General features: G+C 41.4%; 1 protein-coding gene across 1 annotated transcript; it reads right to left on the bottom strand.

Moving 5' to 3' along the window:
* Positions 1-2,154: 2,154 nt before the first annotated feature.
* IL22RA2 (interleukin 22 receptor subunit alpha 2) lies at positions 2,155-33,323 on the bottom strand. Its single transcript, XM_063441763.1, has 7 exons — positions 33,216-33,323; positions 31,738-31,864; positions 28,867-29,051; positions 28,257-28,411; positions 25,237-25,384; positions 4,076-4,212; positions 2,155-2,801 (listed from the first exon to the last, which is right to left on the bottom strand). Exons 1-7 carry the CDS (start codon positions 33,253-33,255, stop codon positions 2,280-2,282), a joined length of 1,314 nt encoding a protein of 437 aa, XP_063297833.1. The 5' UTR covers positions 33,256-33,323; the 3' UTR covers positions 2,155-2,279.
* Positions 33,324-51,066: the final 17,743 nt, after the last annotated feature.

Here is a 51,066-nt window from a genome sequence, read left to right on the forward strand (position 1 = left end):
GTGCTTGGAGTCCTCTGGAAGCACTAGGAGCATCTTTCAACGGAGGTACCCAGTCGGGGTGCCAGGCGATCCGTTACAGAGAGTTATAGGTTAGACTCCTGATTGCTGAAGGAGGTACCCAGGCTGGCAACTCCTACACATGTACTGTTTGCTGGGTCTTCAGGGATAAAGGCTTAGACTCAACTGGGCCTCATATATGCAGTGGACAACTGTCATCACTTCCAAGAGAGATAGGACAGACCCCTGGATGCTGAAGCATGTACCCAGGCTGACAACTCTTACCGGTATGCTGTTTGCTGGGCTTCATGTATACAGTAGATCACATACATCCCCTTAGGGGGTACCTAAGCTGGCCTGTTGCTGGGTCTTCAGGGATAAGAGGCTGAACCCTGGCATGCAGTGGACCATTTTCATGTTTGGGTCCGACCCCCGGTCACTAAAGGGGGTACCCAGGGTAGCAACTTTTCATCTTAGTGCGTATTGCTGGGTCTTCAGGGCTTAGAGGCTGAACCCTGGCATGGCTACAAAAATATAGCCTGGTGAGCATAAAAGAAAACCTTGGCCTGCATAAGCAGACTCCTTCCAAACTGCTTGTGAAGGACAGGAAAAAGACTGCCTGATGGGTAGGGGGAGGATCTATATATACCAGTTTCAGAGTTCTATTTCCTGTCCTTTCTGCTGTGAGGGGGGAGGAGCTACCCATAAGTAAATGCTGCCATGAATAATTGGTCAGGAAATATATATATATCCTATATATATACAGTGTAATCAATGGAATACTTGCTACACCAGACGGTAGTCACTGCTCTATAGACAAAATACAGCAAACGTGCTTCAATCCAACGATCTTCCTCAGTGCTGGTAAGTTTGTCTTTTGTGTTATTTATGATGAAGGTGATAGGGGAACACCATTCTTACCCTCACATATTTTGTATTTTATATTTCTATTATTACTACTAGTATTTTCTAATATTTTAATATGCCATTATATGCAACACGGTATAACACAAAGCATGTTTCGAATAAAAAAAATTATATTACAGTGAACATTAGATTCAGTTTAATTTGGGCGGCCAATAGACTGCTTGCCAAAAGTCCATATCTCCAAAGCGCCATGAGGAAGTAAAACTGCAATGTGCAAAAATGTTCAGATGCTTAAAAATGTCACATTCCAATAAGAAAGAATAGAGATTAATCTGCTTAATAGATACATTTTTTTAAGGGAGGGCAAATAAGCATCGATGGAGTTGGAGACAAGCAAAATCTTTCACTAGATCAGGATTCCCCTTTCCAGCAGAAAAAAAAAACCTATAGAGTTTCCAGAGTTCCAAAAGCATTCTTCTCCAATTCGGAGTAAAGCCATCCAAGGCTAGTGAGTCTGAATTTGATCAATTATAAGACTGTGGAAGTGGGAAGTTCCAATATTTTTAGAACAATACCTGAAATACCAGTCTGCAATGAATTATAAAGACTACAGGGTTTATTTTTCCTGTGAGAAACAGCTGATCTTTACAGGGCTTTCCATTCCTACCTATACTATACTAGAATCCTTATAACTTCAACTTGGATGTGGTTTACTTACCTTCCACTTTTTTAATAGTAATTAAGTTAATAGACCACTTTACATATGCTAATATTCAATAAAGTATATTATCCAGCAATCATAGAGGCTTAGTGTAAATGGTATTTTTAATCTCATACTTATAGTGCAATTTTTTTCTGTACTATTATCTAATACTTGTATATTTGGATCCTCCATCCAGCAATAAGTAAATCAATCTGTTAAGGGAATTTCCTAACTTTGGTTCCTCTCTTTATATAGTTAGGGAGTCGGGACTACAGTTTTATTTTCCTTTGGAAAGAATATATTTGCTCTGAAATCAGAACTCTGTATTATTTTAACAGATACTCTCATTGTGTTGTATAGACATTACTCAGAACCATATGGTACTCTTACTTATAATTATAGACTTTGAATACACACTTACAGACACAAAAAAAAAATCTGCTTTTGTTTTGGAATGTGTATGTATGTCATTTTATCTACAGCAGATCTGGAAATATCCAAAAATGTTTACACAGTAAACCAAGTTATGTTATTTGTTAATTCTCATGGAAATGATCGTGCCACGTCAATACATATTTGACAAAAAAAATTGCACGCTGTAATGGAGGACATGTGTTGCATCAAAGTTCTTGCAACATCTTCTAGCATTGTCAGATATTTTTGAGAATCTACAAAGCTGATTAATTAACAAGTTAAACTGTTCTCCTCATGTTTACTCATACTGATTAAAATATGTATTACTGGACTGATTTATCTGGACCTGATTCACATAAGATAACTTCAATGCTTCATGCCCTGTATTTGTGCAGTATTCTCCAAACACATTTTCAGTGTTAATATAACTGGGTTTTTTAAATATATTAGAAAAATCAAACATCTCTGCTGTCTCACTAAAACATATGTTTTTACATGGATGTTGTGATGATATACAAACATATGGGTACTGCTGAGTAAGACTGCATTTCATAGTTTTAGTAGCATAAGTTGGGTTTTTGAGTTCTATATTTTTGTCTTGATGGTCAAGAAGATGGTCATCCTTCTTCAGTTCACAGTTAACATATTCATTCCTCACTGGCTCATTTGAGACATATCGTTTGTACTGGAGACTTTGAGGACTGCCCTCTTTTGCTTCAAGTATGTGTCTACTGAGCACCATACTCTCAAATGTTGATGGTATAATTATGGTTTCATCTCCTCTATGCATACTTGTCTTTGAATGAAATGCTTGCAAAATCTGTTAAAAAAAAATATACAACATTTTGGATTGACAAAGGATCAAATGGGATCAACCTCTGATTTCAGGAAGAAGAAATATAAAGTGAATACACACATGTACAGATAATTTATACTGCATCTTGAAAAATAGATTTTCAAATAGATGTGGCATCTTAAAGGTCAAAACCTGCACAATACAATATATCGGAGATACTGTCTAAAAGGATTTGTACAAATCGTAAGTAAAGAATACATGGAAAGTACATAAAACAATTACAATATTACGCCACAGAACTTGTATTTATGTTTAATTTTAAATGATCAATATATTGTCACTACCTCAACCTTGACTTGGTGTTACATTTGACAACAAGTCTCGATTTTTCTCCCCACATCCAGCCTCTCTCCAAATCTTTTAATGTACCCCTTAAAACCATACATTTGCCCCCTAACTGGTGCAAGATGCAAATAAGGCACATGTTCTGCACTTATTGCCAACCTTGATTACTGTAACTCACTCATTCTTGGTCTTTTCACAACCTACAATATCTTATGTCAATAACAAATAACTGTTGCTACCAGGCTTATGGTCCTTATCTACTATTACTCTTATACCTTATCTACTATTACTCTCACAACCATCTGACAATCCATACATTGATGTCCTTTAGGATGCGATTGCAATTACTAGCACTAACTTACAAACCTTTCAACCACTCCACCCTTCTTACTTTTCATCTCTAATTCACATGTACAGCTCTTCTTCTTCCTTCCACTGTGTAAGCAACTTTATCTTATCCTGTTTCCACCTGCATTGCTAATTTTCAATAGAAGGACCTTTTAAAGTGCTGCACCGTTCCTATGGCATGCCCTTGTACTACCAGACTACCTTTATGTGACTGCTGGTGAGTAAGAGGCAATGTTTCTTCTCCATGCAAGTTGTATTACATTCATACAGTGTAGACTGTAAACTGACTTTACCTGGATTCATTCTAAACTGAACAAAATCTAACTTCTCTTACTTCGAAGCTTGTATCTGCCCTCCAACCTTTCTTAGTTGGCTTGTCATATTGAAGATGGATAGTATAGGAGCAATAGGGAAGTATTGGTTAATGGGTCATTATTACCATATAGTCAAATAGCCAACATTTAAGTGATACAGGCAAGATCAATGAAGGCAAGATATTTATGCTATTTGATAAACATATTCTGTGTAACTTTAATTCTTCATCATCAGAAATGGATGATAGTGTATATTTCTCAGACTTAGTTTTCATAACTTTGATGACTTACCAGATTTGATGGAAGGTGTGTTTTGGGATGTAACACATATTTATACAATGCCAAATAGACTCCCAGCATCGAGATAGCAAACACTGTCACAAGAACGAATGCTACTGATCCTACGAGGATTTCTTTGAATATTGTACCTAAAAAAAATATTCACAATATTTAACGAGAAACTGTCACTTCCCATGATTTTAATAATATATTTGTATTTGGAAGTGTAAACGTTGAATTAACTGTAGAAATCTACACCTCTTTATCCTGCATCTTGGTTCCTCCATGCTAGCTTTCTGTCAATCATTGTTCTTAGTTCTAGCAGAAGTTACTAAGAAGTGCGCTCAATGTGAACAGTAAGTAGCGCTTTAAAATTAACGTGTGAATAGCTGCTCTTAAACACCCGTGAGGGCATACCTTTCTTCCCTCACCATAAATAGATAGAAAAAAATGATTAACAGGAGAGTAGACAAGCAGATAATAGCTTACCCCCTTTGTATGGTTATATAAATCTCGATGTGGAGTGATATATAAAAGAGAAAAAAACATAGAACAAATCTAGTGCAGATGGTATTTGCAATATACTAGATGCAAAATAAATAAAGGTAGACACACTCATAATCTTCAGAGCCTGTGGATAAGGCTGCATAATAACGCAGCTGTGCTGTTATAGGTAGCACCCCACCTTCTTGGATAAACAGGGATCTCGAGGCATGCAAAACATAGGAGATTATAGTGCAGTATGTCTGTGTCTATAATAAACTAAAATCACTTTATAATTGAGGACTGTCAGGATATTTATATCGGCAGACATTTTGTGTTAAAATAGAAATGAAAAGTGTATATTGCCTGAGTCACTCAGAACAGAGCAGACTCCATTTTGCTATTTTCAGGATAACAAAGACACATAATTTCTGTAACACTAACCACTGAGCCTGAGCTAAGGAATGCATTATATAAACAAGCCAAGTGATAAGCAATGAAGCAGGGGGATGGAAGGCTCTGTCTAAATGTTAATGGAATATAAATAATTCTAAACACAGACATTAGTGACAGAGAAGATTAAGTAATTAATTTTACTTTCTAAATTTTACAAGGTCCCATTATAAGTAGGGGTGAAATTTAGTTTACAACTGTCAGTTTTAGAAATTACGATCAAAATCGTTGCCACAAAGACTGAGGCAAACGCTTTGAACTGACAAGTAAAATTTATTTATGGTAGTCCTTTTAGATAAGCCAAATGACGTCAAAATCGTCATCAGGAAAAGTTAACTCTTTCCTGGATAGGAAGGTTTAGTGAGGCGAGACTGCCCTCTATGGACCAAATGCCTAAATTGCAATCTGCAGGTTGACCACACCTTCAGTTTCCTATTGGCCTTATCAACTAATGACGTATAGAGAGTCTGGCCCTTTAAAAGTTAGGACAAAGGGAAGAGAGAGGTTAGTTGGAAAAAGTTTGGGCTTTCAGATTCGGACATGCAGAGAGATCCATGACAGATATTCACTCTGGGACTAACACTCAAACTCTCTTGGACCAACTCAAGAAACACTCCTAGACACTTAGAATTTTACTCTTACTTTCTAAGCAACACTTACTTTTTACTATTACTCATATACATCCATACAACCAATCATACACGCATTCAAGTTCCTGGGACTACCTACTCATCTGATGAGAACATCTACTTAACTGGTAATTATGCTGGTTTTATTTAATTAATCTAAATTAATAAAAAATCTAATAGCATGATATATGACTGGATAAATCACGGTTAGATTTCAATATTTAGAAATCTTAGTTAACTAAAGAATATATAGTTATAAACATTCCATTCTGCAGGTGGAATTAAGAATAATTATATATTGATGTGATATTATCGCGTGTTAGCATACCGATGTTTTTATCCAGGTGTATTGATTTGCTCTAAATAAGATAAGATATCTTTTTAGGCAAATTAAAATTCGGCTTATAGAATCCGGTAGATTATTCTTATTGGATGGTTCCAGGAAATGATTAATGAGCTGATTTGAATGTTATTTTAATTTAAAATTACATGAGAATAAGATATTTTATGCCTAGGAGGATCTAGCCAGCATTGAAAGGGTTACTCAGTTAACTGTTAGCCAAGGTTTTATGGCTTTTCGCTGGACTGTGTGAAGTTTAACTTTCTGTCTGTTATTGCACTCTATGCCTCATTAATTTATGATGTTCCCCATTTATGACTTTTTCCTATCTTATCTATGCCATTCCCTCATATATCCTTAAATTCAAATTCCCTTTCATCTGCTTTTTCCTTGATTTTGTTTTTAACACCCCAATGATTCTCCACCCACAATCTGCTTTATCTGACCCCAGATTATCTCCTTTATAGCCTGGGCCCCATACAATATTGAAACAGCTACACTCAGGACTCCCAGCCCACAACCTTGTAGGTCTTGCCATAAGCAGAGGTAGCATTTTGGATGATCGCTTCCCACCCACCCTCCCTATGGTAATCATTACATTTATAGATAGCTCAAATTACCTAGCTTTCCTGTTAAACCAATTATGTCCACCAAGCCCTCCACACCCTAAATAGCTATACTCTCACAATAACTCTTTAACCCTTAACCCTCCTAACCACAGCTCTTAAAAACACAGCACCTACTCTCCTACTAATGTTCTCACTTCTATTTTTCACTTTCTCTTTCACTTCCATCTTCATTAAAATCTCTCTATCATTTTACTTACCTGTTCCTGCTAACACCATCTTCATTGCTCCCTCTCTGCTCCCCTCATCTCTGTATTCATCACATGCACTTTACTCATATTTATCCAGTCTTTCTCCACACACCCCTCCTAAATACCTTAAATACAAGCTCTCATCCCCAGCATTTAAATCTTACTCGCACATTCTCTTCCTTTCCATCCTACTACTCCTAGCAGCAGGTGATGTCTCTCCAAACCCTGGTCCCTCCACTACTCAGCCACATGGTACAAACACCAGAAACCACAACAACCTAATACCCATTCCATGTAATTCTCACTATAATTCCTCTTTTAAAGCTGCCCTCTGGAATGCACGCTCTGTGTGTAGCACCTTTAAATCTACTTCCATCCATGACCTATTTATCTCACACTCCCTAAACCTGCTTGCACTAACAGAAACATGGCTCTCTCCTTCAGATACTGCTACCCCTGCCTCACTATCCTTTGGTGGTCTTCACTTTACCCACAATCCAAGACAAGCAGAGATTAAAGGTGGCAGTGTAGGTTTTCTTCTCTCACCCCAATGCTCCTTTAAAACCCTGCCCACCCCACCTTCCCTCTCTTTCCCATCATTTGAAATTCATTCAATTCGCCTTTTCAAACCCTTCTCTGCTAACATTGCCGTTATCTATCGTCCCCCTGGTTCCCCTCTCCTCTTCCTTGACCACTTTGCTACCTGGCTACCCTACTTCCTCTCTTCCAACATTCCATCCCTAATTCTTGGAGACTTCAATATTCCCATTAACCCACCTTTAACCCCAGCAGCCTCTAAACTACTTTCAATTACTTCCTCTCTTGGACTATTGCAGTGGGCTAATTCTCCCACTCATGTAGCTGGCAATACCCTTGACCTTATTTTCTCTTATTCATGTACATTATCTAATATCTGCAACACCCCATTTCCTCTCTCTGATCACCACCTCTTATCATTTGCTCTCAATTGCCCCCTCACCCAACAACCTCAGCCTAACCCCCCTTAACTCAGGAGGAACCTTAACTCTATTGACCTCCAGCATCTGTCAGCTGACATTGATTCACAACTGCTATCCATCCCTTCCCTCTCCTGTCCCTCACTGGCCATCTCCACATATAACACTACCCTCACATCTGCCTTGAACGCTGCAGCCCTGCTCCAAACATGCACCTCGAGGAGGACACAACCCCAACCTTGGCATAATAAATTAACACGCTATCTGCAGAGTTGCTCCCGTTGTGCTGAACGCTCCTGGAGGAAGTCCCGCAACCAGGCAGACTTTCTCCATTATAGATTCACGTTGCTTTCATACAGCGCAGCCCTTGCCCTCGCCAAACAGTCCTACTTTTCCTCTCTTATTAGTTCATGCTCCCGCAATCCCAGATGTCTCTTTGACATCTTTAATTCCCTTCTCCACCCTGTTGTGGCCACCCCCCAAACTAACTGTGGCAAACCCCGCCACTTCTGACTTATATGTATCGTATGTTGTCCATAGGCTGAATGTATACTGCAAGTTGTTACCTGTGATAATGCTATGTACAGCCGTTCGCCGTACGAATATGGGCTCCCCAAATAGACCACACCTTCACCAGTCGTGTGGCACTAAGTAACCGATTGCACTCCGGGTGCAATCGGTATTTAAAGGCTCTCCTTGGTGGCCGCCGATCGGCTACCGACCATGCGGCGGTCGGCCATCTTGGATCCTTTGTCTCTGCAGCGGTGTTCGGTCGTCGAGAGCCTGGAACCGAAAACGGCTACTCAATGATTCGAACACCGCTGGACTTCCAGAGCAGTGTGGAGTACCGCGTTTAGTACATTATGTGCCCCATATATATTCGGTACTTTTAGACCGAATTCCCTGTTTGGATGTATTTTGTGCGGCGTTCGGTTAGTTTAGCTGGGATCGGAGCGGTATTCTCACTAAATGTGCCCACCGACCCCAGCTATCTACCGAACGGTCATTCATCTAAAAGCGAGCTGTAATGGATAAACTACAGATTTCTGTATAAATTGTCGGTTTTGCTCCACGAGGGGATAATCCACTTAATCGTCCATTTTAGTGGGAGTATCCCCCTCGTGCAGCAATGCCTGTTGGGATAATTGCAATACCTGATGGGAGAAATCCCCTGTAATAACTGTAAGGAAACCCCTTGCACGGGGAACTGCATAAATACGGAAGTCTGTGAATAAAGCGAGTTAGTTGACTCCCAAACTGTGTTTCGTCCGGTTATTGGGAGGATGGGGAATATTGCCGTGCTTTCTGTCTTGACTGTGGATTTCCTGAGGATACCAACGGATATCGTGGACTAATATACTGCGTTCCGTTACAATTGGTGGCAAGCGACGGGATCCGAACCTTACAGCCGAAAAACAGAGTTCGTGTAACTGGAACTACCGAACGAGGAAAGCAAAGGCAATTCGTATGGAGATTGACTACACCATACTAAAGCGACAGACGTTAAAGGAACTACTGGAAGCCAGAGGGAAAGTAGCCAGCAGCAAAAACAAGGCGACGATCATTGCCGAGCTGATGGAGGGAGACCAAGCCCGCAGCGCTACCCCCCCGGTAGTTATGGAGGAAACACTCTATGAACGAGAGATGAGGACCAGGCTAGCGTTTTTGCCGCAACCGGTATCAGATGCCATGTTAAATATGGTAATGGCAAATGTGCAGGAATACGTTATGGCACACAGCCCGCAACACACCCTGGCTCGAACCGAGTCAAACCCAGGGTCACTCTACAACCCAGTAAAGCCCAAGATCCCGTACCAGGCCTTCAGGGCTTTTTGCGAGGAAAAGGACGAGATAGACGGGTACTTGCAGGACTTTGAAAGACTGTGTGATCTGCATGAGCTAGAACGGTCCGTATGGGTGCAACTGCTAGCAAGCAAACTAGCAGGTCGGGCAGCCGAAGCGTACCGTGCTGTACCCAGTGAGGACAGCAAAGATTATGCCAAAGTAAAGCGTGCAATCTTGGAGAGGTATGCCATTACCCCGGAGGCATACCGGCGCAAGTTCCGACACTTACGCAAACCAGAGCGAGATTCGCACGCCGAATGGGCACACAAATTAGATCAAGCCTCCCAAGGGTGGATCCAGGCCAGCAACGCCACCACCATGGAGGAATTGCGCCAGCTGATGTTGCTGGAACAATTTTTTAATGGACTATCCCCGGAGACGCAAGAATGGGTACGGGATAGGAAACCCCTTACCCTAACGGAAGCGGCTAGATTGGCCGATCAACATTTCGATGCCCGGAGGCCCCAGGGACCCGTAGCCAAAAGCTACTCCCGACCCCCAGGACTACCTAGCGCTACAACACCCCTAGCACCCACCGCTGCCCCGTTCCGTCCCTCCCAAGGACAGATACCGCCACCGTCCAGATACAACGGGCGGGCAAACATCCAATGCCATTCCTGCAAACAATGGGGGCATATGGCCCGAGAGTGCAACCAGAATCGCAGCCGGCCCGCCTGGAATCAGGGCCGTCCAAACCCCGCACCCAGGGCGGCTGCTCACCATTACCAGAGGGACCCCGCCACTCAGGATGTATGGAGTGTGCAGGCGGAGGAACCTCTGGGCATATTGCACGAGGTCATGTCGGTCCGAGCCACTGATAACCGGCAACATCACCGACAACTAGTAACTCTGGAGGGAACCGAAGTGCAGGGTCTGCGAGATTCGGGAGCTACCTTAACCCTGGTAGCCCCCCATTTGGTTCCGGAGGGCACGCATACCGGCGGATCAGTGGCCGTTCGGGTAGCCGGGGGAGCTGTATACCGGCTACCCACGGCGAAAGTACATTTGAACTGGGGTGCGGGAGAGGGGACAATAGAAGTGGGACTAATGCAGAACTTACCAGCAGATGTTGTGTTAGGGAATGATTTGGGTCAGATGACCTCTGCCTTTGTTCCTCAGGCACCCTACCAGGAAGCCCATCCGGTAACCACACGGCAACAGGCACGCACCACGGCTACACCGATACACTCTGAGGCTCAGGTAAGAGACCACGACCCTCACCCGACTTACATATCCTGGGATACCCCGACTACCTTTATCACCGAAGTACAGACCGATCCCACTCTACAAGTCTATAGGGACCGGGCACAAGCTGTCCAGGCCGGGCTAGAGGGGGAGCATTTCACGTGGGAAAAAGAGTTACTGTACCGTGTCACGGCCAAAGACGTGGGGGGGTCCGTCACCTTAACGAACAAACAACTAGTGGTACCTCGGAAGTATAGGCAGGAGCTGCTCAGAATTGCTCATGACATCCCCTTATCAGGGCACCTAGGGATGACCCGTACCCGGTACCGCCTAACGCACGCGTTTTTCTGGCCCGGAATCTCACAGGATGTGCGACAATATTGCACGTCCTGCGACGTCTGCCAGAGAGTAGGAAAACGAGGGGATCGCCACAAGGCCAAGTTATGTCCCCTTCCCATTATCGCCGAACCCTTCAGCAGGGTCGCAGTCGATATAATAGGGCCCCTGCCAAAACCCAGTCCTTCGGGGAAGAAATATATTTTAACTGTGGTGGACTACGCCACCCGATATCCCGAAGCGGTAGCCCTCTCTAACATTCACGCGGAAACCGTGGCGGAAGCTCTCATAAAAGTATTTTCCCGAGTAGGGTTCCCCCAGGAGATAATATCTGACCGGGGCACCCAATTTACTGCTGAGGTTACCCAACAGATGTGGAAAGTGTGTGGCATTAAGCCCATCGTCAATTCAGCCTACCACCCCCAGTCCAATGGGCTATGTGAACGCTTCAATGGGACGCTGAAGCAGATGCTTCGGACGTTCGGGGAGACCCACAAAGACTGGGAGAGGTTTCTACCTCACCTGCTCTTTGCGTATAGAGAGGTTCCCCAAGAATCGACCGGGTTCTCCCCATTCGAACTACTGTTCGGGAGGAGAGTACGGGGACCTTTAAACTTAATTAGGGAGCACTGGGAGGGGGAGAGTATCACTAGCGAAACCCCTATAGTATCGTACGTACTGGAGTTCCGAGACCGACTGGAGGCGCTAACCCAGGCCGTACACACCAACCTCCAGGCGGCCCAACAACGTCAGCGGCGATGGTACGATAGGGGAGCCAGAGACCGCAGCTTTCAAGTGGGGCAGAAGGTTTTAATTTTAAAACCTGTCCGCGCCGATAAGCTGCAGGCCATCTGGCAAGGCCCATACCAGGTAGTGGAGCAGCGATGCGACACTACCTATGTGATTGGCCCCTGCTCCGGGGTAGGGAAGAGACGCATGCTTCACGTCAACCTGCTCAAACCCTACCACGAGCGGATAGAGGATGTGACGGCAATCTGTGCCTCAGCCATGGAAGATCAGGAGAACTTACCATTACCTGATCTGCTAGAACCGGAAGAGCCGGTAGAGCCCTCCCGGGGGGTTCAACTGGGGGAGCGGCTAAGCCCTCGTGAGCGTGCCCAGATACAGGCGCTGATCGTAGCTAAAGGGGCTACGTTCTCTAATGTACCTGGGTACACTCCGCTGGCCACCCACCGGGTTGAAACCCCGGGACAGCTACCTATGCGGCAGGCCCCATATAGGGTCCCGGAATCGGTCCGGACTCATATGAAGGCCGAGCTGGATGAGATGCTGCAGTTAGGGGTTATCGAGCCCTCCGATAGCCCCTGGGCATCGCCGGTAGTCCTGGTACCTAAAAAGGACGGCACGACCCGATTCTGCGTGGACTACCGGAGGCTGAATGACAAGACCGTGTCTGACGCCTACCCGATGCCCCGTATAGACGAACTGCTAGATAAAATGGCACGGGGCCAGTATCTCACTACAATTGACTTATGTAAGGGATACTGGCAGATTCCTTTAGCCGATGATGCCATCCCCAAGTCGGCGTTTGTCACCCCGTTTGGCCTGTACCAGTTCAAGGTCATGCCCTTCGGGATGAAAAACGCTCCGGCTACTTTTCAGCGGATGGTAGATCGACTACTGGACGGCTTCCAGGACTATGCCTGTGCCTACCTGGACGACATAGCCATCTTCAGCCAGACTTGGGAAGATCACCTCCAACATATAGGGGCGATCCTAGATCGTATTGGGGGAGCGGGGTTAACGCTGAAACCGAGTAAGTGCCACATAGGGATGGCCGAGGTGCAGTACCTAGGACACCGAGTAGGGTGTGGGCAGCAGAGACCCGAGCCAGCCAAAATTGAGGCCGTGGCCAAGTGGCCTACCCCCAGGACCAAAACCCAGGTGCTAGCGTTTCTAGGGACTGCAGGGTATTATAGGAAATTTGTACCCGACTACAGTACCCTGGCCAAACCCCTGACGGACCTGACCAAAAAGAACCTTCCCCGACTGGTTGTCTGGGCCCCAGAGTGTGAGCAGGCATTCCAACAGCTCAAGACCGCACTAACTAATGCTCCTGTGTTAATGGCTCCTGATCCAACTAAAAGATTTCTTGTCCACACAGACGCTTCAATGTTTGGATTGGGGGCAGTGCTGAGCCAAGTGGGAACCGATGGCGGAGAACATCCCGTAGCCTACTTAAGCCGCAAGTTATTACCCCGCGAAGTAAGCTACGCCGCCATTGAGAAAGAATGCCTGGCCGTGGTGTGGGCCCTTAAAAAGTTACAGCCGTATTTGTATGGACAACCCTTTTCCTTACTCACAGATCATAACCCGTTGGTATGGCTAAACCGTGTATCTGGAGACAATGCCAGGCTGCTGCGCTGGAGTTTGGCGCTGCAGCCCTTTGACTTTACCATCCACTACCGACCAGGAAAACAAAACGGTAACGCCGACGGGTTATCCAGACAAACAGAATTAGAAAAATGATCTGTGAGTACTCCCCCGGACATCCCCAAGCCGATCCGTTGGGATCAGACTGTGTATGCCGGCTTGGTTCTGGGGGAGCATTGTGGCAAACCCCGCCACTTCTGACTTATATGTATCGTATGTTGTCCATAGGCTGAATGTATACTGCAAGTTGTTACCTGTGATAATGCTATGTACAGCCGTTCGCCGTACGAATATGGGCTCCCCAAATAGACCACACCTTCACCAGTCGTGTGGCACTAAGTAACCGATTGCACTCCGGGTGCAATCGGTATTTAAAGGCTCTCCTTGGTGGCCGCCGATCGGCTACCGACCATGCGGCGGTCGGCCATCTTGGATCCTTTGTCTCTGCAGCGGTGTTCGGTCGTCGAGAGCCTGGAACCGAAAACGGCTACTCAATGATTCGAACACCGCTGGACTTCCAGAGCAGTGTGGAGTACCGCGTTTAGTACATTATGTGCCCCATATATATTCGGTACTTTTAGACCGAATTCCCTGTTTGGATGTATTTTGTGCGGCGTTCGGTTAGTTTAGCTGGGATCGGAGCGGTATTCTCACTAAATGTGCCCACCGACCCCAGCTATCTACCGAACGGTCATTCATCTAAAAGCGAGCTGTAATGGATAAACTACAGATTTCTGTATAAATTGTCGGTTTTGCTCCACGAGGGGATAATCCACTTAATCGTCCATTTTAGTGGGAGTATCCCCCTCGTGCAGCAATGCCTGTTGGGATAATTGCAATACCTGATGGGAGAAATCCCCTGTAATAACTGTAAGGAAACCCCTTGCACGGGGAACTGCATAAATACGGAAGTCTGTGAATAAAGCGAGTTAGTTGACTCCCAAACTGTGTTTCGTCCGGTTATTGGGAGGATGGGGAATATTGCCGTGCTTTCTGTCTTGACTGTGGATTTCCTGAGGATACCAACGGATATCGTGGACTAATATACTGCGTTCCGTTACACTAACCTTACAGCTGATAGCTTTGCATGTTACTTTACTGACAAGATTGAACAGCTAAGGAAACAATTCTCCCCTCCTTGCCGTTCTCTTTCTCAACCACACGTAAATCATGCTTTCCCTACCCTCCAGACTTTCTCCCCGGCTACTGAACAAGAGGTGGCTGCGCTTCTCCATTCATCTTGCCCCACCACTTGCCCACTTGATCCTGTCCCATCTCACCTCATCAGGTCTCTCTCACCTTGTCTTGTGCCTACCCTAACACACATCTTTAACTGCTCTCTCTCTTCTGGCACTGTTCCTGCTGACCTTAAACATGCCACTGTATTACCTGTCCTGAAAAAAACATATCTTGACCCATCCTCCCCCTCTAACTATCGTCCCATATCCCTGCTCCCTTTCTCATCAAAGCTTTTGGAAAGACTTGTCTTTACCCGTGTTTCTCACTTCCTTAATTCCAACTCTCTCCTCTCTCCTTGACCCTCTTCAGTCTGGCTTCCGCCCTCTCCACTCTACTGAGACCGCTCTTATCAAAGTGACGAATTACCTAATCTCCGCTAAATCCAAAGGTCACTACTCCATATTAATTCTCCTTGACCTCTCTGCTGCCTTTGACACCGTTGATCATGCTCTCCTCCTTCAAACTCTTCAATCGCTCGGTCTCTGTGACTCTGTCCTCTCTTGGTTTTCCTCCTATCTCTCCCAACGCTCATTCAGTGTCTCCTTTTCCAAGGATACCTCCTCCCCTCGTCCTGTCTCGGTTGGAGTTCCCCAAGGCTCTGTCCTTGGTCCCCTTCTATTTTCTTTTTATACTGCCTCTCTTGGAAAACTTATTGCCTCTTTTGGATTCCACTACCACCTGTACGCTGATGACACTCAGATATACCTCTCCTCCCCGGACCTCTCCCCTGCCATCCTGCAACGTGTCACTGCTTGCCTGTCAGGGTACCTGAGGTCTCTACCTCCGAAAGAGGTAGAGACTTGGCCGTTCATCCATCCGGACGGTCTGATTTCCCCCTTCCTCGCGGTCATTCCGGTCATGCAAGGCCGGCCGCGAGGGAGTGACCCCCTTTTATAGCTTGACGTCCGGAAGTCGACGTCAGGACGCCAACCCGGAACGACCTGTCACTCAATTGCTTCAGGACCTATCAGGACGCCTCGGAGGCGTGTTTACTTTTCTGAACAGGGCATTTAACAGTGCTGCTTTCAGTAGCTCATTGCCCTGTCGTGGTTCTAGCTTGCTAGTCACTCAGTGCTCGTGTTTTCTAGTTATCCCTTTTGGTTTTGACCCGGCTTGTTTGCTCTACTCTGCTTATCTCTGTCTCCCTTGATTCAGCTTGTCTCTCGCTTACCTGTCTTCTGTTACCCTCGACCTCGGCTTGTCTTTGACCATTCTCTACGGTACTACTTACGTTAGTCCGGCCATTCTAAGGTCCGGTATACGTATATGGCTACTGTTTGTACTCTGCGTGTTGGATCCCTGTCCCGATCCTGACATTACGACAGGGCCAATGGATCCTGCAAGTACAAACAGTCAGCTTGCTTCTCATGATCCTAGGTTTGAATCCATGGATCACAGAATGGATCAGACGGCGCTAGCGCTACAGGCGTTATTATCTCGTGCCAATAACCCACCAGAGGAGATACGTACTACTCCCATCTCTCCTGCAAGTTCAGGCCTAGAGGTAGCCACAGTAGGTGCTTCTTCTCGCTTTACCCCACCAGTACGTTATGGTGGGGCTCCTGAGAAATGTCGTGGTTTTTTAAACCAAATAAGTATCCACTTTGAATTGCAACCTCGCTCCTATCCTACAGATAGGGCAAAGGTAGGATTTATTATCACCTTACTCATTGAGAAGGCTCTAAGATGGGCCAACCCACTATGGGAGAACGAGAACCCGTTAGTATATAACTATAACGCATTTGTAGCTGCTTTTAGAAGAACGTTTGACCCTCCAGGTAGAAAGGTTAATGCAGCCAGATCACTGTTGCGCCTGAGACAGGAGAACCGAACACTTGTGGATTATGCACTAGAGTTCAGGTCTCTGGCGTCAGAAGTCAAGTGGAATGAGCAGGCGTATATGGATGTATTTTTGAATGGGTTATCTGATGTAATCCTTGACGAGGTTGCTACTAGAGAACTTCCTGAAGAGTTAGAGGATTTAATTTCATTCATCTCTCGTATAGATGAACGTTTAAGAGAGAGACAGAACACTCGAGAGAGGAACCGGAAATCTTCCTTTAGGTTAGCCCCCGCATTTCCCAGCCCTGACTCCACGGTCTCTCTGCTTCCTGAACCTATGCAGATAGGCTATACCTGCCTCTCTGAGGAGGAGAGACAGCACAGGAGAAGGGAGGGGTTATGTATGTATTGTGGATCCAGAGGTCATTTACTCTCGAACTGTCCTAACCGCCCGGGAAACGCTCGCACCTAAGTTTCTCTAGAGGACAGGCCTTGGGTGTTTCTATTTTGTCCTCTACTCCTAATTATAAAGATCACAGGCTCCTGCTACCAGTTTCCTTAACGTGGGAGAGGGAAGTAGTAAAGGCTATGGCGTTGATAGATTCCGGAGCTGCTGAGAATTTTATCGATCAAGCTTTTGCCACTAAACACAATTTCCCATCCCAGTTAAGGGAGACACCCTTGGCCGTTGAGGCCATAGATGGTAGACCACTACTGGACCCTGTTATCTTTCGGGAGACCATACCCATTAACTTAAATGTTGGTATCCTACATGTGGAGAATTTATCTCTTATGCTCATTTCATCCCCTTCTGTTCCCATAGTTCTGGGGTATCCATGGTTGAAGAGACATAACCCTATTATCGACTGGGAATTAGGGGAGATACTCTCGTGGGGTCAGAGCTGCCAGGAGAGGTGTTTACGCAAGGTTTCTCCATTGGCTAATATTAACACATCTGGTAGTCCTACTCAGTCCACAGAGAGACAGATACCGTTCCTGTACCAAGACTTAAAGGCAGTATTTGACAAGAAGAATGCCGATTCTTTACCTCCACACAGGTCATTTGATTGTAAAATTAAGCTTCTACCTGGGACTATGCCCCCGAGGGGTAATGTATATCCTTCATCTGTTCAGGAGAACTCTGTTCTAGAGGAGTATATTCGTGAGAATTTAGAGAAAGGATTCATTAGGATTCTTCTTCTCCTGCCGGGGCTGGGTTCTTTTTTGTTAAGAAAAAGGATGGCACACTGAGACCTTGTATTGATTACCGAGGTTTGAATAAAATAACTATCCGAAATGCCTATCCTATCCCATTGATTACCGAGTTGTTTGATCGTCTTAAGGGCTCCAAGATCTTCACCAAGTTAGATCTCAGAGGGGCATATAATTTGGTGAGAATCCAGCATGGACACGAGTGGATGACGGCGTTCAATACCCGGTATGGCCACTATGAATACACAGTCATGCCGTTTGGCCTTTGCAATGCTCCTGCAGTATTTCAAGATTTGATTAATGAGGTACTTAGGGAGTTTCAACATGATTGTGTTATTGTCTACCTGGACGACATACTGATACACTCTAGGGAGATTGAGACTCACCATAGACAAGTCAGAAGGGTATTACACAAACTTCTGCAACATGGCCTATACTGTAAATTGGAGAAATGCAGCTTTGACCAGTCTCAGATAGACTTCCTTGGTTACGTGATTTCTGGGGAAGGTTTTAAGATGGACCCTGACAAACTCCAATCTATTTTAGATTGGCCTTTACCCAAAGGACTCAAGGCTATTCAGAGGTTTATTGGTTTTTCCAACTACTATAGGCACTTCATTAAGGGATACTCTTCTATCATTGCGCCTATTACCAATATGACCAAACAAGGGGCTGATACTAGGACCTGGTCTACGGAGGCTCTTGTTGCTTTCAAGACTCTCAAGGAACTGTTTGCTTCTGCCCCCATTCTAGTCCACCCTGATACAACTCTGCCGTTCTTACTCGAGGTCGATGCTTCTGAGACGGGAGTTGGGGCTGTTCTGTCTCAAAGGTTAGGGGTGGACAAACCGTTACACCCTTGTGGGTTCTTCTCTAAGAAATTATCTGGGCCGGAAAGCAGATATGACATCGGCGACAGGGAACTGTTAGCGGTCATTAAGGCTTTAAAGGAATGGAGACATTTACTAGAAGGGACATTACACCCTGTTACTATTTTAACAGATCATAAGAACTTGTCTTATATTGGGGAGGCTAAGCGCTTATCCGCCAGGCAGGCTCGTTGGTCCTTGTTCCTCACTCACTTTAATGATGTACTTACTTATAGACCTGGCTCTAAGAACTCTAAAGCCGATGCTTTGTCTCGTCAATATGAACCGTTCACTACTACTGAGCCAGTTCTTTCCTCCATAGTTCCTAAGGGTAATATCATCGCTAACACGAATATCAGGATTCACTCTCCGTTGCTTGCCGAGATCATGAAATTTCAGCATCTTGCGCCCAAACAGACTCCTGGGGATCGACACTTCGTTCCTTCCACTCTCCAACTAGAAGTGTTACGTTGTTTCCACAACAGCAAGGTGGCTGGACATCCTGGCATTCGCAAGACGTATGCTCTGATCTCTAAAGATTTCTGGTGGCCTGAGTTACGTAAAGATATTAAAGATTTCATCGGGGCATGTGAGGTTTGTACCAAGACCAAGCAACCCCATTCGCTTCCATGCGGATTTCTGCACCCTTTAGAGGTTCCTGAAAAGCCATGGTCCTGTTTGGCCATGGACTTCATTGTTGATTTGCCTATCTCTAAAAAGCAGACTGTTATCCTCACTGTGGTGGACAGATTTACTAAGATGGCTCACTTCGTTCCCTTACCTAAACTCCCATCTTCGCCCGAATTAGCGGAGATATTCGCTAGGGAGATTTTCCGTTTGCATGGGATACCTTCCCAAATTGTATCTGACAGAGGTTCCCAATTTGTTTCCCGTTTCTGGAAATCCTTCTGCTCTCAACTAGGCATCAAATTGAATTTCTCTTCTGCCTACCATCCTCAGTCCAATGGAGCTGCTGAACGCACCAACCAAAAGATTGAACAATATTTACGTTGTTTCGTTTCTGAACACCAGGACGATTGGGTCGGTTTGATTCCTTGGGCGGAGTTTGCACACAACAATCTCGTCTGTGATTCTACGCATTCTAGCCCCTTCTTCATGAACTATGTCTTTCATCCTTCCATTCTTCCTGCGGAGCCCTCTTCCCAAGGGGTACCGTCGGTGGATGTCCATGTTGCCAATTTAAGGAAGTTGTGGGACCAGACTCGACAGATTCTTCTGCACAATTCTATGCTGGTTAAGAAACACGCTGACAAACGTAGAAGGGCAGCACCGGTGTTTGTTCCAGGCGATAGAGTATGGTTAAGCACTAGAAACATTCGGTTAAAAGTGCCTTCCATGAAGTTCGCTCCTCGGTATATTGGACCTTACAGGGTACTGACTCAAATTAACCCAGTTGCGTATCATCTAGCTTTGCCTAGTGCCTTACGCATTCCTAACTCATTTCATGTGTCCTTGCTGAAACCACTAGTATGTAACAGATTCTCCTCCACGATCGCCCCTCCTCGCTCTGTTCAGGTGGAGGGTCAGGAGGAGTATGAAGTCGATTCTCGGAGCTCCCGGGGGAGAGTACAATATCTGGTCGATTGGAAAGGATATGGTCCTGAGGAGAGGAGTTGGGTACCTCAGGAGGAGGTTCATGCTCCCCGTCTCCGCAGGGCATTTCACTCTCGCTTTCCTTCTCGTCCTGGTGTCTTCCGCCCGGTGGGCGTATCTGAGAGGGGGGGTACTGTCAGGGTACCTGAGGTCTCTACCTCCGAAAGAGGTAGAGACTTGGCCGTTCATCCATCCGGACGGTCTGATTTCCCCCTTCCTCGCGGTCATTCCGGTCATGCAAGGCCGGCCGCGAGGGAGTGACCCCCTTTTATAGCTTGACGTCCGGAAGTCGACGTCAGGACGCCAACCCGGAACGACCTGTCACTCAATTGCTTCAGGACCTATCAGGACGCCTCGGAGGCGTGTTTACTTTTCTGAACAGGGCATTTAACAGTGCTGCTTTCAGTAGCTCATTGCCCTGTTGTGGTTCTAGCTTGCTAGTCACTCAGTGCTCGTGTTTTCTAGTTATCCCTTTTGGTTTTGACCCGGCTTGTTTGCTCTACTCTGCTTATCTCTGTCTCCCTTGATTCGGCTTGTCTCTTGCTTACCTGTCTTCTGTTACCCTCGACCTCGGCTTGTCTTTGACCATTCTCTACGGTACTACTTACGTTAGTCCGGCCATTCTAAGGTCCGGTATACGTATATGGCTACTGTTTGTACTCTGCGTGTTGGATCCCTGTCCCGATCCTGACATTGCCTTTCTTCCATCTCTGACTGGATGTCCTCACACTTTCTCAAACTTAACCTCTCTAAAACTGAACTCCTTGTCTTTCCTCCTCCTAATACTGATCCTCCTCTCTCGCTCTCCCTTCAAGTCGGTGATATCCACATAACTCCATCAGTGCAAGCGCGCTGTCTTGGCGTCATACTTGACTCTGGTCTCACCTTTGAGTCTCACATCCAGTTTGTTGCCAAGTCCGGTAGGTTCCAACTCAAAAACATAGCCCGCATCCGCCCCTTTCTTACGCAAGATGCTACCAAGGAGCTTGTCCATGCTCTAGTAATTTCCCGCATGGACTACTGTAACCCGCTCCTGATTGGTCTCCCCAAAAGCTGTATTGCCCCGCTACAGTCTGTAATGAATGCTGCAGCTAAACTGATTTTCCTCTCTAGTCGGTCCTCTCACACCTCGCCCCTCTGCCAGTCCTTACATTGGCTTCCTGTATCCTACAGGAGTCAATTCAAAGTGCTAACCCATACATTTAAAGTACTGAACAATTCCAGACCCTCTTATATTTCTTAACTGATCCATAGGTATGCCCCTCCTCGTACCCTCCACTCTGCCCGTGACCACCTCCTGACCGCTGTTCGCACCCGTACGGCCAACTCGCGCTTGCAGGACCTCTCGTGGGTGGCTCCTCTCCCGCAATAGCTTGCCTACTGCCATCAGACTCTCCCCTAGTCTTCAATCATTTAAGAAGGGCCTTAAAACCCATCTCTTCAGGAAAGCTTATGGCCTCCCAGAGTAATCTCTACCTTACATTCCTGTCTCTTGCTCTCTCCTATGGGACAGTGCTTTGCTCGCTCCTCCAGCTCTGCTTCACTCCTACTTGATATTTCCTGTCCTAATGTTTCTAATACCCCACCTCCTATAGCCTGTAAGCTTGTTTGAGCAGGGTCCTCTTCAACCTATTGTACCTGTAAGTTTTCTTGTAATTGTCCTATTTATTGTTACATTCCCCCCCCCAAAAAAATATTGCAAAGCGCTACGGAATCTGTTGGCGCTATATAAATGGCAATAATAATAATAATAATAATAATAAATCTAAAGTCTTGACAGTTGATGCTGTTAGCCATTGGAATATTCACTGATTATTATCATGCATGCTGCCTAATATTATTATTATATTATTTGTCACAATAAATTATATCTATTTTTATAACAAATTGTGATTTTATTTGTATGGAATACATTTCACTTACATGATAACGATCTCTAAGATCTAAGAGAATTGAAATAGTAGGTAATTCTCGACTGTTTAATATTATCATCCCATAAATAGCCCCACAGGACTCTCACCTTAATAAGAGCCTATATGTGCCTTGGATTTCAGGTGTAAATGCCTAGTGTCAATTTGTGGGGTGACACTCCCCTATCTGGAACCTGGAATCGGTCAGACTACCAAAGAGTACTAAAATCCACTATTTATTAATATAAAATCGAAGGTGAATAAAAATACATAAAATACAAATTAAAAGGGACTTATCAGTCCTTGTATGCCAAAACGCATTTCGCTGTGAAAGCTTCTTCAGTTGGCTGTGAAAATACCATCTGCACTAGATTTGTTCTATGTTTTTTTTCTCTTTTATATATCACTCCACATCGAGATTGATATAACCATACAGAGGGGTAAGCTATTATCTGCTTGTCTACTATTCTGCGCTCCACCCACTGATTATAGGGTTTATCCTGTTAATCATTTTTTTTTTCATTGTTCTTAGTTCTATCTAACCTATGCATCTGGTAGTTGTCATATAGAAAGTATACAGAGAAGGGGATAAATTAAACAATGTTTATATTTATTCTCTTCATTTGCTTGTCGGAACTGGATTATGCTGTAATTTGCTAAATATATATATATATATACATATATGTAAAGGAAAACATAAATTTATGAAAATGATTAAAGGTTAAAAAGTAAGTTATTAGTGATTTTCAGTGCTCTACACAAAGGTGTTAATTCCAGAGAAGTGACACTTCCCTTTATTTGTCAGTACTGAATAAAAGAAGCATGTGTCCACACTTCCTTATCCTGCTTTGTTTGTGCTTGAGTGGTGGTTGGATTTGCAAGTGAAGCCTGTCTTGAATCATTGTGTGCATGCAAATTTTTCATATATTTTGCTTCTGCATATTTTCCACAAATGCAGTTTCATAAGATTAATTTAGCTACTAACAAACCCATATTTATTTATTTCCCATTATTTCAACAATGTAATGGTAATGTAATGTTATATAAAATACTGAAAGAATATTTAAGGATTAACCAGTTAAATTCAGGTTCCTCTAGAACCAAAACTATAGCTACCCAATTAGACCTCTCATTGAGATTAAGACTAAGATCAGGGTGAAAAACAGCCAGAAATAGAATGGGTCTAAGTTGTTTTGGCTATGAAAAAACTGGGTAGACCTAAGAATTAATCATAAATTCTCTTTTGTGATGTCCCTAACACACAAATAATCATGGGTCCTAGCAAGTACTGAGTCTTGCAGGCAGCCTGACTGATCCATAGAGGGTTACCAACTAGTTATTTCAAGAATATTAACATACCCCTAAAATAAATTTTTAAATCATGTTTAAACACTTAACGACGCATGATGGAATTATTCTGTTACGCTACTTAAGGACTCATGACAGAATAATTCCATTATGGGGTATTTTTACCAGCAGGGACCATTTCATTTCACAGTTTCATTTGATACCTGGGCTATCCTCTGTCAGCTAGGGGCCAAAATGAGTGGTCCCAGACTGACTGATGCTCGGTTTGTAGTGCTCAAAGAGAGCACTACAAACAGGCATTTGCATGGGGATTGAAATCACCATTACTACAATGTGGTACAAGCAAGGTTAAATTCCTGCTCACACCAGGAAGTCCCAGGTATCAATCAATACTTGAGACTGTCCTCTGTCAGATGGGGACATTTTTAGTAGCTCAGACTGGCAGATGAGCTGCTTTTAATGCTTTCTTCTGGGATGTTTGAATGTGTGTGTGGCACTCACAACACCTACTTTAAGAGGCGCATTGTCCCTGTGGTGCAGAAGGGGTTAACGTCTTCTGTCATTTACCTGAGTCCATCGCCCATGTCCCTCAGCGTTGGTTCGGGCTCCACCTCCGCTCCTAATAGCAGCGCTCACATTAGTATTTCCACCATGCAAAACATGTACAATGCTTTCCTATAGGGGTTTTACATGACAATGGATGTTCTCATGCATAGCATCAGTTAGGTGACCAAAATTCCCTAACAACTCGGAAGTACCTCTAGTGGCTGTCTAGTAGAGAGGTGGAGTACTTTTGCTGGGTTAAGGGACCTGGGACATTGCACCCAGACCACTTCAATGAGCTGAAGTGGTCTGGGTGCCTAAAGTGTCCCTTTAAGCATGCAAGAGAAACATACCAAATCCTTAATCATTCCACAGGAGAAAAAGTTTTATTCTTTGTATTTTGTGACCTGCAACTACCAATTAAACATTGAAATCCTAGTCATATGATGTTCTCTGTAAATAAGTCAAACAGTTTAAATTATTTTGAATGACTTTTCTTAAGCGTCCCTAATTATGCCCCCATTATTATTGCCAAAGCTGTGAAAAAAATGTGTTTTTAATGTTTCTTATATTTTGTTTTTCATTTTTTTTATAACAAATTAGTATTTATATATGTATGTCACAATAAATTAAAGCCTTTTTTGTTCTTTAAAACCGAGATATAAAGTGTTGGTATAATAAATAGGAAAGATGGAAATTGAGGTTGAACACACACATAATTGTGTCTTTAAGTGAAGGACAAGCATCTGTCACCAAAGCGGCACTGTCATCATTGGAGGACTTTGCATGATTTGCAAAGACCCTTGATGGTGACATAGCCGCTGCGTGCCTGGTGGCAAGGCAAAGGTGTCCTCTTTCAGTGGGTCTTCTTCTGCTCCTGGTGCTTCAGCTGCTAGAAGCTGACGTCACTGCTGTACTCTTGCACATAAGTGAGAGTACAGCATTGATGTCTATGGAGGGTCCAGCGAGACTGTGGAATCCTCCATAGATCGAGCACATTCCTTCTAATTTGCGAATGCATATTTCTTCCACCCAATGTCAACAAGTGTCAGGTGGAAAAAATATACTAAGAAAAAGTGGTCCCTATGTTGTCTCATTCTATCTTTTGACTGAGTTGGAATTCCATCGTTCAAGGGTTTCAGTGCTGCTTTAAGCGGTTACAGTAGAATCACTCATTAATATTAGTTATATTATTACACTGCATTTAAGGTGTATGTTGCGAATATGTGTGTGGATGGCTGGGATAATAAAGACTTACTTTCTAGGTCCACACACTGTTTGGAGCTTGGGATGCTTTTTTTCTTCCTATTCCATAATTCTATTTGAACGCTAATGCAATATGATGAGCCAGGTGTTAAGTTTGATATGTTCCAGAAATTTTCATTTGTATCATATGTTTTTGGCACCTAATAAAGAAACATTGTTTAGTAGCAAAGTCTTGTTTTCATTTAAAAAAAAAAAAACATTACATGTGCTAAGTGCTGTGCAAGTGACTAGTACTAGATGTAGTTGGAATCCTGATGGTATCAAGGGACTCCTTGCAACGTGAAAATAATGCAACAATGACAGCCATGACATGGAGGAGGAGGTATAATATAAGACACAGTAAAAGGAATGGGGAGAGAAACAGGGATAGAGTAAACATGAAGGGAGAGACACAAATGGGAAAGGGGGTATGAACATACAGACACAAAGCATAGGTGGAATAAAAAGACACAAAATAATGACCCAAAGTAAATATCGCTATAGCAGAGACATAGAGGTAGAGGCATAGATAGCAGTATAAGTATAAGCAGTATAAGCAGTATAACACTTTCAGAAAAAGAACAATATAAGGAATAATATAAGGTATGCAATACAACAAAGGAACATTGGGATAGCATGAGTAGAAACAGAGAGGTAGGTGGATAAAGCTGGTAGAGGCTAGTAATTAGGTGATTATGGGAATGTATTTATTGAAGGATAGAAGGTAAATAGAGAAAAAAGCAGTGGAGGCTTGTCCACAGAGGGACCTGAGGCAGCTCCCCATCAGTTTTTATGTATATGGAAACAATTGTGGGACTTTTTCATGTCTCCCCTCCCTCTTTGTCTGCAGCCCTCTCTGCCTTCCCATCCAATTTAGTAAAACAAAATGTACCTCTCTCCCAGTGGCATACTAAGAGAGGAGCAGAGGGGGGAGAGAGGAGGGAAGGGGGGTTTGGTCCTCCCCGGGTGCCCCTCATTAAGGGGTTGCCATTCAGGAGCAGAATGAGCGGTCGGGCACTTCACCTGGCCGAGGAAAGGGGCCATTGCTCTAGCCCCTGCTTTCAGTGGCAAGGCTAGTCTCTCTTTCCTCCTGAGCAGGCACCTACCTACAGGCATCTTGCTCGCTGGGGTGCCGTATGGTTGGTGCCTGTTCTTAAAGGAGCTCTAAAGGGCCAGAAACACAAACCTGTATTCCTGACCCTATAGTGTTAACAACAGAATCTACCCCCCCCCCCCAGTCCCCTCTTACCTCCCTTAATGTGGTAAAATCTTACTTGTATTTAAGTCTGCAGCTCCTGACTCTGCCCCTGTTTGCCTGTGACCTGCCCCTGTCTGCTGACATCATCAGAAGCGGTGGTCTGAGCCAACCACAGTGCTTCTCCATAGGATTGGCTGAGACTGTCAAGGAAGCAGAGCAGGGGCAGAGCCAGCAGAAGTTAAACACAACCCTGGACAATCAGCATCTCCTCATAGAGATAAAATTAATGTATCTGTATGAGGAAAGTTCAGTATCTCCAGAAGGATTCCAGGATGAAAATGTCAGGATAAAAAAAAATATATTTTTTCAAAGATAGGTCTAGAGTCTCCAAAGCAGTATAAAACAATAAGCTTTATTTGGAGATAATAAAAGGTATACAATTGATAATAACACTAATGCGTTTCTCCTTTAACAGGCTTTTTCAAAGTGCAAACACTTCGAAAAAGCCTGTTAAAGGAGAAACGTGTTAGTGTTATTATAAATGTTATACCTTTAAACAATAAGCTTTATTTGGAGATAATAAAAGGTATAACATTTATAATAACACTAACGCGTTTCACCTTTAAGAGGCTTTTTCGAAGTGTTTGCACTTTGAAAAAGCCTATTAAAGGAGAAACGCGTTAGTGTTATTATCAATTTTATACCTTTTATGATCTCCAAATAAAGCGTATTGTTTTATACTGCTTTGGAGTCTCTAGACCTATCTTTGAAAAAATATATATTTTTTTTTTATCCTGGCATTTTTTATCCTGGAATTTTATCCTGAAGATTCTCACAGGAACATCCTCGGTGGAGATCATACCACCCAAGCCTTATAGGATTGAGCAATACCTGTATTTGCTCTCTGTTTGTGAGTATATTTTATTCCTTTTTTTTTAATCAGCTCATTACATACAGAGAGCACTATAGTCTATTTTTATCTTCCCTGTATACTGAGGACACCTGACTGCCGACCAGTGGTACAACAATTCACAGCCTGATAACAAATAACTCACCAAAAAGTACCTGGATCTACCATTATATTCACAGACGGAGATTGTTCCGTCCATGCGCATCAATCTGGAGCTGAACATAAGCTCCAGAAAATTGTAAGTGCATTTCTGTTATCTATACTTCACCAAGATTTTTAATATACTACACTATATTAAGTTTCATTGTTCATTCTATATATCACTGGATCTGAGAACAATTCTACAGGCGCTGTTTCCCCGCACCCCTTTCTGTATATCACTCTGTGTTTGTTTGTGTAAATATGCCCATGTGTGTATATCAATGTCTGTGTGTATATGTGAGTCTGTGTATGTTTATTTGTTTGTCTGTGTATGTATAGGAATTTATGTGTTTGTGTGTCCATATGTGTGTTCATGCATGTTAGTACATGTGAATATGAATTTGTATTAATACAAATGTGTAAATATATATGAATGTCAAGCAAGCAAGAGCGCCAATTTTATTTTATTTTTTTACAGATTGGAGGAGGGGGTGTCAATAATATTTCCGCCCAAGTGCCATGTACGCCTCTGCTCTTTCCTCTTTCTCTCCCTTCTAATTCCATATTTCCCTCCCTTTGCCGGCTCAGAGCACTGACATGGGATTTGAGCCTGTTACATGTTCCAATCATTAGTAATGAACAATTTAACAGTGTTTTGAGTGTCTTTTAGAGGTCCTAAATAATATTTCCAATAAGGCATAATTCAAAGACAACAACTAAAAAGGGGGTTTGATAACTCTTTCAATAACTTTCTAGCTCTGATTAATTTCATGGTGGTCCTTACCTCTGAAACGTCTGAAACATTAACAAGGAAGCGGGTTTTCTTCTTGTTTTCCTTGGACATACACTTGCTGCGTTGTAGAATCCATGGAACACTTATGGTTACTGAGATGGAGTTGGATGAGCTAGAGAGAGCCACGGTTGGTGGGCCAATGGTTGCTGAATGGGAACACATAGGAGACAGGCTGTTGGATATTAACAAGTATAGTACCTCGATTTCAAGTTTGTGTCTTACCATTGTCCTTCTGTGATAGGAGACATAGTTGTCTATATAAATTACTCAGACTTGCTATTTTTATTGCTAATGCATTTTCATTTATGAGATGACATATCTCTACTTCAGAATTTAAGTTACTAATAGAAGCCCAACCTCCTCCTCCTCATGCATCTCTGTAAATATTTATAAAGAGTTTTATAGCTAGTTTAAAACTTAACAACGAGCTGAGCTGGTTAGATACCTGCCTTAAATGCCCTGCCAAATAAGTTAATTAGGGAAAATGATCTAGAAGACAGACATCAAGAATGTGGAACCCTGTGCAGTGTAGACAGGAGAAGTGAGTATGAGCAGAGTCCCTGTTATTGTGCTGGAAACCAAGGTCCAGAGACAAACTTACTGTCATGGAATGGATGAAAGCTTTTGCTATTTGTCCAGCGTGAAGAATACTTTCCTGTTGTAACTCTCACTCTGGCCCAAATGTTTTCACACTCATGTTCAGGACTGGATGTTATCGAAGTCAAATTGCACTGTGTCTCACGTATGCCGATACAATCTGCTTTATTTTCCCATGGTTCTCCATATCTGTACATTTAGAAATAAATATTTTTTATATTTGCACTTTTTTTTTATATTCTACAAGTGATGTAAGGGGTTAGAGAAATGTTAAAAAAGTTGAGTTCTACAATGTAAAGCATAATAATCATTGGTGTACAACAGTAGATAATAAATATTTGTGTGTTTCCACCATCTCTACGTAATTTTTAACAGGCAATTTTCAGACTATATGTTTATGAATTATATTAGAGATACCTGTGCATATATACATTTCATTATTTTGCATACCTATTTTTGTTTTTAAAAGGAAAGGCAGAATATTTATTGAGTAATCAGTCATAAATTACTGCTTTTTTTTTTCATCAAGCAAATTAAAAGCAATAACCGTTTTAATTACTGACAAATACCGTTTAAAAATACTTACCAAATACTGAGACAAATAGAAGGAAATTCTTCAGAGATTTCTGAAAAGCATCCTTTTGAGGAAGTGGGAGGTCAAAATCTCCTCAAATTCATTAAAGTGTTTTAAAAAGTTGTCTGAGAAATCTTGTTTTGTTTGTAAAATCCAACAGTGTTTTGCATCACCTTGGTGATGTACCATTGGAAATATTGTGCAAGTTTTCTGCCATGCTGTTACATTGAAATAAAAGTGGTATAAGAAAATGCCAAAAAAAAGGGCACTTTTTGGTGCAAGAAAATAATAAAGCTAAGTATTAATAAATAAAACATGTGCTATAAAAAATAAATGCAAAAGGAAAAAGTTATAGAAAGGCACCAAAGTGATACACATTGGAAAAGACAATTAGAACTGATCATTATAAACCAGGAAACAAAAAAAATGGGGCATATTAATGTTCCCTTGCTCAAGGACTCGGAATCATTTTTGCAGATATTTGTAAAGAAGCTCTCATTAAATCTTTATGAAATCCTTATATTAAATACATTGGAATTTAATTGAAATCCCAATGCAATCAGAATATATAAGACAACATTGGGACTACATTGTTTTATGGGCAAACTGAAGGTTGACAAAAGGTATTGTTTTTGCCATCAGGTATTGTCTGAGTCCAAAGGCATCTTCTCGTGTATGACGTTGGTGTATGGAGGATCCTTTGATAATGTAGTATCATCCATAGGACTCTGTGTTGTACTAGGTCTCTCACACATGGGTGAGAATACAGCACGCAGGAGCTGAAGAAAGAACATAGTGGTACTGGAAGGTAAGCTTCATACCAAGGGTGATACATACTAAGGTGAGATGTCACTTTTGAGGGTTTTTTCAAAATATGACAAAGGTGCTATTAATAAAAGTAGATCAATTGATGCATTGTACTTATGACATGCGCGAGAGTACAGCATTGAGGTCTATGGAGGACCACACAAGACCTTGGTATCCTCCGTAGATAGAGCTGGTGATTGACACCTCATGACAGCAGTAGCTCCGTCCAGTGTTAAGAAGGGTCCAGCGTAGGAAAATACTGAGACAAAGTAGTCCCTACTTTGTCTCCATATATCTTTTCACTGGGTTAAAATTTCAGTGAAATTCCAACACAGTCAGTCTGAGTATTTCATAAATATTTTATCTTAATGAAATACTAATTTTGCTGGAGGGGTGACAGTATCGCTTTAATATTAATGTCTCAGAGATCCCACATCAATTTTTATTAAAAACCCCAACTCACATCAATTGGATCAATTTGAGAGCCGCCCAGCTCTCTTAGGTTCAATGCTGGAATTTTATATACCATATATGTGTTTTGTTTATTTGTGTTTGTTTTGTTTAATTTCTATATGTCACTTCAGCACTGCTGAAGAAATCAACACAATGTCTTGCTCTGAGAAGGTCAGAGGTGGCTTGTCCATAGGGAAGACCCCCATAAGATAATTTTAGCTTTTAATAATAATACAAATCCTATTGCAAGTGGAAAAAAGTGAACTACTGACACCGTTTATCTTTAAGAAAGAATTATATTGCAAATTTCCATTATAAATGGTAGAGATACACCATACAGCATTACAGTACTATAATATATCCTGTCCACGTCCTCCACTACAGCACAAACTAACTCACTGATGGCTGTCTGCATAAACTATTGGGACACATTGGACATGTATAGAATGTAGGCTGTTTGATTGTGCATTCACTGCTTGTGCACGTTAAATGTGATTTATGCTCCTAAAATCACAATGCCATTTATGGAAAAGTTTAGCTTGATCTGTTATTTTTTCTTGGAGGCATAGCTTACTTACTGCTTGCTTGCAGGAATATTGGCATAAAAATGTAGTATGATCTGAGAAAACATACATCTTGTTTAGTACATTGCCGTAATTGCTGTTGAATTGATAGACTAGTCATGGATTTGGAATATTAATTTTTATAAACTTGGTGCTAAATAAATCTCAGGTTTTGCATGTCCCTTTTTTATTGCTGCTTTGCAGATATGAAAAATAATTTATTGCTATCTTATGGCACTCATAGGGTTTAGAAAAAAAATACTTTGCAATCTAATTTTTACAGCTGGGAGACTGATAACCAAACTGCCTCTTCTCTTTTAAATGACAGCTTGTGTAAACAAACATCTAGTGTGCAACTCTAAAAGAGGACTACTGCAACTTCCATCACCTCAGCCTGGCTGTGAAAGATGTGAGATGGTTTATGTCATATACACAACATATCAACAGATATATAAAAATGCAGATTAGAGATACGTACACTTGGTATTGCACGTCGTACAGGGTATCATTGCCGTCAAAAGTATCCCATCGCAGGAGTATCTGGTAGTTTAACGAGTTAAACCGCAAGTTGGTAACCTGTGTAGCCAAGTCTATGGGTGTTATGACTAAAACAAAGATAAGGAAATAATGATAACGTTCTTAAAAGTGCCGTATTTTCCAATAAATGCTTGTTCATTTAAAGACTGATTTTAGTCTTAATTAATGTTTAGATAAGACAGACAATTTTTGGATAAGATATAGATATTACCTAGATATTAGGTATATACTCTTATAACAGTTTCATATATCATATATATTGCTATTTCTAAATTTTGTTTCATTCCTATAATCACTTTAAACTTTTACAGATTATGATGGCTTTATATAATATATACCTGATGCATTCAGTTTACCTTAAATTAGCTGTTGTTTTTGAATTATGGTGATTATGGTTCTGGCATCCTTATAGGGTGATGGATGAGTTTGAGTTAGGATTAGAGTTTAAAGTGCATTGTCCTGTTTTATATCAGGGAATTTAAACTATTTTAAATGAATTAGCATTCAGCTGTTAATGCGCACCATGAGCCACGGGGGAATTTTGAAGGAATATTACAGTATCAAGAATGCAAACATGCATTCCTGCATGTTGGGGCTATTAGGTTCCCCCCTTGTATGTGCAGTAAAAAGGTGATGTTTCTCACCTTTCTTTTCCACTACGTCGCCATGACTAGCCCCACCTTATGCCATCTCTGTGGCTGAGATCCTCAATTTTGATGACCCCAGCCAACTCAATGCTTTCCGCATTGGGAGGGTATTGCGCATAGACGGCAAAACAGCATTCTGCACCGATTAGTATCTTCTCATAGAAATGCATTACATATCTGAAAATGTCTGAGAATCTCTGAAAAGACAACAGTTACATTGAAAAGTCTGCAGGGACAGGCTATAGGCACCAGAAGCACTACATTAACTCCTTAAGGACCAAACTTCTGGAATAAAAGGGAATCATGACATGTCACACATGTCATGTGTCCTTAAGGGGTTAAACTGTAGTGACTATAGTGTCTGGTGACTGTAGTGTCCCTTTAACTTTTAAATGCAGGAGAATTGAGCCAAAGGAAATCAGCAATTAGTGAAAAGACCCTTCACTGTATTAGCTAATATATTTTTATTATCACTAATACATTTAATATGGTAATTAGTAACTAAGGATTCTGTTTTGTTTTTGCTTACAACAGTAAGAAGTCTGAGAAAGTAATGCCATGACAGTGGTAATCTAATTACGAATGAACATAGGACACAGAGGAATTCCTAAATTTGTGTTGATATGTCCTTGGTCTTAAGTGGTCATTATGCTAAATTATTACAGAGCACTTTTGTTAATTTGCTAATAAACTGGTATTACACAAAGTCTATTTATTTAAAAAAAAATCATCTAGATGTGACAAATAACTTGGACATAAATATATTACTTACAGCACAAGGTCCATAAACAGAAGCGAAGAATTAAACCCATCTTGGTTCTGGAGTCTTTCTACCAAAAATGGAACAAATGTTTGCCATTCAGGTGGTTTATAGTAGCTGTTCCCTGAAATACAATGCCACATTCTACTTAACTTCTCCATTTCACATTAGTTAATGTTTATTCAATTATGGGAAGTATTCAGTTGGTTGTATGAGAAGTTCCTTAATAACACATTCTTGCTTTTCTTTTTAGCAATAAAAGTTGTGAAACTTGGGATAAACCATTGGAACAAAGGATAATACGAATAAATAAGAAATATCATTGTAATGAATTTGTTTTAGTTCATCATGCTGCGTTGTGATCTTATTTTTGTTTTATTAATACCTGAAGATTGTGCTAAAGCTAAAAGGCTTATCCCACTATTCTGGAGGCAGTCTACCCCAGCACCCCTATCCTAATGGTTTCACCAGATGGAAGAATAGGCTCTATCAAGGAGCTGTTTTTCAGCACATGGGACATACACCAACATACGTGGCGATCTAGACCCACTGGCTCCTTGCGACTGATGCTCTGGAGTTCCAAGCCGTATTATCTTGAAATATAGCGGAAACACCTTACATTAAGGCATAATTTATAGGGACTGTCTACCCATACCCCATTATTTAGTATCCTAAAATGTCTTCCAGAGTATTCTCAGGATTGTATTGTCTTGTTGCCTACTAAACTACGAGGGGAGTGGATTGACAGGGTCACTTTAAATTCAATTAAACGGAAAATTAATTCCCTTAAATAACTGCGTTAGTTTGCAAGATTGTATCACTCAAAAATGGCAAACCCAATTCATCAGTTACAGAAAGCCTACAGACAGGTGCAGCTACCTCCACATCTCCAGTTTTATTTAAAATCACACAAAACAAACAATAATTTAAATCCAGACTATCAGATGCCATATAGTTTGCTCTGTTGACATTTGGCTGTAAAGGTAAACATATGGCAGTGAGAATGACAGGATGGCAAGGAATATTATTAGTATAAAATTATAGGAACACTATAGTGTTAGTATTCCTATTACGATAGTGTCCTGCCAGGGCCGCCACCAGAAATTTTGGGGCCCCTAACTGAGCTCAGGGTCTGGGCCCCTGGGGGCCCGCCTCCAAAACCGCCCACAGAGACCGCCTCCAAATCCCGCCCACAGGAATACACACACAGACACAAACACATTCACTGATACAAAAAGACTCAGATACACACACACTGATACATACTAACAGACACACATACTGATACGCATATAGGCATACATACTGACACACACATACTGAGACATACACACATATACAGACACACAGGCGTACATAGTGACAGACACATACTAACATACATACAGACACACATGCATAAGGACATACAGACACAGACACATTCATAATGACATACAGACAGACATTCATACTGACATACACACATTCATACTGACATGCAGACATATATACACTGACATTCATACACACATAATGACATGCATACAGATAGACATACATGCATACATACATGCATACAGACATACATACAGACATACATTCATACAGACACTGACATCCATACATACACACATTCATAATGACATACAGACATTCATACATTCATACAAACATTCATACAAACAGACATACACACATTCATAATGACATGTAGACATACATACACTGACATTCATACACACATAATGACATGCATACAGATAAACATCCATGCATACAGACATACAGACATGCATACAGACACACATACAGATATACATACAGACATTCATGATGACATGCAGACATACATACACTGACATTCATACACACAGACAGACATACAGACATACAGACATACAGACATACATACATACACACAGCTCATTTTCCAGCCACCCTCCTGTTTCTTACCTTGTCTTTGCAGGAGGGTGGCTGGCTGGGGCTGATGAGACTGGCAGTCGGCTGGCTCTCCCTCTTCATGTCGGGCGTGAGCGCTCCTCCCGCGTGGAGTGAGCTGGGAGGAAGTGACCACTTCCTCCCAGCATCACTTGCGCTGCGGCGGCATTTTTTTTTTTTTTAGGGGCCCGGTCGCGCTATACCACGGCCGCAGCGCTGACCGGCCCCCTGAAGATATGGGGCCCATCGGGTGGCCCTAAGTGCATGGGCCACCCGATGGGCCCCATCAGCGTGCGGGCACCGGTGCAACTGCACCGGCGGCAGTTCTGCTGCTACATTTGGGGCCCGGGCAGCCGGGCCCCCCCAGGGCCGCCGGGCCCGTGACAACCGTTATGGTTGTCACCCCCTGATGGCGGCCCTGTGTCCCGCTTCCCCTTTGACCCACCCAGTGACATTCAAACTCTTTAAAACACTTACTTGATTAAACGTATGAAAGAAATGACTGCCTTTTCCATAAACAAATATAGATCTTCACTCGAGCTTGGAGCTCATTGGTAACATATCACGTTAGTTGGGACTGCACACATTCAACTTGAGATGCGCCCTTTATTGGCCTCAATGCCAACCAGAGAGAGGGAACCACTAGGAACGACCTGCAGGCAGTGTTCAATAACTTGAGATAGATGGGCGGGTTGACACAGTACCTGACACTCTCCAGCCGCAAAGTAAGTCTCACCTGGCTGACCCCTGGCAAGATACTTAAATATTAATTATCTACATCACAAGTGTGACGCCTTGGTAATGCCACAATTATCATAACTTATTTATTAATTTTTCTGTTCGCAGTTTACATCCCCTTTTCTAACACAATTACTAATGGAAATTCTGAACTACATTGCATGTACATTATACTTATGTTAAACCTCTGTATTATGCATTTTACTTAATAAAATCTATAAAACAAAAAAGAACCCCATACCTGACTCCATTGCCAAGATCCCTCGTTGCTGGCTCAGTGTCTGTCTCTGAAATCATCGCAAGGGGGAACCTAATGGGCATGCGAGGTGAGCGCTGCGTGCATTAGGCCTTCCCCTAGGAAAGCATTGAATCAATGCTTTCCTATCAGTTTTTCGAGAGACTGGATGTCCCCATACACAGTGTGAGGACGTCCAGCATTGTTTCATGGAGTTAAACTCTGTGAAACAGCAGGAAACACCTCTTTTGGCTATCTGGTAGACAGCCACTAGAGACAGTTTTTAAGTGGCATTTTCACTGTCTGGTGGCCGGGGGATGACGACAGGTAAATATGAGATTTACTTACCTAAACCTGTCCCTCGCAAGTACAGCCCTCTTCCCAGATGGGTCCTCTGCAGTTACTGACGTGTCAGCTTTAGGGAGGATGCCATGAGACCATGGGATTCTCCACAGAGCCAATTCATTGCAGTTGTCCCTGGTGAAGGCTGGGGAGATTTACATGTGTAGAGAGCGGTAGTTCCACCCAGTCTCTAGAAGTGTCAGGCGTAAGAAATATACAGATATACATAGACAACATAGTTTCCACCTTATCTAAGTATATCTCTTGAACTGGGTTGGAATTTCAGTCAAAATTAGTATGTGATAAAAATTACAGCTTTATGAAATACTCAATTCTCAGGGGTGACAGTGCTGCTTTAATCCTGCATAAAAACATTGCAGTTTCTCTAAAAATCAAAAAATAGAAGAAGCAGATAAAGTGAATTTAACAAAAAGGGGGCATTGAAGACATACAACATAACTAAAATATATAAAAAAATAATAATTACAATTGATAAAGTGGGACAAATTATGCAGCACTGTTGGATAGGTGGACTAACAAACTGTGTGAAATCTAAAACCTGGCTTCATTACCAAAATGCCGGCGTCTGAACAGACTGACATTAGTCACTATACTCCCTAGCCAGCTCTAACAGCATTGACTAAGGGGGTTCTATATCAACCAAGGGGCATGCACTGTGGTTGCTCTGTTTGGGAGATCAGAAGGACTGACAGTGGGGGGTCTCTTCTGCTCTCCCTTGCCAGTCAAATCCTTGGCATAGAGTCTATTGTGAAGATTTGGCTGAAATGGGGGAGAAAGAGCTAGTTTTTTTCTCCCAATCTGTACCTTTGCTAGCAAATCTGCTAGCATAATGTATAGTTGAAAATATAATAAAAAGGGTTAATTTCAGAGTTAGGTATCACATAGGATGTTCAGAGGATTAAAATCTTAAGAGGGGTTACAGTTGCGATATAAGGATTGTTTAGGATTGTAACAGCTGTGGTTCCCCTATTTACTACCATAAAGTCTTAAAGCAAATAATTTAGCAGGGCCATAAGAGTACAGATATCTTTAGCTATAATAATTTATAGTTAGTAAGAGTTTCTCTATTTAAATTATGTAAATAATTAAGAATACAATAAAAAAAAATAAAGATTGTCTTGGAAGCAATTAAGCTTTGTCTTTTAAAATATTTTATATATGTTTATTTCTTCAAATGTTTTTTATATTACAATTATCAAAATACATACAGTACCGGGGGGGCGTGGCCTGACCGTTCATGAAGTCGGACGTGTGAGCGATCGGCTCCAGGAGAGAGTACCCTAACACAGCGAATATATTAGCGAACAACGAGAAACTTACCTGTATCATACTGCCTAGACATACTGGAGCACCACCTGAACAAAATTACACAACGCTCCATGAAAAAGAATAAGGCAAAAGACACACCTTCACTACAAGTCGCAGCTATGGCCTCACCGCCACGCCGCGTGCAAGATGGCGCTGACGGAACAGTCTCACCAGCTTCAAGTTCCGACAGAAGTGATTACACCTCCATATCCCATAAAGACATCCCAGCAACGAAATCAGCAATACAAAAAATGTTGAATGGCTTACAGACATCTCTGCAAGCAGACTTTGCCAAGCTAGCTCGGGAAATAAGAGCTGATGTCAAAGCATTGGGTGAAAGGACCGATTGCCTCGAAAATAAAACTGAGGAGCTCATTAAGGCGCATAATAATGTGGCTTCGGCCTACAGTGATCTGGAAACCAAGATAGCCTCTATCATCACCAAACTCGCTGATCACGAAGATCGTGACCGCCGGAACAATGTGCGCATACGCGGCATTCCGGAGGATATAGGCCCCGGCGAGCTGGGAAGATACGTTACCACACTTTTCCATCTGCTGGCACCTGACCTCCCGGAATCAGCATTACTGTTGGATAGAACCCACAGACTACCAAGACCCAGGCACCTCCCGCCATCAACACCGAGGGACACGATAACGAGAATACATTATTATACCTCCAAGGAAACCATAATGTCAGCCTCCAGGAAACGTCCTAAACTGCCTGATTCATACAATAAAATTCAATTATATACGGATCTCTCAGCAACGACACTTACCGCACGTAGAAGCTTTCTACCTATAACTACAGCCTTGAGAGCGGCAGAGGTACCCTATAAATGGGGTTTCCCGACTCGTCTTATCATCAGGAGAAACGGCATCGAAAAACATCTTCTTAGCCCAGAGGAGGGACAAAGGGTTTTGGCGGAATGGAACATTCCTATACTGGACACAGCGAACCAAGCTACTTCACGAGAGGCGACAACAGCACCCATGAAAGTAACCCCAGATTGGGAAACGCAAACTACAGATAAGTGACTTTTCCACATAAGACCTGTGGAGCCCATAGTAACTATGCGTATACTCATGACTCGCTAAGGAGTAACGCAGATGTGGTGAATACTTATCCCACACGGTGTTATATGTTTGTTTTTTTGTGTTTTTTCCATAGTTTTATAGTTTTATAGTTAATTGTTTATTATGTCTCTAGTATATCTGCATTTAACTATTGCCTCACAAGAAAGGAGTGAGACATGAGAACATCCCAATATGTTGTAATGCTGTGCAACAAAAAGGTCTGCCTACATAGTGAAATGCAGGGAGGGGCTTAATACCGCATTTTAGAAATGACACATACCACACTTCCACAGTATCTAACAGCAATAGACATGCGGCATAGAGTCACACTACTCACCGAGTGTAACTAGCCCATAATGCAATGTACTAAATGACCCTGAATACTCAGCACTGTTGCTGTTCCTAAATCTTAAACCAGAATAAGACCGCCAAAACAAACTTATATAGAAGCAGCGGTTACACTAAAATATGGGTAGTGCCCCTCGCCTCTCAATCCCTACACCATGGGCCATGAGTTGATAGGAACACACGGGCTTATTGTGTATCCCACTACTAGAGACAATAAGGTCCACCGGTTCGTATCAGACTTTAAAGAACATAACATGTTTTCATTTTAGTTCCGTTGTCCCCCGGCTCACCATCCCCCTGCACAGTTCCTGTATCAAATGGACGATAGAATCCAACAGGACCCTAGGTTCGTGTGACAGGCACTTAAAGACCACCTCAGACTACCTCAACACATAGGTAACATAAAAAGGGAAAAGAAAAAAAAAAAAAAAAAATCAAAGAAAAAAAAAAAAATGAAACTGACAAATAAATAGATGACAATTTCTATACATCTATAACTCATTAACAATTAAGATACTATTAACAATACCTGGGGATGACCCACGTTTGCCTCAACCCAAGTCAAGGGACTGATGGAAAATCAATACCCAACCTTAGACGACAGGTCTCACCCTAAGGAAAAGGGACTCTCCATCCCCCGAGAGGGCTTCAGTGCCCAACAAACATTAAGACGATTTGGTCTCAAGTTGGAGACCTCTTCTTTGTATATAGTTGGTTATTTTTTTTTAGTTCACTCATCCCCCCCTTCCCCCTTCCTCCCATGGCGACGCAACACCACCAAGACATGTCCATGTGCTTCTCACCTGCACAGGAGATCGAAATCAAGGGTCAACTATTAGGGATCCAATGCTATATATTACCATTTTATAAAAAATTACCGCCCTGGTTGAAAACAGTAGGGCTAGACCCACTACACCACTTAAATAGTGATGATATACCCTTCCAATATACAATTAGCACCAAATCCTTAAGACTCAAATGACGCTGAACATCCTGTCGATCAACGCTAAGGGACTTAATTCGCCCCATAAGCGTCGAATGGCTTTACAAGAAGCGACAAAGCATAAGGCTCATATAGCCTTCTATCAGGAAACTCATTTTCAGACCGACAACCACCCAAAATTTTCCTCCAGGGCCTTCCCGTTATCATTGCACATATAAAAAAAAGAAAAGAGGAGTCACTACTCTGATAAACAATGCGGTTGCCTTCCAACTAATAAAACAAATAAGTGATAAAAAAGGACGATACCTCCTTATACAGTGCATAATCAACAATGCCCAATATACCTTGGTAAATATATATGGGCCACAAAGTGGTAATCATATATTCCTAGACCATATCCTCACGCTAACTAATGCCCACAAATTTGGAGAAATCATCATCGGTGGAGACACCAATTTTATTTTAGACCCAACCTCAGACACTACTTCTTCATCTAAGATCTTACATGAGACATCAAAACAAAGAGTACGCATGACTACCCGTATGGGAAACATTCTACAAACACATGGGTACACTGACATCTGGAGAGCTCTTCACCCTCTGGATAAAGACTATACACATCACTCTCTGGTACACAACACATATTCCCGGATTGACCGATTTCTACTCCCATCAACTCATACAGCGACAGTATCTTGTTCAAATATAGGCAATATCACCTGGTCGGATCATGCTCCGATCACACTATCACTGACAACTCAACACCCGATAAGCGCGAATCGTACATGGCGACTAAATGACTCCCTTCTAACGGACCACACATTAGTTCAACAAATCAATACAGAACTAGAAACGTACTTCTCTCTAAACGACACGGGAAATATTAGCATAGCAACGCTATGGCAAGCCCATAAAGCGGTCCTTCTGGGACAATTTATTAAACACGCTAGCTATAATAAAAAACAACGCACGGCAGCCTATATAGCTATAAATGCTGAGATGATCACACTTACACACACCAACAAACACGCACCCTCGTACGATACCACACAACGTATTCTTGACCTACAAGCTCAATTAAGAGACATGGAAATGGCTAAAACAGCATACTTACTAACTAAAATGAAACACAAATTTTTTAAAGAGGGGAATAGAGCAGGGAAGGTCTTGGCGGCACAACTAAAAGCAAAGGCTGCAGCAACCAAAATAGCCCTTATACATACGAAAGAAGGAGTTAAACTTACTGATCCACAAGAAATAGCAGATGAATTTGGCAAATATTATAGCGATCTATATAACTTAGCATTGGGTCCAGACTGCCATAAACCTGAGCAAAAAGACATAGATGCATTCTTAACAGATATTCCTCTACCTACTCTTACTGCAGAAGAGAGCCGAAGGTTGATACAACCATTCACAATGCAGGAAATTATCGACATCTTAAAACAACTCCCGAAACACAAATCCCCGGGACCCGATGGGTTTACAAACCTTTACTACTATACCTACAAAGACACACTAGCACCCTACCTAATGACATTGTTCAACCACTGCTTCCAAAAAGGGACCATGCCCACCGAGATGCTACAAGCCCATATTACTACTTTACCGAAACCAGGGAAGCCTCCAACCCATTGCCCCAACTTCCGACCGATCTCCCTATTAAATTGCGATACTAAAATCTATGCTAAACTCTTAGCGAATAGACTAAACCCTATACTAACTCGTATAATCCATAATGACCAAGCGGGATTTATCAAGGGCAGACAGGGCTCCGATAATACCAGAAAGATCCTTAATATATTGGCTCATATTGACACAGAGAGAACAGAAAGCCTCTTATTGGCACTGGATGCTGAAAAAGCATTTGATAGACTTAACTGGGCATACATGACAACGATCCTCGCTAAATATGGGTTCCCAAGGGAAATGATACAAGGAATAATGACACTATATAAAAGTCCCACGGCCCGAGTTTATCAGTCAGGGTTTCTCTCATCGCCCTTTAATCTCACTAATGGTACAAGACAAGGATGCCCTCTCTCCCCACTTCTTTTTATACTCGCCTTAGAACCTCTGGCAATAAAAATCAGACAAGATCCATTAATTTCTGGCATACCCATAAGACAGTCAAATTACAAACTATCAATGTTCGCGGACGATATCCTCCTAACCATCTCCAAACCTGATATATCACTACCATGTCTTATGACCCTACTACAAGAGTATGGGAAAATATCATACTATAAACTCAATGCGGCTAAGACACAGGCTTTACCGCTTCACCTACCCACACAGCGAGCAGATAAATTACGCCAGACCTTTCAATTTGACTGGAGACAAAATTATATAACGTACCTAGGAGTGAAACTTGCTCTACATGCCACCAAGACTGTAAATCTGAACTACGACCCACTGTCACACATATGTACGTCACTCTTTCAAGGCTGGGAACATGTACACCTATCATGGCTAGGCCGAATCCACACTACAAAGATGATAGTATTACCCCAAATTTTATATGTGTTTCGAATGTTACCCCTTCCAATCCCTTCACGTATACTAAAAACACTGCAGACCACTATATCCAAATTTATCTGGCACAAGAAAAAACCTAGACTGCCTATCCACTTACTCCAACAGACACAATCCACAGGAGGCTTAGGACTACCCAAAATTGCTGCCTACTATGAGGCTGCTATTCTCGAGTCTGCAATAAAGCTCCATGCCCCTAAACACACGTTCCAATGGGTAGACATGGAAGATGACAAAGCATATCCTCACCCTATCTTACACATGATGTGGGCACCGAAAATACACAGACCGCAAAAACTAACATTGTACCCCTCATCTATAGTGACCCTCAAATATTGGGATAAACTCCTGGCTACCTTATCAGAAAAAGGGAAGTACTGCAAACACGCTCCTCTAGAAGCACTAACAAGGATAACTCCGTGGTTGTCATTACACTCATGGACCAAACATGGTATTAAATATATTAAGGATGTCTGCGATCCATCGGGGATTAGACCATTTCCGACTCTACAAGACCAGTTCAACCTTCCTAATTCCTTCGCATTCCAATACCTACAACTCAAAAGCGTTATAAATACACACGTATCCCTTCAAACAAGATCCCCAACGCAAAACATCATACCAACGTTAAATGTTATCTCCAGATGCCACACAGCTCCAGTTAAACCCAAATCCCTATCTCTATGTTATAAAGCGACACTGACCCAAGTCCAGCCCCACTCTTTTAAATATGTGGAACAATGGGAAAAAGAAGGTATCCCTAAACTTGCAGACGAACAATGGATTAAGGCACTAAATACACTGAAAGGCCTGACATCCTGTTCCTCACACATAGAGGCGCATAAAAAAATCATGTATAGATGGTACCTTACCCCGCACAGGTTACACCAAATTTACCCCTCCACAACACCTAACTGTTGGAGGTGCGAGTTAAAGGAGGGCACCATGACCCACATATGGTGGGAATGCACGGTGATAAAACCATTATGGAAACAGGTTCAGCAAATACTGCTCCAATCTCTGAATTAATCATCTACCATTACACCAACATTAGCTCTGCTATTGATCTTCCCGGATCAATGGGACAAAAAATATAAGAAAATAGCTTCTCTGGTTATTCTAGCAGCGCGGAACTTATTGGCTCAATGCTGGAAGAGCACAAAATGCCCTTCGCGCAAAGAACTTATAAATAGAATACTACAATACTACAAATACGAGATACTTTCCGCAGAATCGCACACACAAAGGAGAGAGATTGAGCGGATATGGACACCGTGGCTCACTGTGCTAGATACTAACTCTAGACCCACTAGTCGAGAATCTAATCCCTCTAGTTGACCACCTACCCCAATTTAGGTTAGAGGTTAACAATCGCATTAGACTACATGTCCATGGATGATATGTGGGGTCTGCTCTCGCTTGGGGACCACTGACATAAGGATACATACAATGATGTATTTGGACAATTTATACTTCAATAGTACTACATCTAATGTTCGCTTCACTTTGTCTTGTGTAATCAGAGATGTCATGTATATGTCCTTCTGCGCAAGGAACACCATAAAGGCGTGTCGCCTCATATGCCTCCCTCCCCCCCCACCCTTCTTCTTTTTTGTATCCCTCCCCATCTTTTGTTTTATACCCAATTTGGGTTTCTATTTTTCTGAAAATAAAAATCTTAAATCTTAAAAAAAAATACATACAGTACCTCTAAAACCGATCGATATATCAATAGATATGTTTCCATTCAAACAATTTGCTGGAAAAAAAAAATAATAAAAAAAATAATGCATTAATACAGTCAGTGCATATTTAACTTTAAAAAAAAACACACTGCGGGGCAGCCCAGACACTCTATATTATAAATTGTCATTATTAGCAATAAACTTTTCAACTATTATTTCCCATTTACTAGATTTCTTCAGACCAACAGAGTTACCTTGGATTATTCCAATTTCCATTTTACATTGGTATATTGCTTGTTTTTTAATTTCACTCCACTCTAGTGCTTTATTACTTTTCCAATATCTGGCTAAAACTATCTTAACTGCCATTAAAATATGTGTTATCAGCATACATTTCTCAGTAGGCATAGAAGGCCATCCCAGATGTAACAAAAAACTTTGTGGTGTAAAGGGTATATATATCTGACGCGTATTATGAATCTGATGGTATACATACTTCCATATATTACTTAGAAATTTACAATGCCACCAAATATGAAGATAATCTCCTTTCCCTTCCTCACATCGCCAACAAACAGGATTCTGATCTTTATACATTTTGGCCAATTTTTCTGGGACCATATACCATCTGTTTAGGAGGTTATAGAAATTCTCTACTATATTCAAGTAATGTACCGATTTATTGACTTTAACTATCGCACTTATCATATCTTGCTCAGAGATCACGATATGTAAATCTTTTTCCCACTTAATCTTAGATTTCCAGACAGAGAGCTTCTAAGAATCTTTTAAAAATTCGTAACATCTGGAAATATGACCTTTAATTCTATGAGTTCCCATAATCTCTTTAAGATTACTAATATTTTTATTAAACTGGAAATCCAGGAATTTCGCCAGATAAAACTTAATTCTTAAATATGTAAATATCTCCTTACTATCAATCCCAAACTCTGATTGTAACTGTTTAAATGGCTTAATTTCCTTTATATCAATAATCTCTTGTATATACATAATTCCCTTTTGTGTCCATCCACTGATATTAATATCCTCAATATTGTTTTTGATCACCTCTATGGGTAGAAATGGAAATATTCTGTGTTCTATTTTAAAAAAATTCTTAATTTTATTCCAGTATCTCCAAATACTATCAATAATTATCGAATTTTCTGGACGAACTGGATTATTTTTATTTCCCTCCCTCCTTGTTGTCCAGAACAGGGCAGACAGGCTGTTTGTCTCTACTAGTGATTGCTCTATTTGATACCAGGCTTGATCTTTTTGATCTATACTTAAAGTGTTAACAGTATGTGCCAGCATACAGGCATTATGATATTCTATTATATTTGGGGCAGCAAGACCCCCGTCTATTCTTTTCTTAGATAATAGCTGTACGCTTATTCTCAGTTTTTTTCCCTTCCAAATAAATTTAGAAAAAGCTGCCTGTATCATTTTTAACCAGGGATTTGGGACTTGTATTGGTAACATTCTAAAAAGATAATTCCATTTAGGCAAAATATATGAGCTAATGGTGTTTATACGTCCTATTCAAGAAATCTCTCTACTAACCCATTCTTTTAAGATCTTATTTGTATTTTTTATAAGAGGGAGAAAATTAACCTCAATAACTTTATTTATGTTTCTTGGTATTTTGATGCCAAGAAACGAAATATATCCCTGAGCCCAGACAAAGTCATAAGATGTTTTAATAAAATCCTTATCTTCACTAGATAAATTTGTTATCATTATTGTAGTCTTATTAGTATTTATTTTATAGTTTGAATATTCACTATATTGGCCTAGTAATCTTATCAATTCCGGCAGTGATGATCTGGGATTCTGCAACATAAGCATAACGTCAACAGCGTATAGATTAACCCCTTAAGGACGCAGCTTCAGAAGCTGGACATACCCTTAAGGACTCAAGCTATTTTTGCATTTTCTGCTGTTTGTGTTCAACTGCAATTTGCATCGCTCTCATTTATTGAACCAACACATATTATATATCGTTTTTTAAAGGACAAGATGGGCTTTACTTTGATGTGACTTATACATATATAAAATCTAATTTATTATTAAAAAAACATAAAAAAAATGAAAAAAAATGAAAAAAAAATATATATTTTTCACAGTTTTGGCAATAATAGTGTGTGTATAATATGTCCAGCTTAGGAAAAGTAATTAAAAATAAATTCATTTAGGTGTCTTGTTTTTCAAAGTGCATAATATGTAAAGGATTTCAGCTTATTTTAAAAGTTACAGGTCACAAAATACAAGGAGTAATATAAAATTTAAATGTGAAAATCTTTTAGAAGTTGGTATGTTTGACTTGTAAGTTTGACAGCTGTCACAGAAAACAAAATTGCTACACAAAAGTATATATTTATATAAAGAAGACATCACAGGCTATTTATTTAAGGGTATTTTGACACTTTTTACATAGCCATTTTCCCACCAATCTCTGCTACATATTGCAGTAAAATTGTGTTTTTTCTGTTTTTTGAAATACACACATATAACAAGGTTTTTTAAATGTGTATTTTGTAAAGCTGCTGTGTGCTATTCCTGGTCAAAATCCCATTTTGTGTTCAGCAACATCTGCTGAGTACAACAATACCCCCCTTGTATGCCTTTGCCACTATTTTGGGAAGCTATAATGAAATATAAGAGGCCAGACTATTTCAGTTTCTACAGTTAGAAAATTCAAAGATGGATTTAATGGACCTATGTCTTATTTTGGGGCATTATAGTAGTTTGGTTGTTCAAATGACGGCAAAAAGGCCTACCATTTGTGAAAGTAGACACTCCAGGGTATCTCATATGGCATATATTGTGCCTTAACATGTCGCCATTTTTTCGCCATTATATGTCAAAGTTTGTGGTAAAAAAATATTTTTCGCATTTTTTCCTTAAGCATTACATTTGTGCTGGGCATTTTGTATATTTGATATGTTCCACTATGATAAAACACCCCTAATTATGCTCAGCTAAGTCTTCTGAGTAAAACAATACCCCCAATGTATGTCTTTGACACTATTTGGTGACGTTACAGTGCCATAAAGGAGACCTGACCATTTCAGTTTTTAGAGTAGAATTTTGAGAGACGGATTTGCAGGGCTTATGTTTCAATTTGGGCCATTATAGCAGTTTGACTGTTTCAAAAACCGCAAAAAGGCCTACCATTTGTGAAAGTAGACACTCCAGGGTATCTCATATGGCATATATTGTGCCTTAACATGTCGCCATTTTTTCGCCATTATATGTCAAAGTTTGTGGTAAAAAAATATTTTTCGCATTTTTTCCTTAAGCATTACATTTGTGCTGGGCATTTTGTATATTTGATATGTTCCACTATGATAAAACACCCCTAATTATGCTCAGCTAAGTCTTCTGAGTAAAACAATACCCCCAATGTATGTCTTTGACACTATTTGGTGACGTTACAGTGCCATAAAGGAGACCTGACCATTTCAGTTTATCATCTTACTATTTCCAATTACTATTCCAATTATAATTTCCAATTATCTCCATAATTAAACCATATTTTCCAACCAGTTTATAACCTTGTCAAGTGAGTCAAATATGTGTGTAGTCCCATCTTTGGTAACTATAAGTTTGGTTGGGAAGCCCCATCGATATTTTAAATTTTTTTCCCTTAAACGCTAGGTAGCTGGTAAAAATTGTTTCCTCGCTTTCCTTGTCTGAAAAGACAAATCCGGGAACACCTTTATATCGTTAAATTTGCCTTGATCTCTTTCCGTTTGCCTTGCTGCTTTTAAAAAAATTTCTCTAAAGGAATAAGAGTGACAGGCAATAATTATATCTCTTGGAAGGTCATCTGGGAGTGTTCTTGGTTTGTATAGTCGGTGTGTTCTTTCAAGAAAGTCCATTTTATCATCAATATTTATTTTAAGAGCTTTAAAAAATTCCTCGAGAAAATTTGCCAGATTTTCTTGTGAGATAGATTCAGGAATGTTTCTTATTCTTAAATTATTTATTCTTCCTCTATCTTCTATGTTTGTAGATCTCTCCTCCAATCCATTTATCTTCGTTTGTTGTTTCTCAATAATCTCATTTTGCTTCTGTAGGAGAAATTCCAAATTTTCTATTTTTTGTTCATTAACTTTAACTTTTTGTCCGATCGACATTATATCTTGCTTTAAATTAGCAAAGCTCCCCTGCATTTCTAATTTTATTTGTTCCAATTGTAGATCTAGACAATCTTTTAAGTACGCTGGGGTGATCATTTGTTCATCTGGGCGTTCCTGTGATTCTGTCTCATTAAGAACTCCAGTGTGCTTGCTTAAAACCATTTTGTTTGGCGTTGATATCGAAGAAATTTCCAAGGTGCTTTTGTCTGCTGGAGCATTACAAAAATGTGAAAGTCTCTTTTCCTGTTTTTCTTTTTTTTTTCCCCGGTCTTTTTTTGGGAGAGGCTTCGGGTCTTGTCTTTGATCAGCTGTTTTCCTTGTTGCCATTTTTCTAATCTGTTTTACCTCTATTTTCTAAGACTTTGGGAACTCTATTTAGCAGAAAAGCCCTAACAGACGTTTCTAGTTTTTACCGCTTTGAGAGAGGTGTTAAATTATTTTCTTTTCTTTTTTTTTTTTTTATAAATACAACTTCTCCCCTTCTCTACCTTCTTTGTCTTCAGGCAGATCAATAGGCGGAGATTTCTGTTATATTTTAATTTCTTTACTTTCATTTTCCCTTTTGTTTTTTCTTATCCTTTTCTTTTTTATTCTTTAATTTTTACCTTCTCCCTTTTTTTTTAGAGCTCCTTCTCCTTCTTCTTCCTTTCTTTTTATATATTTTTTTTCAACTGTCCTTTAGCTTTATATCTGGTTCAATCTGATTCAATTTTACCTCATATGAATCCAGGTATTAAGTGGACATTTCTCTCGAATTCTTTATAATGCATTATTTGCTTAGAAGATTAATTGCACAAATTGCTCTGGTGCTCACCTCTGTTCCAGATATAAAATTTCAGTCTGCCCACTTTATTTACCAATCGCGTTGGGTATCAGCTTTCTAGGTGTAAGCTTGCTTCCACGGCTGTATCGAGTATGTGATCATTTCAGCTGACTCAACCTAGCTGTAGCTCAAAGGACGTGAAGCAAGATATTTCTTCCAAACTCCAAGTCCAATGAGCACACACGTCCCGTCGGCACACTCGACCAGTCACCGCACTCGTGGAGACATACTCCTGAACACTCTGGCATGTAACCGACAGCGGCTCCCTCTCTCCCCGCGTGGGACTCCAGCTCAGCTCAACATGGCGGCGTGCAGGCCACGCTTCGTGCCCTGCGCGTCGTCACGTCGTCATCCCCGCCCCGGAACAGGTCCCATCTTTTAAAATATTTAAATTAAATAAAAATATAAACATTGACATATAAAAACATAATAAACCATTATAATAATTTACAGCAAAGTTTATAAGATAAAGTATATGCTTGTAATATCAGTAAAAAAGAATAAAATGCCCTCTTGGACAAGTCAACTTCTCAGTCAATTCTCTCCTCTCTGTCTCTATTATTAATAAGGACACAAATTTATACCCTAGATTTTCAGTTAGTTCATGTTAGGAAAATAGATAAACAAACCAAATCTATCTTAGCTTGACCATTAAATGACATAGCCTTGACTTGGTCATTTCACGTGGGAGCATCTAAATCAGTCTATCGCCATGACCTAGACATCTTATCTATGTTTGGACTAAAACTTAAGGTATGACATGACATAGGTAAGGCCCTGACTTGATGTCAAACTAACCCAGGAAAAGATGGCTTCTTATAGTGTAAACATAATTTTCAACGACTCTTGGCAAGAGGTAATTTAGTAAAGGAACATTATTAGAATCAGAATTAGAATAGTATTAGAATCAATATGTTCCATTTCTAGCAACGTCAGTTTGCAAAATCTCTTACAGACAAAATAATACAGTTTAAGAAATACAACTTTTCATTCTAAAAACTTTGCAATATGCCCATAACAGGATTATTGGGTTTACGGTCCGTGCTGTCTCTGCTCTTCCAAAGCACTTCCTGTGTGGGATGCTGCTAGTGAGCAGATGGGAAAGATGCCTTCTACTTCCTGTCCACTGAAGAGTCTGCGTGACGTTGCAGGAGCTAGATTAAGGAGCTGATTGGACTGGATTTTGGCATTGGAAAAAAAGGTAAGTACATTTTTTAAAATGTATTGTTAATTTAGATTTTTTTTCTGCTGGTTTGGATAATCTTTTTATACTTACTTACTATACTGCTGCTTCCTGCATATTGTGGACAGGGTATGAGGACTCTCCATGCAGAACATGAAGAATCCACCTGTAGCGGATGTTGTTGTTTTGAAGGAGTGCAGTAAAGGTGTCAGGGGTCTCCGCCACAGTAGTGTGCCCCCAGATAGGTCGACATAAAATATTTTCAAATGCATAGGGGGACGTTCCCCTAAGAGTTGCTTGTATCGTGGCCTAGTCACTGCCACGTTAGAATTTCACTACTAGATCTCTGGGTACCCTGTCTGGAGCCCTCTTAAGCTTAGTGACCCGTAAAACACCATCAAAAGTGATTTGCTTAACATGCTTTGGTGACGACAAGGCCCCCAGTAGCCTTCTTAAGAGGTGTGGTAGCTCAACTGTTGGTAACTCCTCCAGTATACCCCTTATCTTCAGGTTGTCACGGCGCTTCATGGTCTCAAATTTCTGCTTGACCCCATCCTG

Source organism: Pelobates fuscus, chromosome 2, assembly GCF_036172605.1.
Source record: "Pelobates fuscus isolate aPelFus1 chromosome 2, aPelFus1.pri, whole genome shotgun sequence".
NCBI classification, from domain to species: Eukaryota; Metazoa; Chordata; class Amphibia; order Anura; family Pelobatidae; genus Pelobates; species Pelobates fuscus.

Excerpts from the sequence above, each read along its gene's own strand:
- IL22RA2 (XM_063441763.1), bottom strand. The coding sequence starts at position 33,255 with ATGGGTTTAATTCTTCGCTTCTGTTTATGGACCTTGTGCT. Across the intron at positions 28,412-28,866 it reads CTTTCATCCATTCCATGACA|CAACCATTGGCCCACCAACC; the intron begins GTAAGTTTGTCT and ends GTTCCCATTCAG. Across the intron at positions 25,385-28,256 it reads ATGTTTCAGACGTTTCAGAG|GTGCCAAAAACATATGATAC; the intron begins GTAAGGACCACC and ends TTTCTTTATTAG.